We start from the raw sequence: 72,089 nt of genomic DNA, 5'->3' as shown, positions 1-72,089 counted from the left end.
TCACAGTACCAACACTTACTGGTCCTGGGCATTATTGTTCATCTCTACAATCACCCTACAATACATCTGGACGCACCTCTTCAACTGCAGTACGAATACTCTGTGATCCTGGGCATTGTTCATCACTAGAAGCATGCGCAAGATTTAACCGAGAGCCGTGTTCATCCGATCAACCCGTTTCACTTTCAGAACCTTCACACTGACCATTCGATCCAATCTACAACGTGAGCACTTCCAATCAGAAGTCCGGCAATAACAAAGACTAACAACTATAACTCCATTATACTTATGCAGAAATCCGAGAAACATAATTAAGCGTGCCGGTTTAATTATATACCAGTTCTTCCTCGAGTCCCCGTTTGGTTATCCACGTAAAATGACCCCGCCATCTCATCATAATGGTACTTATATTCGAGTGGGTCTTAAATTGACCGAAGCCGTTTGGGACGCCCTTCGCTACAAATATAGCGTCCTGCTTCGATAAAGCCATTTACATTCGCGTTCCATCCACATCGCCAATCTCCACCGCCGAAAGCTGCTCATGATCGAAAGATGCATGTGAGAAAGCTGACATTGGCACCTGCAACCGTGTCCTTCTGTTTCGCATGCATGTGCAGTAGGTGCGGATAGGTGCTAGATTCTTGCATGTCCAGCATTAATCTCCAGCCCAATTACGTGAGTAATTCCCTTTATTATCTTTTATGGTGGCTGTAGACCAGCACACAAACAAGATTTAAATGCCAGAAAAATCAAATATCTTATTGTTTAAATTGGTTTGGAAGAACGTTCTTTAAATAATTTTAAAGAGAACAAAACTTTATTAAATTGGTCTCTGAACTTTGCCATGAAAAACAGAAGAACTTTTGAAAAACTTTGGCATATCTCATAATTGTTGAAAAATAGTCAGAGAACTTTATTAACTCTTCTTTTGAACTTTACCTTCAAAACTCAAAGAACTTTCGGTTTTTACTGGTTTTTTCAAAAGTTCTTATGATTTTCATGCAAAAGTTCAAACACATCCTTCATAGAGTTCTTATGGCTATTTATACTTGTAACTAGCGGTTAGTTATGCACACCAGATAAAAATCCTTATGCATATGATAAAATTTATACTACATTATTATTTTGTTCATCCCACAGTAATTAGCAGTGTCATTTATGCATAAGGATTTAATTAAGGAGCTGGGCGGTTACCTAAAAGCAAGCATGGGAGGGAAAAGGGCGCAGGACATGTGCATGAAAAGCTGACATGCAGCATACTAGCCTGTGGCCTCAGCGTCTAAGTGGACCCACTACATCCTTCCCTTGCATGCAACACTGATCCATATGCATCAAACATCGGTGTGGATTTCCGCTGCGCATGGAACACGAATGGAAAAAACCGCATCCGTCCTGCTTGTCCCATACGGGCTTCTTCCAACGAAACCACGGCTTTCGAGGGTGTCGTTACTTAATGTCTTTGATCGCATGTCCTTCCTCCATGATGACTGGGTCTCCACTACAGGGCTCTGGTTGCGCATCTTCAAAATGTTCCAGTCCTCTTCAGTAATCGTAGGCCACTTTTCGCGGACTTCGGAGAAATCTTTGAGAAGATACTTGTTTCTCGTGGTGGATTTCTAAGAACTCAAATTCTTGGGGAACTTATGAATTGCGTGGTTGTTTACGTAATTCCTTGGATATAATAGGTTGTCGTACTTGAACTTGAATCTAGTGTGCATCCTTCATAGGAGGAGTTTTTTTTTTTTTGCGAGGGCTTCATAGGAGGAGTTGACGCAGATTCTCTTTCTCATAAACTCTTAGATTGGTCTTATTTGGAGACTTCTCAAAGGATGACACCTAGGGCGTTGCCGAAGTGATTCGAGGCCTTCTGCAGTCTGGCAGACTCACCAATGGAGTTAACTCAAGTGACCAAAAGCCTGTTGGTGCCGATAGTATTTTGGACATCCGGCGAGCTGAGGCTTCCCGGACGTGGTCCTCCGCATCATAGCACGCCAGTAGGAGGTTGACGTAGTTGTGCCAGCGCGTGAATTTTGTGCTGTCCAGGGCCAGCTTGAATCGATGAAGCTGGCGACGTTGGCTGGGATGGCGGGAGAAGAGCCGGAGGGGGAAGGCGGCGAGCCGGCGACACAGGTTGGATGGGAGGGAAACAAGAGGGAGACCGACGGATCCGGAGTTCTCTCCGTAGCCAGAGCACGAGGGCACACGTCAATAGGGAGGCCTGCAGTGAGATCCGCGGCAGCAGCGGCGACGGCATGATCGCCATCAGCCGTCCGCGTGGGAGAGGTAGAGGGAGGGGTAGACATTGCTCTGGTTACCAAACTGAATGATGAATCTCCTGTGTATTGCCATAGCTGGTTATAGTACAGGTGCATAAACATCGGGATCCTTACATGCAGCGCACGACCCGAGTGGTGGCGCTGGACTAAGGAAGTCCCTAAAGACTAGACTTACTGGTACATCAGAATAACGAGACATACATCAACATAATTGTACAACACATAACGTGACAGTTCAACAATGAGTTCCTCAGAAAATATTACAGCTCCATCGGATGCAACATTTTCATCCGATGAAACAACTTTTGCACGAGCGATGGGGTAATATAATCGAGAAAGAGATCATAGTTGAGGACCGAAGAATTGCACTTTCAGAGATTATATGCAGTCGAGTCATGGCAAAGTTAACACTGGTGGACATTTGTATCCAAAGTTACTATCTGGCAGAAGGGAGTCGCCATGGCCATCAACTCTTTATAAGAAAAGTCTTCGACAACTCATCATCACCAATGTCTTGCTGATTCTTCATTACAGATCGATAAAACTCCTAATAATTAAGCAATCTAAACGCACTAGTACTTAAGAGCTAGTACACGTAGGTATTGCAGGACAGCCGAAGACGGCCGTGGATCGTGCATGCATCTCAGTAGTCGCCGGTGAGGAGCTTCCGGCCGACCTCGAAGCAGACGAACGCGTCGATGCAGGCGTACTTGATCTGCTCGTCGGAGAGGCGGTAGGCGTCCCACGGTCCCATCGTGATGCTGTGCGGCTTGTCGACGCTGGCCCCCATGACGGCGTCCGCGACGTCCCTGAGCCCGGCCTGGCGGAGCCACGGCCTGCCCATCTCGTCGGCCGCGAGGTGGCGCAGGTCGACGGTGTTGGCGACCCCGAGACCGTGGTCGTTGCTGAGGCGGTTGGCGTCGTCCTGCACGCCGACGCCGACGAAGCGGAAGTCCGGGTCGGCGAGGAAGGTGACGAGTGCCTGTGGGAAGTAGTCGGCGTGGAGTAGCTGGAAGATGAGGCAGCGGCGGCCGACGCAGAGCTGCAGGAGCGCGACGGGGTTCTGCGCGTGGCTGTAGCTGGGGCGCCACTCCACGTCCAGCCCCACGATGAGCTTGTGGTAGACCCAGCGGTAGACGTAGCGGATCTTGCGGAGCCAGGCGGCCACGGCAGCGCCGGAGGACGTGATGGTGGTGGTGATGACGTCGCCCTCGAAGTCCACGTCGCCGACCAACGTCTCGGTGGCCATTGCGATTTACGTTCACGGCAGCTAGGTAGCACAAACGCACAGGAAGAGATCTAACGAAGGCGAAAACCCAGCGAACGGCGTCGCGAGAAGCGTGGCGAGGGGCAAGGCAATTATTGTTGCGGGACAGGAGAAGTAGCCGGAGACGTCTCAATTCTCAAACAACCCCTGAAACTAACTATTGGAAACTACTCCGTATTTGGTATTTTTTTTATTGCAAAAAAAAGCAAACGGATCGATTCGAGATGGGACGAGTTTCCCAGCCGGAGACCAAGTCTAATTCAAACGCAAACTCTTGCTGAACAAGTTTAAATTTACGGAATTGATAACGGCCGAACGTCAGATTTCTGACGTCCCGCGGCCTTTCTATCGTCGGATCTAAGCACAAATCTTATAGTGGAAGTTTACGGCCACGTCTGAGTGAAAGCGTTCGGTAAAAAGAATTCTCATCCCGAACGAATCCCGCCGCCGCATCTCTATTCCCCTCCTTATTCATTCCTCTCAGGCCGCGCCCAACCACAGAGTGAGGCGGAGGCCGACCGCCGTAGGTCGCCGCGATGCTCGCCGGCGTGGAGCACCAGGCCGGCGCGCTCCGGGTCCGCGCGAGCGGCTTTAGCTGCCGTTGTGGGCGGAGGCTGAGGGCCGCAGCAGCCTCCACCGCTCCACGGACACGCCTCCATCCGCACGATCCTCGCCGTCGCCGAGCTGACCGTTGTCGCCGCCATCCGAAGCTTCCGTCCCCGAGCTGACCATAATCGACGCCCACGGATTCTACCGTCGCTGAGCTGCGTCTCCTCCGCCGCACACCTTCGCGTCCGTCGCGACGGCGCGGCCATTTTCAGGCGATAGCATCGCCCCTCGCCTCGGCGCCCACCTCGGTCGCGTCTTCTCCGAGCACGGCGTCCATGGGCGACGGGATCCTCCTCGTCTTCTCCGACTTATCGGACGCCGGGGAACTCATGAGCTGCGCGTTCACCCGGAGGCGACGGCGCCATCCTGCATGGCGGCACCCTCCACGGCCATGTCTTCTCCTTGCACGGCGACCAGGCGCTGCCCATGGGCAACGGGACCATCCTGCTCGTCTTCTCCGGCCACTCGGACGTTCAAGAACTCGTCTGCTGCACATGACCTCTCGAAGGACAGGTTCAGTTTTATGTTACTAGCTCAAAACTGATGGTGATTCACCTTTTTTAGCTCAATCCATATGATGCAATTTTTGTATGATTCATTGTCTCAGTCATTCATGGATTGCAGAAATTTTTTTACTTTCATGTGATGTTAATTGACCAATTATGCATTGCATTTTTTTAGAAATTATAGTTGATGGAAAGGCAAAATATGTTTTTGCCATGCAAACACAAAATATGTTGCCATGTTGCCTCAACTTTTGCTGTCCCCAATTTAAATTATTTCTTACCATGGCAAAATATCTAATATCTTGCCATGGAAACACAAAGTATGTTGCCATGTTGAAATCATGTTTTCATTGCCATGGAAATAGAACATAGTATTTTTTGCCATGTTTCTGAAGTTGTTAGTACTATTTCCAAGGCAATTTTATAGATGTTGTTCTCAATAGAGTAAATTTTGCCATGGCAAATTAAACTAAAACTTGCCATGTGAATAAAAGTATTTTTGCCATGGCAAATTAAACTAAAACTTGCCATGTGAATAAAAGTGTTTTTGCCATGGCAAATTAAACTAAAACTTGACATGTGCATAAAAGTATTTTTGCCATGGCAAAAATTAGAGTAAATTTTGCCATGGCAAATTAAACGAAAACTTGCCATGTGAATAAAAGTATTTTTGCCATGGCAAAAATAGAGTAAATTTTGCCACTGCAAATTAAAATAAAACTTGCCATGTGAATTGAAATATTTTTGCCATGGTAAAAATAGAGTAAATTTTGCCATGGCAAAATTAAGTAAAACTTGCCATATGCATAAAAGTATTTTCGCCATGTAAAAAATTAGAGTAAATTTTGCCATGGCAAATTAAACTAAAACTTGCCATGTGAATAGAAGTTGGCAAAAATAGAGTACATTTTTCCATGGTAAATTAAACTAAAATTTGCCATGTGCATAAAAGTATTTTTTGCAATGGCAAAAATAGAGTAAATTTTGCCATGGAAAATTAAACTAAGATTTCCCATGTGAATTAAAGTATTTTTGCCATAGAAAAATTGTGTAATTTTTGCTATGGGAATTTTCCAGTTTTTGATTTCCTAGTATGTGTGCAATTGCTAGCTTTTTGAATACTTGGGTCTTTGTGCGTACGCTGGGCCTTTTTTAGCCCACTTTCTTTAAACTGCACGTATTGACAACTTGCTCGTGAATGAGGGGTTCGGGCTGGTGCGTTTCTGCACTGAACGATTCTGTTCGGTAGAGTGTTGTCCCAGATCCGAACGTTTCATTCGGTCTGGCGCTTGCCCAGGCCGAACTTTCGGTCCTTATCGAGGTCCTAAATTTATGAAGGGGTGGCTACCAGAGAGGGATTTTTGAAAGAGAGCACTGGGATGCCTTTTGGCTGGTAGTACTGGAGTTCTGCCTGTGTGGCAGTGGCAGAAGATGGAAACGATCTGACTATCATTTTATCCTAACTCGGCCTTTTATAGAAACCCTAAGTGAGGGACAACTTCTCACCCGTCGCCGCCGCCTCCGACCCCCCTTCCCCCTGCTTCCCCGCCGCTGCTGGAGGAAGCAAGCGACAAAGCTCGCCCGGCGAACAGCGGACGGCGGGCTCTCCTCCCCCTCTCGTGTGGGGGCCGCTGGCCAAGGCGCGGTGGTGCCCATGGGAGCCCGGCGTGACGACGGAGATGGAACACTGGGGCGGCAGACCCAGGGGATCCGACGGCGGTTGTGCCACCATGGCTGCGAGGGTGGCGTGGGGGCCGACCATGGTGGCTGGTGGCGGCGGATCTAGGGTTCCCAGCCAAGGTATGTTCCCCTCCCGCGGTAGTCCTAGGGTTCTTCTAGCGCCAAGACGGTGTTTTGCTTGATGTCGTTCCTCATTGATCTGGCCATTGAAGAGTCCTGGAAGGCTCCACCAGAGATCTCCATTGGGTGCTTGACGCGTGTATATTGCTGGATCGGGTGATATTCGGTCGTGTGCGCCCCTATTTCAGCCCATGTGGCTTCAGGAGAGCGTTGACGCGAAGCTTTGTTGGCTGTTGACATCATGGGACATGTCGATATTTCGATTTGCATGGTGAAGACAATGGCGGAGAACTTCATGGTCGCTAAGGTCTAAGGCCTAGTAATGGCGGATCGAGTCTTCGAGGCGATGAGGACTTTTCTTGGTGAATCTCGAGTCGTAGCAGTAGCATCGGAAAGTGGGGGCGGCAGCACAAGAGGAGTACAGAATCTTAGCTTTTAGGGTGTAAACCCAAGATTTGGCATTAATTGGTTATGCCTGATAATGGCCTTATTGAAGGCATTGTTTTGAGAGCACATATTTTTTTCGGGTGAAAACCTAAGATCTATGATCAAGCAACCAGGGCACTTGTGCGCTGCTTCCTTCTTAGAGGCGTCGCTTTGGAGAATTTAGATTTCGGATGTTGTCTTGGTGGTGGTTCATGCTGCAGTTACAAGGAATTTATCATTGTAGTGGGTTCTTTCAATTTTTTTTTCTTCTCCTTTTTGATTTTGGGTTGTGTGCATTTGTAATGTCCTTAGGACATTTCGTTGTTGTAGAGGCTGGGTGTAATTTGCATCTCCGTGATATTAATATATTCCTTTTGTCGAAAAAAATATAACCTCCCTTATTTGTAATTTAGTGCCTGCTTGGTCTTCCAAAGTTGCGGCCCCTTGTGAGTTTCTTGGTTCTGCTTAGGCCTTGTACAATGGGAGATGCTTAGGGAGGTGCTTAGAAAAATAAACCGGGTTTTTCTGAAGCACCGGTGCCTATTTCTATAGAAGAGACGCTTAGTTAAGCGTCTACCCTGTACAAATAAGCACCGGTGCTTAAGGAAGTCCTGGTGTATTTCTCTAAGAACCTCTTCTAAGCACCTCCCATTGTACAAGGCCTTAGAGCATCTCTAGCAGACCCCGCATAAGTGGTCAAACCCGCAAAAATTTTGTGTTTTACAGTTTTGGGCAAAAAAGTGTCCAGAACAGAAGCCGTAAAAGTGGTCCAACCCGTAAAAATTTTAAGGGCCACCGCAAATGCACACCCGAAACCCTTATCTTTGGAGGTTGGAAGGCCGAATTTAGAGGCCCCCGTATACCGATCAAACCTCGTCGGAGCAAACACGTCGCCGCGGAGTTTGCCGGAATCCGCCCTAAACTCGCCGGAATTCATCACCGCACATCGGAAAAGGCCGCTAGACGCTGCAATCGATCGCCGCTGGTTCGAATTGGACGAGCTCGACATCGTCGTGGCCTCCCATGACCTCAGCCTGGCCGCCGGAATCCTCCCGACGCGGCAGGCAAAGGGGCACGGCTGGCCTGGCAATAGAGCAAGGCGCGGACGATGGAGGCGACGGGGCGTGGCCGGCAAGGCTGGGCGCGGACGACGGAGGCGATGGGGCATGGCCGGCGAGGCTGGGCGCGACCGGCGCGGTGATGGGGCACGACCAGTAGGGACGGGGCGCGACCGATGGGCGATGGGGCACGGGCGACGGGGCATGGCCTACGGGCGACGGGGCGCGGCCAACGGGGTTGGGCGTGGCCGGCATGGCCGGCTGGAGGAAGGGACGGCAACGGCCGGACTGGAGGAAGGAGCTCTTTATTCCAGTTTTACAGTATCTGTTCGGTCGCGTTAGTTTTCAACCCGCAAACACGATCTTCGTGAAACTGCAAATGCGTTTGGCGGGTCAAGTTTTTGCGGGGTCTGCTAGAGTTGCTCTTAGAAAACAGTACACTCTATTGAAATCTCCCCTTTACTGAGTATCCAATCAGTTAAACACTTTGCATATTTTACATGCTGTTTTGTTCTTTCTTTTTTGCGACTGACATGCTGTTTTGTTCATGGTTAAGTTGACAAATGACTATACCTAAGCCCTGACATTTGTTCGAGTGCCTACATAAGTCTAAGAGCTTTTCCATTTTTCAGCTCATGAAAAGTAACACACCGATCTAGAACCAGCACACTCACCATCTGTATACTCAATTCTGTTCAAGTAACGTGTAAAGTTCTGTTAAGTGAAGTGTACCTGAGCTGATCTTTCCCATGGAAATAATAGTGTCCTTGAATGATGGCAACCTCCATGTGTTTCTGTTAACTCTCTTCTATATCAATGAAAGGCTGCGGTGTCAGCATTTTCATCAAAAAGATCTGGATATATTGGAGCTGAATCCCGTGATCTCGGTGTATTTTGTCAAAAAGATCTGGATTGGTCAAAAAGATATGGATATATTGGACCTGAAACCAATGTTAATTCTGTGTTGGCGGCAACTACAACTTTCTATATCACCTGCTTCGCTGCGGACAAATGGGCTACCAAGAAAACGGATAAATGCAGGAGAAACTTCCTATGGGCTGGGGATGAGGAGGGGCATGGAGGAAAATCCATGGTCTATTGGCGAAAGATCTAAGCACCAAAGAGGCATGGTGGTCTTGAGATCAAGGACATTTTGAGTTTTAGTCGCGCCCTGAGATTGTGTTGGTCGTTTGAATGGGACTCGATGGATAGGCTGTCGAAAGGTACTCCGGTTCCTTGTGAAAAGATTGACAAGAGTCTGCTTGCAGTGTGCACCATGATTTCTCTTGGAAACAGTATGATGTCGAGGTTCTGGACAGACAAGTGGCTCCAAGGGAGGGCGCCGCATGCTCTCCCACTCGCTGTGTCTGCTCGCGTCATCAGTGGGCCGGCCCAGACAGGCGCACATTGTGGGAAGGGGATGATGTTTGTTGTAAGGAGCAGCGTATAGGGAGTCCCAAGAATCGGGAAGCTCCACCAATTATCTTGACACATGTAGGCTTCCAATGCATGCCCGCATGCCCATATGACTCTCTGTCTTTCACGATGTTGGCTCCTGTTCTGGAACTAACGTAGGCATCTCAAAAGACATTATTGATGGTGGGCATTCAAAGAGACATGATCCATCGGTTTAGTTACCTTCTTTAGCATCTACAAATCTTGGCCAGCGCCTCCTAATCGCATCAGCATCTCTTCAAATTATGGTCGATGCGGAGGGGGTAGAAAGGAGGTGAAAAGCAGGAGCGGTGGGATCAACGAGCTTGCGACCCTGCGCTGCACCTCAAATGTATGATTACTTTAGATGAACTACAGTGCACATAAATGTATGGAATACATATCAACAATCAATTATATAACCATATTTTGGGGTTTTCTAATTGATAATTTTGTTACTTGCTAGATTCCTATTTTGTATTACAACTTTTACAGTAGTTGGCATTTTTTGGAGCCGTTCGTTTGTCTCGATCTAACGGCGCATACATACGTAGTACTCGAAAGTACGCGGATGAAAGTACTCGAAAGTACTATTAGTCTAGGGGCATTTTAGTCCTAGAAAATATATGACAAGGTGGGGCCCTCTCGTCCAATGCAAAACCGCCGCCCCTCTCGTCCAATGCAAAGCCGCCGCCGTGGTCCTTCCCCTCTTCCATCACCATTACAACCGCGGCCATCTCCTAGCCTTCTCCTCATTCTTGTGGCCGCAACTTTGCTCTTCTCATCTTCCACATCCACCCCCCTCTTCCATCCACGCAAGAACCTTGATGGAGCAGCAGATCGAGCAGATCGATGGTGGCGAGAACGCCGACTTCGTGGAGATCGCCGGCGGCGACCAGGTCAAGTTGGCCAGGTTGAGGGAGATCCGTTCTTGGTTTGACAACACAAGGCAGATGAGCTGGACGGCAATGGCCACTCTCAAGAATTTGACGAAGAAGGAGAGGGCAAAGCTTTTCCCCCAGCCCGCGCAACCGATTCAGAAGATCGAGATCCTCCTCTGGGCGATGGAGCAGGCCAATTCGTCCAGCGAGTGGACCAGGCGGAGATGGTGGGCGTTCAGATCCAGGGTAGAGCATCCACTGGATCAGGAACCCACCGTGCACGAGGTGCCGTTGCAGATTGTGCAGCCTCCAACCGAGTCACCGGAGACTTCGAAGCGCAAGATGAGGAGGACAATGGTCGCGACCTCGCTTCCCCGCCGTTCTCCACGCTTCCCTCGCCGCTCTCCTCGTCTGAACGGTGGCGGTAGCTATGTTTAGAGTAAGCTTCCCCACTCCTCATCTTTCTACTGCTCGTGCTTACATCGTGGTGATACTGATCATAATAGTTCAGAGAGGGAATGCTAGATGGCATTTTAATCTCAATGAATTGCATGAACATTTGAGTACATGGATTTGGAGGATGGATTATGATGTATGTGAACCCTAGGCATCATATGAACCCTAGGAAAAATTAGTAATGTTGTAGTGGTAGACACTGAAATATTTCGGTACACACCGGTAGGCACTGAAATATTTTGGAACTGCCCTAGGCAAAATTTGTAATGTTGTAGTGGTGGACACTGAAATTTTTTGGTACACACCGGTAGGCATTGAAATATTTCGATACCGCCCTAGGCAAAATTTGTAATGTTGTAGTGGTAGACACTGAAATATTTCGGTACACACTGGTAGGCACTGAAATATTTTGTTACTACAATTTCAGTACACACTGATGCACACTGAATTATTTCACTACTGCAGTTTCAGTACACACCGGTACACACTGAAATATTTCAGTACTGCAAATTCTATACAAAGTTGGCATTTTGTCATTTATGTGTGAATTAATCCATGCATCATATGGCCTAACTTTCTACATGAGTTTGAGTCAATTTCATGTCTATTTATTGTTAAAATTATTGTCATGCCATGAAACACAAGACAAGTCACTGACCCAAGCTTGCAAAGATGCCATATCAATGTTGCTGATATGACATATGGATGTTTTCACCTAGTCTTGTGTCTGAATTAAAACTGAGCATTTTTTCTTGATGGTATCCATGGATCTAGAACTCCTATGAATTTCCTCATGTTGGATGTTTTGTTCTCCATCATTTGTACTAGCATTCCGTGTGATTAGATGCCATGACAAGACCCCTGGCATATTTATTTTCTTGCCTCCAACATCACATGTGTGTTTTGCAGGAAAAAACCTGGAGTTCACCAGGCTGGCTGAAGTTGTGAGGCTGGGAGGCTGATGGTGCTGCTACTGGCTGATCCTTCTTCTTTCAGTTTTTGTTCGTCATTTCTCAAGCCATTGGACCAGGGCTACTTCCCTATGTGCTGTTAATGTATTAAGTAGTTCCTTCGAATTTGTAGTATTAGTTAGTTTGAATGTGGAAGTACCTTAATTTTTAGGAACGAAATGTTGCTATGTATGACCAAGGGTTTCATACCTTAATCTTTGGATAATTAATTATGTGAACTGTTGGATGTGGCGCATAACAAAACGCCTCTACCATTGATACTAGTTCAATATGTCGGTCCAATTAGAGATCAGCTACTACCATATAGAACAGTTAGCATTTCATACTACAACCTGGCACGTACAAAACATCACACAGTGGAAGCACATCCCTAAGCACCTTGCATTGTACAAGGTCTTAGAGACAAGCCTCCACCATATATAACAGTTACCATGTCACACTACAGCCTATAAAACATCACACAGTGGAATAATCATAGCTAGTAGAGCATTACGTACCAGTTAATATGAGTAGATATAGGTACGGTAATACACGACAAGTACTCGCAAACAAGAGCTAACATAACAAGTTCATTTCAGATTGATACATGGCCCACCGCAGTTCTAAATGAGGTGGATGGTGATCATCATCCTCAAGTCATGGCGACGGGTGTTCGCAACAGTGAGTAGGATGGCCTGTCCTACCCGAAGATTCTTGGCACGAAGGAACTTCTTCCACCCTGCCCTGCTCAAGACAGTGCGACCGTCCGTGTCCACTGCATAGGCACAGCTGGTGATGGAGCCCGTTCTGGTAAGGCGTAGTCTAGCAGCCATGCCTTCTTCGTCCGGGTCGATGCCACAGCTATCAAGTAACCTCTTAGGTAATTTCTGAAAACAGTTGACATGATCATATACATTAGTGGAAATAGCAAAACAGTTGACATGATATATGATCATGTCACGTGCAATTATCAACAAAGCATACACTTCAAGACACATATATCATTAGATTCAACACTGAGCATATATATCATCACATCAGTACACTATACGTCAAGCATCAAATTACTACAGTAATTAGGCATATCATTAGATTACTGCGTACACTAAGCATATCATCGCATATTACTACACTACATGCATGTCATAAAATTCTTCACTAAATGAATTCTAAACTAGGCCTCTCATCACAGTACTACAACATGCATATCATATGAACTACTACACTAACTAAGCATGTATATCATGTAATTACCACACTAAGTAACATACCATGATATGCCGTTTAACATTCGTCCTTGTGAGGCGGGTCACGAATGGCTTCCCTAGGTAGTCTTCACGTAGCGGAAGCATGTCCCAGAGGTTGCCGATTTCCTTGTCGCCCAATCTGAGTCCTTGGGCATACAGGTATTCAACAAGTGGGTTCTCATCATCATCAGAATCGTCATCATCTGACTCAGCACCATCTTCCTCCTCATGAACTTCATCCTCACTATCCGGAATCAAATTTAGATAGATAACAGAAATCCTGGGCCTATCTTTTCTGAAGGAGAAGCTGATCAATTCACCCCCACTAAGACGGTTGCGGGCGATGAAACGATCCCAATCATCTCCTCCTATCTGGGTTATCTTTCGCCCCTTCTCGACCTGCATAGTGTATGGGCCCCCAAGAGCACCGAAGGTCACGGTGTCTGCAACGAGCTCATTGAATGCCAATCTCACATTGCATGGTACGATCTATGTAATATAAAACAAATAACACACACAATACATTAGTAGAAATAGCAAAAAAAACAAAAAGAATGTACTGTCAGAAGGTTCATATAAATTGTTACCGCTGCAAAAACAAAAGAAGGCTGGAAGTAGATGCCGAACAGCGTGGCAGTAGAAAGGCTGGTCCGGCACCGTGAGTTGCAGCGTCCACATTGTGCTTCCTCCATTCTACACAGAACGTGTTGAACTCTAAGTTGAATTGTACATAGTACAATACAAAGAGCATACATATAATAAATCATAGTGATAACCTATACTGGCAATGGCCAATCAATCTATTTTCTATCATCTACGTAATAAAGCAATGCCAATGACAATGGCAATGCCCGTCTCATCTAAAACTGGGAATAGTTCGGCATCCAAACTAAAAACCAGTCCAATCCACAGCACACATCAAAACCAAACCAATCCAGATATTTTCATTTAGAATCTAGACCAAACCGAACTATACATGCTCGTCATCCAACCCAGTCCAAACCGTTTTCAACTTTTGGATTGAATCCAAAGGTTCAAACCGTGGACAAAGTCATACGCGAGGGCACGTCATGAATCTAGATCAGACATGGCGTCAAAGCTCGAGAGAGGCGACGAGCTCCGGCCAGCAACAGCGGCTCTTGGATTTGAAGCAGTAGTAGGTGGTAGTGGTGGCTCAAACTAATTGATTGATTTGGTCTCAAACCATAGAAACCAAATCAAGATCCAATCCAAAAACTAAGTTTCAGTCCAAACCAATCGGCTCAAATCCGCCTCCGTAGAGAGACGCAGTTGGGAAAGGGAAGAAGAGGGGAGATCTCACGTACTTGCCGGAGTTGGCGACGCCGCGCACCGGCAGCGAAGAGAGGGGTCGTCGAGAGATGGCGGCGACAGCGGCGGCGCTGGTCGAGAAGGGGAGAAAGAAAAATGTGGAGTGGTCGAGACGGGGAGAAAGAAAAATGTGGTACATGTGGTGGCTCGGTTGTGTGGATGACAAGGGCACCCACTTGTGAGACTGATAGCAAATGATGGCAAACCGCAGGAGGTGCAGGACCGCATGCACGACCGCCACGTCCCCATGTGGAATGGGGACGGCCGGGTGGGTGTGTCAAGTCAAATCGGCACCCGCGGCTTCTCGGTAACTCCAAGAGGCAGGAGCAGTGCATTTCTTCCCCAAAACCATCGTCCTCTCCCCACCCTCTCTTCCTTCGTCACCACCTCACCACACTCTCCTCCTTCCTCACCACCCTCCTCCCTTCCTACGCCTCCCTCCTCCTGTCTTCGACCGACGATGAAGCGCGGGCGTGAAGATGCAGCGGACGAGCCAGAGGTAACCATCGGAGCACAGCAGTCTGCTGTCGTGGTTGTAGCCGTGGGTGCAGCGGATGAGTCCGCCGTAGCGGCGGAAGCTGGCGGTGCAGCGACCGTTGTGCCTGCTCCCGCTGCCATCGCAGCCGTCGAGGCACCCGTCGGCGAGCACAAGGTCGGGGAATATCTGGAGGAGGAGGAGATGAGAAGGCGTAAGCGGAAGGTGCATGACGAAATCGAAGAGCTCATGGAGGAGAACGCCATAAAGGAGTTCGACCTAGATAGCAAGAAGGGCAGCGACTTCGACGAGGATGCCATCGACGAGCTATCTGAGGTAGTACTCTGTTTTTTGCTCTGTTTTTTTCATGACATTGGGGTTTTTCTTGTAAACTAGATGAGCATCAATTTCACTTGGGCGTGCTAGTTCTACGTATGTAGGATTGTAGGGATCTAACATAGATCTTCATGTTGGATGTGGATTTTTAAATCTGATTCACATTCTGATTCCAGCAGATACTCTGGGTTTTTTTCATGGCATTGGGGTTTGTCTTGTTAACTAGATGAGCATAAGTTTGACAAGAGATACATTAATGAAAGAAGTGGGGTAATGAACCCAAATACAAGAAAATGTTCATGGCAGGGATACATTAATGAAAAGTGGGTTAAACAATGGATATATGGCAGGATTCTCCATTGGCTTCCCAAGGACAGTGAAAAAATGCTGCAGTTCCTGATTCATTTTAGTTTATGTAGATGAATTAATTTGCACACATGTTCATATATGATTAGTTTGCACACATGTTCATAGATGATCCATTTGCAAATTCTATACAGCTTTCCATTTTGTAAAGGAAGTGATCGCTCCCTTAATAATTATGGGCTGACAGTACATATCCACTGGATACCAAAAAATCAAAACATTTCATCTAGCCAATTTTCCACAATATGTTATCTAGATGATCACAGCCACATCTCTCATCAATATGAGCAGTGAGACACCCCATAGCTCCTTTACCAATTTCCTTCTGAAACTTATCAGGGTCTAACAATGTTGGAGAAGCAGTATTGCCGCTGTCAGATAGAATAATGGTTTCTTCATTCCAGTAGATAGAACAAACCCCCCTTGTGTGAAGCATGGAGGAGTATAATGAAGCCATTCTTCTGATTCCAAGAAGAATTACACCTGTAACAAGTATCAAATATCATTAAACCAAGCCACTTCATGAAGTCTTTCATGTGTTAATTATGTACTACTTGTGCACTAATCTATAAATGCAACTATTCCACCGTCCATATTTATGCATGTCAGTTTCTTTGGCTCAATTATGTATGTGCACATACGCCTTGTTTCTAGCAAATAGATAGTTGCCATGTTACACATGTGTACTTTCAAAACATTGTAATTAAAGTCAATGTACCATAATAGATTAGCTGAGTTCTTCTATGTGTACTAATTCACTAATTCACAGGAGGATGACGACGACATGGACTACAGCATGGACAGCAGGCACAACAAGAGCCGGTACACCCTGAGGCATCTAATTGCTGGGAAGATCAAGTACCGTTTATTTGGCAAGATTGGGTGCCCTTTCTGTTGCAAGTCGATCGGTGGCGGCATAGATGGCACGATCCAGCATGCCTTCAGCACTGGCAATGGACATGGTAAGAAGCATGACGCCAGTACTCTGGCTAAACATGCTGCCTACGCACGCTTCCTCGAGATTGTCAAAGTCAATGAGCCCTACAACATGCATTGAAGAAGGGAGAGAAGTGATGTGCTGCTAGAGTGCTGCTGCTGCCCCAGGACCGCCGTGTCCTGTTATGTTATGTATGTTTGTTTGTTGTTGGAGTCTAAAACTGATGTCCTATGGTGTGTCTGAACCTATGCTGAGCGGTGGTTGATCTTCCGTTTATGTTAAGAGTTTGCTGCTACTCTGGTTTAGTGTTCCTAGTTGTTAATACTATTTTGGTGATGCATGTTTAAGCCTTGTACAATGCTAGATGCTTAGGGTGGTGCTTAGAAAAATAAACAGGGTATTTCTGAAGCATCAGTGCCTATTTCTACAGGAGAGACGCCTAGTTATGCGTCTACCCTGTACAAATAAGCACATGTGCTTAAGAAAAGCCTGGTTTATTTCTATAAGCAACTCCCATAAGCACCTTGCATTGTACAAGGCCTTAGCAACTCAAGTATCGTACAGTGGTCTATGTTATGGTTGTTGTGTTATTCTGCTGTACGGTGATGCATGCTAGGAACTGTCATAATATGACTATGGTAGTTATAGCTTGGCATGACTATGTTTAGTGTATAACTCGGCATGTTCCTACCATATCTATGAGCAATTACAACTGAACTATGCATTAATTTTTGACAAAATGAAAGCATGCAAATGATTGCCGATTCCACCTATTGCCAAATCAAGCTTTGTACTGATGATGCATTAGATATTGCAATAAGTAGAGGATGCTCATGATTGCCAAAAGTACCTATTTCCACTTTCTGATAAGAACTAAACGTGTATCAAATGATGCTAGAAGTAGATCATGAGCATGAGCATGTATCAATTGATGCTACCTATTTGTGTTTGAATGGGCTCAATAAAGCTGGTGCTGGTTTATGCTCTCTGCGTGACCGTGATGGTAACGAAGACACTTGGTTGGCTATGGTCTTGCTGTCAAATTTAAGTTTCAGTTCTTTAAGACTCTTTTTTTTTGCTGCTTGCTCAGGATCGACTAGCTTTCTCGGGCGTCCACGTGCTCTCTTCCTTTTGGGGGAGTTGGGTGCACCATTATTGGGGGAGTTGTCTGCACCGGTATCCTTCTGGGAGTTGGATGTGTCAGGTTCGTTGGAACCATCGGGATTGTTGACTAATTGTACGTCCTATTCTGAAGCATCAGGTAGAACTGCTTGTTGGGCATCGTACACCTCCTTCTGTATAAGAGAGAGTGCTGCGTTAGTTCTAATCATGAGACTTATGAAATAAATGATATATTCTTCATGTAGTGCTAACCGTTATGGGGAACTTATATGATTCAAGACGAAGCGCATTGCAATTTGAATGCAGTAAGGTTGTACATATTTTCCACCTGAAAATATCTATCCTTGCCTATATTGGATAACTGACACTGACGTCAGCATAGATTTCAAGCTAAACAAAGTACAAATTTAAATTAGGCATTCAATTACCTGGTTCAAAATGTCGGTCATTTCATCCCCGTTCCATGACAACATGTACTGCAGTGTCCAAACCGCACAGGAAGTCCTGCGATGTTTAGTTAAAGATCAGTAATCTTATTCGTGTACGCACATAATAATTTATGAGGCCATGCGTACCCATCGGTCTATTGTGGTATGTTCTCATAGCATTTTTTGGTCCATTTGGCAAAATTGATGTTATTAGCTGGTGATATCAACCCTTTCTTGACAGCTTCGTCAATGCAGAACTGAATCGAGTCCACCTAGGGTACGACGAGTTATACATAGGGTTACGGTACTTTGGGAGCTCATGTTCCATGCGGATCAAAAGAGGCAGCAAGAGAACACTTACAAGAGAATCTTCCTTGGTCTTGTCGCAATGATAATTGATGGAGTTCAGAGTCTGAATTTCTTTTTTGTCAAAATTAAACATCATTAGCATCCAATGGTTTTGGTGTACATTGAGTGGGACATGCACCTGCAGTAAAATTTGGGCTGGGTTGAGAACCGAAATTTGTCGTGTATAGTGTGTACGTAAACTATGAAAGTGTGGAAAACGTGTACCTTTCGGCGCCCTACAAATTTTCCTGCTACACGAGCTAACCATGAGGCTGCACGTCCAACAGAAACCACCCCCTTCATTTGTAACAGCTTTTCGGTTTCTTGAGGGGATATGATTGAGGTAGTATCATTCTCAATTTGGCTAATGCGAGCATATGCCATAATAACCTGCCAAATTTTCAATCATACAATAATAAGACAGTTGTTGCAGTAATGATGTAGAATAGAGTATAATGGGCTTACATCACCATAAATGTATTTGTCGTCCAAATTTCGCTTCAGATTTTCTGCTGTGAGGGAAATGTCTCCGGTTCTAGCTATTTCAACAGGGTCATATGTTCCGCGGATGTAAACGGCTGTCTCTATGTCCTCATCCGTGAACTTGTAATCATTACCAAAGACAGGCTTCATCGGAGTTAATTGTGGTTCCTCATTGTCTTCCATCACATGTCTTGCACTTGGTGTACTCGAAGTCCCTGTCGTGAATTGGCTAGCCTTAGGAGTTCCTATCAGGGATGAATTGCACACATTGACTTGATCCTACAATGAACAAAGGTAGTTCATCATTAGTTTGTTAATTTTAGATATTAACGTGTTGGGCCAATTTTGATCACCTGCACGCCTCCTTTCTGTGACACTGATTGTCGGTTCCTTGTAAATTCGTATTTTAAGTCCTGTAACAATGCAAACAATAATGAACATGAAGGAACATATTCATAAAAATACAAAATGCACAGTATGACATACATGGAGTTCCCTCCTTAAGTCTTTAATTTCGTCCTCGGCCTTCGACAACCTAGGATTAGTGCCAGTTTTAGTCTTCATGTCGATCAAGTCTTCACCTAGAGTCTGGTATTTGACATCAAATCTGTGCTCAGTTTCCATTAACTTCCTGCATACCTTCTTTTCATGATCAGCAATGCGTGCATTCATGACTTCAACTACCATTTCAATCTGTGTAAACAAAATAAAACCCCGTTGATAACAATAGCTAAATGAATGAGGTTCCATGACACCTATTTGTGATATTGCAAAAACAAATAGTCTTTGGAGTACATACTTGCTGGCTACTAAATTGCTGTCCTTGTGATGGTGCTCAATACGAATCATGTTGATGCACATGTTCATCTTTTTTTCTTGGAAAATTAATAGAATTCTCGGACGGTCGTTGAGGAGCACAAATTTCCATGACAGCCTATTTTTTTAAAATATAATGAACCATTAGTACCAAATAAAAAATTGGATATAGAAAGTTCAATTGTAGATAGGTACCAGCCCGTTATGAAGACCTCCTTTCTCGTAAGCATCGCTTCTTAAAGTAGCCATCATTTCATCCCATCGTGCGATCAATGGAGGGGGTCTAGAAGCATACATTAATCGACCACTACGCACGTGCTCCCAGTACCAATACTACACAATAAATTAGTTCATCACCATACAGATATGCAACAGAACAATAATTAAAGGACATTAAGTAGTGATCTATCACTAACCTGGAGCAGAATTAGATTTCCTTGTAGATTTACGTGATCTCGATTTCTAAACTTGTGAACGGACTTCAAGAAGTGATTAAGTGTGAAACATCCCCAGTTAAATTTCCGAAGGTTTTCAAGATCTGTAACAAGGTTGAGAAATTTCAAGTCCACATAATGTTGTGCTGTTGGTGCTAGAACAGTACCAATTGCGTACAGAACGAACCGCCTCAAGAAATCGCCGTCTGGGGCTTTGGAAGCTCGGATCGCCGTTTCAAGGTCAGAAATCAAAATTTGCCCATTGTTTGCATAGGCGGTAAACAATTCTGTGTCGGTTTGCATTTCCAGATGTGACTCTATATCCTCTCCTTCTATCGGAATCCCAAATATACCTTGCACGTCCTCTTTTGTTATAGGAATTGGCGTTTTACCGATGGTAATGGATTGCGTGTCCATATCTATGCTCTTGGCTAGTCTAACCAACATTATGCGCCGTAGAGTCACTTCATGCATCTGGGTTAGACCGCCAAGACTGGTTTCTGATATGATGTACTTTTTGTGGTCTTGTGACAACAGTTTCATGGTTTTTCCGAACCTTGTCTGTGAGCATACTAACTTCATATGACCATGCTTTTCGGCGAGTTCCTGTTACATGCCATTAAATATTACTGAGTACACATGAATTATGTGTACGAAACGATTGTACACAAACAGTAAATTACTTACCGCATCGGTAATTTCGGAGATGGGCTTTTCTCCATTATTAAGGTTCGTATCTGAAACTGACATTGCTGCCTCGTATGCAATGATAAAATCAGGCTCAATTAATCTGAACAAAATTGGAAAATGTATAACAAAATTAGCAGAGAATTAATTTTAACAAAATTAACTGGGTCATTTAACATATGATCCACTTATGGGTTTAAGCACAGAACCTATTTGGGTGCAAAACCTATGAGGGTTCAACAACTAAAGCATCGGCGGACAACGATTATAAAGAGTTATGATCAGCTAATACCTTATCTCAGAGATGGTGCCACCGAGTAGCTGGCGGCGGTTAGTGCGTCGGAAACTATAAGTGCCGGTATAGCACGGTCGACGGTGCAAAGGAAAAACGGCGCGTTCACGCGAGGAGGAGGCGGCGAGAAGAACACTGACGTCCGAGCCCTCAGATCACGTTGGCGGTGGGCGGCGAGTGCTGGCCGCCCGACTCCTGTATTCCATGGGCGACCGGCGTCTCCGATCTGATCTTGCAGCGGTCATGGGAGGTGCGGACGGCCCGGGTGGTTAGAATGCGGAGCTGTAATCGCGGGATTTAGGGAGGGGTGGGCCGCGTGAGTTATGTGAGATTTGGATAAATGATATAAAGAAATAAGAAAATCTTGTGAACTCGGTGTGGGGTTTATGGGGTTTAGGGGTTTAGGGTTATTAGGGTTTAGGGGTTTAGGGGTTTAGGGGTTTAGGGTTATCAGGGGTTAGGGTTATCAGGGTTTAGGGTTGAGTGTTTACATGCTAGCCCGGAAATGCGCGTGTCAGAGAACGTACTTGCATGTATATGTACTAATGATCCCAAACTTTCTTAATGGCATCCCATGACCACATAGAGAATGAATGCATAATGGTTTCCATGTTGGGCAAAATTTTGAATGTTTTTACGATTTAGTGGGGGGGGTTAGGGTTATCAGGGTTTAGGTTTCAAGGGTTTTAGGGTTGACGGAACTATGTTTGTCTTACGGTGGACGTAGCACACACACCGGACATTGGTGGAGCGTTGGTCTACAATGGATTCCCTCCGGTAGCATCGATCCGATCCGTTGAATGGCTCGGCCGACAAACTTCATGCCACATAGAGCATGCATCCATCCACTGGACCGGATCAATGTTGGGTTGGTTTCATACAGGTGAGGAAAGCAGCTAGTGCTTTCGGGGTGTTGACATGCTAGGCCGGAAATGCGCGTGTCAGAGATCGTACTTGCATGTATAATCCCAAACTTTTTTCATGGCATCCCATGGCCCCATAGAGAATGCATGCATAATGGTTTCCATGTGGGGCAAAAATTTGAATGTTTTTATGGTTTAGTGGGGGGGTTAGGGTTATCAGGGTTTAGGGTTTAAAGGTTTTAGGGTTGACGGAACTATGTTTGTCTTACGGTGGACGTATCACACACACCGGACATTGATGGAGCGTTGGTCTACAATGAATTCCCTCCGGTACCATCGATCCGGTCCGTTGACTGGCTCGGCCGACAAACTTCGTGCCACATAGAGCATGCATCCATCCACTGGACCGGATCGATGTTTGGTTGGTTTCATACAGGTGAGGAACCCAGCTAGTGCTTTCGGGTTGTTGACATGCTAGGCCGGAAATGCGCGTGTCAGAGATCGTACTTGCGTGTATAATCCGAAAAATCTTTCATGGCATCCCGTGACCACATAGAGAATGCATGCATAATGGTTTCCATGTGGGGCAAAAATTTGAATGTTTTTACGGTTTAGTGGGAGGGGGTGGGGGTTTAGGGTTATCAGGGTTTAGGGTTTAAGGGTTTTAGGGTTGACGGAACTATGTTTGTCTTACGGTGGACGTAGCACACACACCGGACATTGATGGAGCGTTGGTCTACAATGGAGTCCCTCCTGTAGCATCGATCTGGTCCGTCGACTGGCTCGGCCGACATACTTCGTGCCACATAGAGCATGCATGCATCCACTAAACCGGATCAATGTTGGGTTGGTTTACATGTACATGTACAGGGACCCGAAATGCGCGTGTCAGAGATCGTACTTGCGTGTACATGTACCATCCGTTCCATCCAGTGGCTGGGCCGACAACCTTCGTGCCACATTGTTCACATTGTCCAATTAACACTTTGTATAGATTTTTTTGGTAAAAAATGAACGAAATAATGCAACTAATCTGAACATAACGTTTGGCATGTATCAAACCAAGTTGCCACTATTCCTCAAAAAAAAAGAACCCAGTTAGCCACTAATTGCGCCAAACATATCTCGTAATTACGAATGAAAATGGGTTGACAATTATATCTGGAAATTCTTGGACTGAATTTATTGCTCTTCCTTTTTTAGAGAACAATAAGTTAGAATGGTGGGCGGCGGGTTGGCACGGGCACGGCGATGGCTCGGGCTTGTGTGATATGTGGTTCGACCCGCGGTCAGTGCACATGTTTTTGAAGCCCCGGAAAGATCGCGCTCGTTAAAAAAAACTTGCATCGAAGCGCATTACTTCAAAATAACTAATTAACCCTACAATCACGGATATATACCTTCCCATTCTACGCATATCTACCCTATCCTAACCACCCCCATCTACCTTGTTTCTCCTCACATAGCCATCGCCGGGATCGCGCCATCGCCTCTCAAGCGACCACGCCGACGCCGGATTAAAAAGGTCTCCTCCACGGCTTCTCTCATCTTCGATTGCAGTGCTCATTATTTTTTCCATTGATTCGACCGACAAGTAATTTCCGAAGAGATTAGAAAATCCAGCTTTTGCCATAGTTGAGTAGTTCTGGTGTGATTCGAGTACAGGATGTCATGCAAGAGCTTTTTGATTGATAGTTTGTACTAGTTGATCGTACGAACTGATTATGAATAGTTTTTCACGGTCAAATTGTTTCGAATTAGTTGGATGAGGGTGTGGATACAGTTTTCATACTATGGGTATATGTGTTGCTGTAGGGACCATGGTCTCAGAGGCGCATAACAACCGTGCGGAGTACGACAAGTCTTTGCATGAAGCGCGTTGGGAGATCGACTTGAAGGTGCAAAAGGATCGCGCTGAGGTAGATAAGAAACTGAAAAAAGAACGTTCATACATGGACAGGATGATAAAGGAGGAGCGTGAGGAGTTTTCCCGTAAGATGGCGAAGATGTGTCTTGAGATTGAAGAAAAGTATAAGAGGGACTGTGAGTACATGGAAAAAAAGTTTGTCTTAGGCTACAAGGAAATGCATCAAACGTTGCAGAAGGACCGGAAGCTTGTGGACAGTATTATACAGACAGAGCGAGTCAGGATGGATGCCTATGTGTTGCAGGCACGTGCGGATATGGACAGTAAGCTGCTACAGGAGCGGTCGGACATGGATTATAAGGCCATGCTAGAGAAGGTCCGCTTGGAAGGACATATGTTAGAAGACCGTGCGATCTCACGGCCACCCCGACAACATGTCTTCAATTATTCTCCCCCTGTAAGTATCTCGCACCGATTCTATATATTAAGGACCTACGTATTCTATCATACAAACATCTTCAATTTGTGGCAACCTTATGTTGGTGATTGTATGTAGGCTAAGCATCATGAGACGGCACAGTCGCCATTCACTCGAGACATTGCGATAGAGTCACCCGTTCAATGCCACATCAGTCCACCCCAACAACATATCGTCAATTCTCCCCTTGTACCACTGCTGGAAGGAACTAGTGATGGAGGCAACAGAAGCGGAAGAACTGGCGATGGTGGTGGCAGTAGAAGGAACATGAAGCCAGTCCAACTCCCAAAGACCCTGAGAATCACGGCGGTGAGGGCCAGCCCCAACCAGAGTGTGCGTGTGACGGTCCTGGACAGAACAAGAGTCAACGTCGAGGATGACGCGACAACCAGAATCCGTAAGTTGACCAGCAGAAAACAAATTCATGGTAAGTCGAGGAACATGAGCAACATCAGGAACAGAATAAGAAGGAGTAGTAAGATTGCCTCTACTAGCAACAGAAAGTGGAGTACCATCAGCAGTGAAGACATGAATAGGAGAATCTAGTGATCAAAGAGAGGACAAAGTGGAGGAATGAGAAGACATATGAAAAGAAGCTCCAGAGTCCAGAACCCATGGGGATGTACCTGACTGTGTAGAGGGTGATTGCTTAGTGCGGGAAGCATCAGTCACAGAACCGGCAGTACCCGTCGAGGAAGAACCTGAAGCCGCGAGCAGACGCTTAAGTCTCAAAATATCCTGCTCAGTCAAAGCAATGGCTGAAGCTGTCGAGGTAGATGACGAAGTCCCTGAAGATGATGATCGAGCCTTGCGCAGGTGTTTCTTCTTCGTGTAGCACTGAGACTCACGATGACCATCATTGTTGCAATAGGCACAATGTGGACGGGGGCGACCTGAGCCTCCAGAAGGAGTGGGCAAGAGCGGCGGAGCACTCGAGCGAGAAGTGGTCGATGGAGCAGGTGGCGTAGGAGCACGAGTAGCAAGCACAGAGGGAACCTCCAGCAAACCAGCACCACGTAAGCGAGTCTCCTCAGCACGAATCTCAGAAAGCGCCTCCATGAGAGAAATACGGCCAGGAGCAAACAACTGAGCACGCCGGGGCTCAAACTCCTTACGGAGCCGAGACAAGAACTCATAGACGCGATGAAACTCCAAATTGGCCTGGACAGCCTGGCAACAGGGGCAGGTACGACACCCAGCACTACGGAGAGAATCAAGCTGGCGCCAGATAGCAGAACTCTATGCATAGAAGTCATCAACAGTAGAGTCACCCTGCTGAAGAGCATGCTCCTGACGGATCACAGAGAGGTATAAGGCATCACCAGAGGGCTGATAGCGCTCACGAAGACGGGTCCACATCTCAAAGACAGTAGGAAGACCCAGAAATTCAGAAGCAAACTGAGGCAGAACACTAGCAGTGAGAACAGCTGCAGCACGAGCATCATCATCAAGCCACTGGGTGTAAACAGACAGAGCACCATGATACATCTGAAGAGCCTCCTCATAAGCCAAAACCCTCTCATCATAAGCACGATCAGCAGCCTCATCAGCAAGCTTAGCCGCATCCTTGGCGGCCTGATTAGCATCCGTAGGAAGAACCGATGGAGTTGGCGGAGTAGGGGCCACCGGAGGAACTGGACGTGGCGGACAGCAGACCTCGCCAGAAAGAACACCCCAAAGACGGATGCCACGCATGTGAATGCGCATGAAGCCAGTAAACTCGGTGTAGTTAGTACCATCAAAGATCATCGGACATCGAGGGACAGCAACATAGCCCGATGCAGCAGACATTTTTTTAGAACCGACTAGACTTGGCGAAGTGCGCGGGGCTGGCGAGCAGGGCTTGGCGAACGACGGCTGTAGCGCGTGGGGCTAGCGATGCTGTGCACGCGAAGTGCAAAGCTAGCTAGACCAAACCTGATGGATTCTCAAGCAACAAACGCGTAGACGTAGATGACGTATACGTGAATTTACTTGGCCGGCTGCTGGATCGGACGGGGCTAGCGGTGGCTGTGGCGCGCGATGGATAGAACGGAGTAGCTTGGGCGGGAGGGCGCTGGCGATTGGTGGAAACGGGCGACCGGATCGGGCGGGCGGCCGTCCGCTGGAGATAACGCCGGCGACTGGATCAGAACCAGGGAAATCACGGTGCTAGAATCCAGCGAGGGGAACGGCTGGCGGCTTGATCCGGATCAGGGAGCACGGTGTGGACGCGATCAGGAGGAGAGGGAATCGCACGGGCGGGAGCGAAGGCAGCGGCCCAGCCTGGCGATCCACACGGCGGTGATGGACAACAGAGCGACGGCCACAGAGGACGGTGGCGTCGCGAGGCGGATCAATCAGCACGAGTTGCGGCGTGCAAAAAATTGACCTAGCTCTAATACCATGTTAGGAATAAGCAACTTGTATTCCCATGAGGCCATAGGCCGATATATATATACATGTACAGGTGTGGAACATATGCAGGAAACCCCTCATACAATGGGATAAATACAAAAGGGGTACATGACTTATATTATAACTCTAAGAGCAACGATGCATACCCAAGATATGGTATGACCTTTCAAAACTTGTGTGTAAACCCACTATCGATGTTTCATACGCAGGATAAGAAACCTGTGATGGCAGAGTCCCCAGTCACACCACATGAAGGATACATTCCACATAATAAGGTGAGAAGATTTGAGATGGCACAATCCCCAGTCACTTGACATGAAGGATACATTCCACATAAGCATGTAACAACGCCGCAATGTTGCTATGCACATAAAAAAGTATGTTTGCCCCTTTACTCATTAAATGTATTAACTCTGATGTGAGATACTAGGTGCTGGTCATGGAATTTTTTGTTAGTAGGGATGATGAGATGTCACATGTCCCGAGAGCATACTTTGATGAACACCCGGCAGAAGTCAGAATTTTTGAACCCGCCAAAGTGACCTACGATCTCATTATGAGTGAAATGAGAGATACTTTTGGTTGCAAACTGGGAGCAGAACTGTACTACTTCTTACCCGGGTCTGCGTGGAAGCTGCCAGAAGGAATGTTCTTGATTGCAGGACCAGATGATGTACAAAAAATGCTTTCTGATCTGAATGGCAGCAAGACATATCACTTGTACATTGTGTACAATAGAACTACGGGTTATTTTCCCGAGGATGACATTGATTCCGAGGTTCAAATTTTACATGTTACATGCATCTAGTTTATGGCTACGTATTTTTTGAGTTCTTCCTAATACAATTCCTATGGTTTTCTACAGGAAGTGAGAATCCAAGAAATGGAGGGTCTTGCTAGAGAGTTGGTAGAGAAAGACCAAGAACAACTTAAGTTGTATGGTCACATTGATGTTAAAGAGAAAAAGATTGAAGCACATGGGTCGTCGCCAACGACGCAACGCAAGAGGTCACTGGATTTTGGCAGTGCAGAAGACAATATGGAGTAGGCTCAATTGTTTTTCAACCAGTTTAAGCTTCAAACCAGGATTATTTAGTTGCAAACAAACATTTTTTTTTGTTTCACACTATGTTCGCAATTATGGTACAATTTATTCATGAGACAGTTCTTTGAACAACAATGCATGTGTTTTATGATCAATCATACAGTTGTTTCTGAGTTGTTTTTGAGATGGCATTGTGTCTAAAGAAGTTTCCATCTATAAAACTTGGCACGCAGTCGCATCGGAATCGCGTATCACGCGAGAGGCGCGCGTCGCACGGGAGCGCGTCGCACGCGAGCTTGTTGTCGGGTAGAAATCATAACATATTTCAGATAGATAAAGTTCACGTCCGCCACCCGCGCATGCAAACCCACGTCGCCGCCATTCCCATGCATGCATGCCTCAGGCACAGACAACGAGACGGCCCATCCGAATTAGGCCCATCCGAATTAGGCCCATCCGAAGTAGGCCATTAGAACCCTCCCCGCACTCCACCTATTCCCCTCGCACTGTGGCCTCCCTCCCTCCATCGCCAGATCCCCCACTCGTCCCCCTCTGTCCGCCGCCCCTGCACGCCGTCGGCGACTCCACCCCCGCTGCCCCCCGCGCCTCCCGAACGGGATCGGCCGGATCCATCTCCTCAACCACCGCAGGACAGCGCAGGTACCCCAGTTTCTGTTCACGTCTCAATGGTATCCATGCTGATAATGCTAGGTAGATCGACTAAGTGTAGCAATTTTGTGCCACCAATCCACTTTTCTGGAAAATACTTGCTAGAAAACCATCTGAAACTTGTGATGCTTGCTACTGTATAATATAGGACTTTTCAAAGTTCTGTTATGATGGCACTATTGGACACATACAGTAGAGCTGCGTTTTTAGTTGTTATACTTTCAGTTACCATCACTTCTTGGGAAAGGCCGAATTGGATGCATTCAGGTCTGCAGTTGATTGTGTATCATCATAATGTAGGTGATGTGTTGTGTGATTCTTCATGCTGACAACTTCAGCTTTTTCAGTTATAGTGAAAGGCTTCTGTATAAAAAACTACTAAATGATCACAAAAACTTCTAGACAACATTCTGTATGATCTGACCAAAACTTGAACTAAATGATCACCAAAAGTTGAAGGATTTGCATCACATCACAACCATAAGTGTTCTGCACCAGCATCATAGCAATCACATAACTACATAACAAAAGCAAACTTGTTCATCATTACAAAAGCAAACTTGTTCAACATAACAAAAGCTAACTTGTTCAGCATTACAAAAGCAAACTTGTTCAACCACATAAGTACAAACTGAGACACATAATACCACAAACAACTCAATATCCCCAGTAGTAGGGGTCATCCCAATGATCCTCCGCCTGTTGCCAGTACTCCAAACCTTCTTTGACGATTTCGATTTTCTTCCATGCCTTGTAGGTGACGTACGCATATTTCGCTGCGTACTCGATGAGGTTGTTTGGCAGTGGGCTGTCCCCCCATAGTTTGTGGTCCAATTCCTTGTTGATATTCTGCTTCATTTCCTTGTACGATGGGTGGATGAGGCTGGTTGCAAACTCAGCCAAAGCCTGCCACTTCTTTCCATTGTTTGGAACTCTCCATTTGCGCTGCATGTCGACGTACTTGTCGGGGTTGATCTCCAAACCAGACAATTTCAGCTTCTCCTTGTCACCTCCAATGGAGAAGCCAACAAAGGTGTACAGCTTCTTCTCCTGCAGGAGCGGGCGGAGTTCCTTGGGCCTGCATCAAATTAATCTGGTGCATCAAATTCATCTACTTCAAAAACTTCAGAAACTACTAATTAGACATAAAATTCAGAACTAGTATTGCATCTACTCCAGAACTTCAGAACTAGTATTGCATCTACTTCAGAACTTCAAAACTATTGCATCTACTTGAGAAACTTCAGAAACTTCAGAACTATTGCATCTACTTGAGAAACTTCAAAAACTACTAATTAGACAGAAACTTCAGAACTTCAGAACTAGTATTGCATCTACTTCAGAACTTCAGAACTATTGCATCTACTTCAGAAACTTCAGAAACTACAGAAACTACTAATTAGACAGAAACTTCAGAACTTCAGAACTAGTATTGCATCTACTTCAGAACTACAGAACTATTGCATCTACTTCAGAAACTTCAGAAACTACTAATTAGACAGAAATGTCAGAACTTCAGAAATGGATGTTTTTACCATTTGGTTGCCGCGGTGATGTGGTATACCAGGACGAGATCCTCCACGCATAACTGTAGAACTGCAGCCTTTTATAGAGGTTCATCTTCCCTCGTATACTCGACATCAACGCCGATCGACCGAGAAAGCATGCCGCCGAGCCTCCTCCTGATCTCGCGGATCCTCTTGTTGGCTTCGTCTGGATTGCTGGTGCATACGACATCTAGCTTCTCCTTCTTCAGGTGGATATCAACCATGAGCGGCACGGTGTAGTCCTGCTTCTGCCCGGGGACCGGAACGTCGTCGTCGACCACCAGCGGCTCCTTGCCAGACGCCTCACCTTGGTGACGCTTGGCAGACGGAGGGGAGTTGCTCCATGATGCCTCCGCCATTCTCTTGGCAGACGGAGGGGAGTTGCTCCATGATTCCTCCGTCATTGCCCTCCTGGCCAGCGATGGTGGAGGCAGAGGGGAGTTGCTTGATGGTGGAGGCAGAGGGAGGCAGAGGGAGGAAGATGGAGCGGCAATGGAATGAGGAGGGAGGCAGAAGGAGGCAGATTGAGCGGCAATGGAATAGGAGGGGAGTTCCCTGCGTCGTGGGGAGTTGCCAATGGAGGGGAGTCGTGGGGAGTTGCCAGTGGAGGGGAGACGTGGGGAGTTGCCTTGAAAACTCAAACGTCCTGCCCTTTGGCCCTCGAAAAATCTGGAGGGGAGACGTGGGCCCTTTGGTTTGTCCTGTTTCTGAAACAAAACAAAAAAAATAACAGCCATATTTTGCTCTCACTGCAACCATATTAAGAGATCAAAAATGGCACCAAAAAGTCACTGCAGCCATCCTAAATGGCACGAAAACAGCACCAAAACAACATCAGCCAAAACAGCAAAAAATGCATCCATCGATCGTTCTTTATTTCTTCTAACATTTCGTGTTCTGTCCAGTGAGATAGACACAACGCTACAAATGCAGGCTGACAACGCCCGCGATTTCATGACCATCAGGACAGAGGCGGCTTCATCCACGCTCCGGTCCCATGAGTCGAGTCGAAAGTAGTGATGCTATGTGTAGTTCTGAAACATTGATTGGCTCATGTTGTAATTAAACTTTAATGAATTGTATGTCTCTTTGGTTTGGACAGTCGTTCAACTTAGATGTAATCGATGCTATTTATTACTAGGACCATGAATTGTGCTATTAATGTCTTGCTTTTCTCTTCTGATCCTTTTGTTGCATACTTATTTATTGCTTATGTATTGTCTGTTGTTTGGCTTATGCATAGAGATGCCGTCGTATGTCGTGTACAAGGGTAAGGTTCCCGGAGTCTACGACGACTGGAAGGAGTGTCGGAGACAGGTTCACCGTTTCAGCGGTAACAGTTACAAAGGGTACACCACTAGGGTGGAGGCGGAATCTAGATACGCCCGCTATCTAGCGGGAGAGAGGAGGGAGCGTTGGAGGAACCGGATGAAGACCAGTTTCATAGCGATGATGCTCATCGTGATGACCGCAACTCTCTTCTATGTGATGGTAGTTTAGATGATCGATATCGACTTGTAATGTGAAGACAAACTCGCTACTCGCGGTCTCGAGACTTGTAATGTTCTATCTTTGTTCGGTCTTTTGAATTCGGAGACTAATATGATGAATTGTATTCGGAGAGCTATCTTCTATTGTATTGGATGAATGTGCTGTTGCTGTGTGGTGCTGTCTATATTCTGTCCAATAATATATTTTGTAACCTGTGAAATATCAGAAATGTGCATTTTTTCGATCACCTCCAAATCACCTCAGTTTTGGCACACATGATCTCTTCCACAAACAAAACTAGGTTTCCAAGTTTTTGAATTTTTTTGAATTTTTTTGAATTTATAATGCCCTCTAGACTGACTGCTGAAAACATCGGTCTATGCCTCAAGGGGGCATTGTAAAATAATTTTTTTCAAAAATTTCTTGCATACACATGTTTTGCACATGTGGGTGACCATGTACAAGAAAATTTGGGTGATTTGGAGGTGGTGGAAAAATTCACGTTTTTTCAAAAACTGGCTTAAGTGACCAAATGGTCCCTCCGGGAATGCGGGCATTTTTTCGACCATCTCCAAATCACCTCAATTTTGGCACACATGATCTCTTCCACAAACAAAACTAGGTTTCCAAGTTTTTGAATTTTTTTGAATTTATAATGCCCTCTAGACTGACTGCTGAAAACATCGGTCTATGCCTCAAGGGGACCTGCATGCAAGAGTCGGGGACCTGCATGTGAATAGTGATTCATCAAGGCCTTGACAGCTACTGGCACAGCGGCTGCCGCCCGATTTGCATGCAGCGAAGATGAACGTGCATGGAGGTTTTTCAAAGATTTCCAAGCACACCCCAGTGGGCCCCGCTTATTTAAAAAATACGCCAGTCATTATTGCTCTGTAAATGAAGAATATGCATGATGATTATGAATATGCATGACAACCATAGTAAGGGTGAAGAATCATAGTGCCCAATTTGTCGAAATACATCATCATTCTTAAAGTTGGACATCAAATGATACGCACAGAAAATGGAACGAAAGATGTCGAACTAATACAGTAACATGGCAGTACAACCGCACTTCACTAAATTACTGTCACGATGAAATAGAATGTAAAGACCACGTCACACAAAGTTGAATGGCACACGACTTTCTCTCGCTCATCGTCGGTTCATGTTGTATGTAGATATCACAGTTCAGCCTCGAGATCCTACATAGAAGAATACAATAAATCACATGGACATCAATTATGAGTAAAACACATGCAAAAAAATATGAACATATTTCGTACCTCTAGCAATTTAGCGCATTTACGTCGATTGTGACCTGGTTTCTTGCAATAGCCACAGATATTCTGTGATCTTGACTTCTTTGTCTTTGCCTGCAGCCTTTTCTTCGGTGCACCTCGTCCTGGCACATGCACGGGATCCAGAACCTTATCAACTTTCTGCGAGTGCGGCATCAACGGGCCAAACCTAATGCTGTTATGCTGAGCATTAGTTGACTCCTTGCTGTCAGCTTGTTCAAAACTTGATTGCTTGCCATGATGTTGTGCTTGCAAAAGCATCTTTAGACGGTGATAGTCCTCGTCAGAGTGGCATGCCTGGAAACTTGCGGCATGACTACAATTCCGCAACTCGCGGTACCTCTGCAGGCTTACCGAATAGTCATACATCTGGTTTTTTCTGGTAGGTGCGTATGCACATTTTGCATTCATAGTCCACCTAGTGGGAACACAATAACCGGGCAGAATTGTTTGTTTTAAAATCCCCAATATGTAAAAAATGTGGGAACATGGTGTGCCTGCGCATTCCAGCTTACGGCAAGAACAACTCACCCTGTGCAAACGACCTCCTTGCTCTTCAATGCGCACTCCAAACTTTTTATCCATTCTTTCCTGCTTGGACACAACATAAGTGGAATCTTCTGATCCATCTAGTATCTCTCTAATCTGACATTTGCTGACAGCATCTATGCTCCATAAGACCATCTTAAAGACACTAGGTGTGAAAACTATTGTTGCGTGTTTCTCAAGCGGCGAAGCATTTTCCTCTGTAAATGGAACAGACTGCAAGGCTTCGACGTCATGGAGAGCTTCGTTAATCCGTCGCGACGCAAGGCAACGCTCATAGTGCTCTAGCATTTCAAACAACGACATCTTACCCTCAAGATGCGTATGTAGCACAGAGTTCAAGCTCTCACTCCTCTGATTGCTGCTCAATCCTAGGAAACAACGCCCCTCAAGATATGGAGCACACCACAACTTTCTCATCTGATACATCTGATGCAGCCAAGACTCCTCACTTGTTACTTTATTCCGTTGTAAGAATTGTATCCATTTTATCTCATGCTCTTCAATGGAAGAAGTATCATAAATGAAAGATCTGAATTCCTCCTTTACGTCGTCATCATGTAGATGGCGTACAATGTTCTACTGAATGTGCCATATACATAGTCTATGGTTTGAGTCTGGCCAGACCACCCTTATTGCTCTCTGCATTGCAAGGTCCCCATCTGTGATCACAGATATCGGATGCTTCCGTGCCATGCAATCAAAAAAGGTCCGCAACATCCACTCATATGCCTGGCTTGTTTCATGAGAAATTATACCACAGCCAAATATAACAGTGCTGCGGTGGTGATTCAACCCGACAAAAGGCACGAATGGAAGATTGTATTTGTTGGTTTTGTATGTGCTATCGAAAACAATGACGTCTCCGAAAGCCTCGTAGTCAAGTCGCGATTGACTATCAGCCTAGAACAGTCCCTTCAGATGGCCATGCTCGTCTACCAAGTACTTGAAGAAAAAATCCACATCTCGCTCTCGCCTCGCCATCATGTGCATGATCACCGTTTTAGCATCACCGGCACTGATTGTCTCCTGCTTATTAGCATGGCAGAAATTATAAACGTCCCTCTTTATGCATCCAACCTTATCAAATCCACCGTATTGAAAGCACAAAATATCCATAATACGGTATTTGCGGATCCCACATTTTTCCATGTCCGCAATGTCCGCTTTCTGCTCATCGCTAATTCGTCTGTGCGAACGCAGCAGACAAGAAAGATCCCATGGGGCTAGAGGATGGCTGTGCTCATCGACGAAATCCTTGACAAACCACCGACCGGTTTCCTCCTGTCTTGTAATGACCAATTTAGCATTACACCCAACACGAGTTAAACTTCGTGGCCTCCTTTTTCTATCTTCCATCTTTCTTTTCATGTGCTTATCTTCGCGAAACCCTTGACGACTACACACAATTTTCCTTAAAATTATGTATTTGTTGGATCCATCCCACTCAACGTAGCTTTTCCTCACACTAAAACCTTTTTCAAGAGCATATTTGTTGTAGAATTCATAACCTTCAGCCTCACTATCAAACATCTTGCTGACAACATTTACATACTCGAACATACTCTCATCACTTGCATACGCCATGTCTTCCTGCATATGACATGTGAGGGAAACCAATCATCAACATCTTTCTGTTTATCAATGTTGCAGGTGTAAAATAGCTCATAGGCAAAGACAAGTGCATGGAAAAGACTTTGCTGGTTTGACATGTGAGGGAAACCAATCATCAACGTCCAACAAGTAGTATCTCATCTTCCTTTAAACTATATTTCATGCGCTATGCAAACCTAAAGTGATGATGACTTTAATAAACTAAATTAAGTGAACTATGGAACCAGTATCTCATCTTCCTTTACTATATCTCATCTCAAACGTCAACATCTTACTTAAACAAACATGATGCGATTAGCTCAAGAGAAACTATGCCACGATGAAGCTTTCCATTCGTTGTTCTAGTCCGTACCCGGATCTTGTGGGGTTGAGGTTGTAGCATGCACGGTGGAGGGGCGCAACGGCCAAGAGAACGAGCAGAACGCCAAGCCGAATTCATACCTTAAGGATGGTACGCGCGAAGAGATGGGATCACCCGCCGCGGTCGCCGCCGATTCAGTCGGCGCAGATCCGGCCTTCTTCTTCTTCGGTGACGGCGTGGGGGGCTGGGGTTGGTTGGGTGGAGGACGAGGACGATAAATTTATTCCTCTCGCCGGGCAGGTCGAGGACGGAGAAGGTCAGGAGCGGCGAGCGGCGACGAATAGATCGGAGGAGGATTCTAAATTGAATTGCATGCACTAGGGAAACCTAAATCGATGATGACTAAAAAATCAAAGTAGGAATGTAGGCTATGAAACAAAGTAAGTTTATGGCCTATCTCCTGCAGGCATTGATATCTCCTGCTGCATCAAGAAAAACAAGCCTACTTTCAGAACAAGCATTGATATCTCCCGGCGGCATAACCGAGGGGCCAACCGCAGAGTATAGATCCATCTACGAGGAAGTTGGAGTTTTTGCCAATAGTCACTTCCAGCGGGCCAATCAAATGGGGAGGATTTGAGATTCGGGCGATTCATACCTTAGGATGCAAGCCCGGAAGCGATGTGATCGGCGGGGGCGAGTTCCTATAGTGCCGCCGCCGACACTGCCGCCGCAGATGTCGCGCCTTAATCTTCTTTCCTGAAGCCGAGCACGTTGTTTATAGTGAATGGGACGAGGTGGAGGACGACGACGACGCCGCCGACGGTGTTGGTTCCTCTCGCCGGGCTCGTCGGACAGAAGGAAGAGGACGGGAACGAGAACTTGATGAGAACGAGGACTGGATCTAGACGTCGTGGACGTGATCGGTTCAAAACAGAATATTTTACCCTGGACCATTATGCCCTTCTTTGATTAAACTAATTAAGTTAATTCATTTTTAATCCCCCACCAGATCGGACGGCCAATAAAAATCGGAGGGGTAAGTACTCGAAAGTACTGCCAGTACTTTCCCAATCACCGTAAAACACCTCATTTTGTATATGTATATTCAGGGCCATGATGTGTTCTCTCTCTTTTGCAATGCTACACGTAGAAGCATTTGTTTTCTCAGTTTTTTGTAGCAATTATTGTGATCAAACATCTCATATTTGTTCTCTTATATTTTGCTCAAAATCAATTGTGAACGGGCTCAAAATCATCTATGAATATGCTAATTCACAATTATCATGTACCATGCTAGGAAGGATCCAATCCAGTTGGTATATGCAACTAAATGAATTTTTGTTACATTTCAACACCCGATCAGACTCTTTTATTGTTGGGTAAAAAAGTTTGTGGCTTTTTTTCGATTCAAGTATCAGGTTACTACCAACATGTTCCGTCGAGTACCAAAAACAATAGATTTATTATGGATTGATATCGCAATTATTTTTACTATTTATGTATATAATTGGTAGTCCTCAATCAGTATGCAATCATGACTTCATTTAACTTGCCCATTTATTTTGCAAAAAACATCATCAGATTAAGAAAATTCATTGGTTGTCGTTTCAAACTTCCGTAGCTCCCTAAAATTACATTAGGGCGGCCGCCAATAGCGTTAGTATTTTCATAGATATTTCTACTTAGATTCTTTGCAAAATGTCACACAACTCAAAGTTAGCGCCCGTCGACAAACCTACAAGCACCAATATGTATCTTTTGTTCCAAAAAATCTAAAACTTCCAAGTCTACAATGGAAGATGTGGATGCTTTGGTGAGAAAAACATGGCTACAACTTACTTGCTGTGCACCACCTATTTAACAAAACCATAAACTTCCAAAATATCAGCATACTTTATGGTGTGCTATGATATTTTGAACATCACATGGGTGTCATGTAAGAGTGTGACATAAGCTTACAAACTTAGTGCTAGCATTATGTCTGGATAATAATTATCTGCAAAAAATGGAATATACATACTTGAGAATTGAAAAAATAATATGGATAATAATCTGTAGATGGGTCTAGTTAAAAGAGGAGTGTGTACCTAGCTTGTAAGAACTTCTCCAAGTTCTAATAATTCTGCAGTCCACTGTACGGTACTTCGCTGTTTTTTGAGTGTGTGAAACACCCCAGCCTATGGAGTTAGGGGGGAAATCTCTTAGTGCTAGCACTTGCTAATTATACTTCGGTACAGAGGAATGGATGGCAGTGATCAAGAAAACTGCCGTTATAATATATAAATGAACTTACAGATATATGAACTTCAGCACCTGAAGGGCCCTTGCATGTGATCATCAACATATTTTCCAACTGACAATTGCAGAGAAAAAACATTGCAGTCAAGACCATGAAGCTAATAACTATCACACAAATGTACTCCCTCCGTCCCATAATATAAGAACGTTTTTGTCATTACAGTAGTGTAAAAAACGCTCTTATATTATGAGACGGAGGGAGTAATTTATTTTCAACTCATTAACCTAACAAATCTCTAATACACCCACCTCAACAGTGGTAGAAACAGGTTTCCATTGATAGATTCAATAACATCACCTTTTTGGATTCCGAGTATCTCAGCATTAGATCCTTTCGACACCTAGGGTTCAATTGCCAAACAATTATACCATATACACATGGGAAAAAGGAGCACCTTCAGGAAGCCATTACATACCTCTTGAACAATAAGACCATGATCAATGTTATACATACGCCATAACATGTCAACATGAGCAGGTTCTAGAAGCTTGATGGCTTGAAACATCATCCCAAGATGGGGCCGGGCGATGCACCTACACCAAATCAGACACCATTTTAACATATTTCGAGCAAGGTATAACGAAACCTTTCAAAATAAGAAATCTTTGGTGTTTCTATCTAACATGTTAAAAGAATCAACATACTTCGAGCAAGGTATACATGAGTTGTAAACTTCTCGAAATAAGCAAACCTTTGGTGGAACTCAACTTCTATTTAACATGTTAAAAAAAAGCAACATATTTTGAGCAAGGTATACAGGAGTAAGTAACCCTTTCAAAATAAGTCGTCTTTAGTGGAATCCAACTTCTATGTCAGGGCCACCAAATATTTTGATACAAATAAAGTTCAAAAAGGCCGAAAAGGGATGAATCATTCATTGTAGTTGAAAAATGCTCAAAGACGGATTTTCATGACATTACGTAAAAGTAAAACATCATATTTCAACATAACCAGGAACAATTGAGTACCACAAAAGAGTATTTGAATATCTCCTAGGTTTCAGGAAATTGTCCGTCAAAATTGACAGAGAGAACCTAAAAGATAGTTTTCCATTTAACTTTACTCTACAATTTGGCTGAAGACATGCGAATCGGAATTATAATGCCTTATCAGTTCCTTATTATATCTAGTTGTTGTCATGAACCATTTTGTAGTCTCAGCATGGTTCTACTTGTTTTATTTTCAGCTCTTGATTTGCTTATAAATAATTATTATTGCTAAATTGCTTATGTTAGCCACTTCTACAAACATATGACTGTGTGTATATACATAAAACACGAAAATGATACATTTTCTTTGAGAATCCTAACATAACTTATGGTCATTACATTGCACTGTTTAAAATATATATCTGCCAGTTAATCGGCATATCAGTCAGTTAAAACGATCTATTCACGCAATTAACTGGGTGGACCAATTTATCTGTCTAACAAGCAGATTAATCGGCTTGTCACACCGAATTATTGGCTGGACTGATTAACTGCCTGGGTAATTTTGGCCCAAATTTAGCTCATTCCCTCCCTTTACCCACAGCCTCCCGCGCATTAGGTTGGTCCGTGCTCTCTCCCGCTCATCGAGGAGCAGCCCCAGCGCATTAGGTTGGTCCGTGCTCTCTCCCACTCATCGAGGAGCAGCCCCCACGCCAAGCAGCCGTCGGCGCTGACCCTCCTCGAGCAGCTGCCTGCGTTACCACAGCGGACACACCTCCACTCCTCCAGCTGCTTCGCCATATGCTCCTCCTGTCCTCTATCCATGGCTTCACCAGGCTGCAAGGTAAACTGCTCTCCTCTCTGATGTAATACTGCTGCTGTTCTGCTGCTGCAGTGTCGCTCTCCTATGTAGTATCTAGAATGCACTGGTGTGGTGCATTTGGCATTCGCGGCAATCTATGGCTGCTTCTACTGCAGCATGTGCTCCAATATTGCAAAGCAATTCAGATGCAGCCTAGGATATATATAGACATGACCCAGTTAACCTACCAATGAATTCAGTTAATAGGCTGATAAGCTAATTAATCCCTAACTCAACACCCAACCGTATGCTACCAGTTACCGATATCCTGAAGATTGTTAAATTGCATAAAAGTGAGCAAATAGATACTGCAAAAAATAGTTCGACTTCTAACAATAAGTAAGAAAACAACAGGAGGGAACACATTAGCTTAGCATCACCAATCATATAGATACTATCTCAGAGGTAAGAGGAAAAACGCACCGATATTTCTTCCATGAATCCAAACAGTTGAGCAAAATGGAAGAAGGTATAAAAGACCCAAATCTCTTAGGGACGTTGACCATTCCGACAACGTTTTCATTCAAGTCAATGACTAGGCCCCCATTGTCATACTACAACAATTCACATTGACAAAACATGAGAGTTTACAGTAACAAGAAAAATGTTATAAAACAAATGACATAGAAAAACTAATAGTTGTAACAAATGTATATAATACTATCTCATGATAGGATATATTACCTCATTATCATCACCATGCTCGTCTGGAGAACGGAAATACACATTGTGGTACCGCCGATACATGTTTGGATTCTTATATTCTGCCCTAGCATATGTTATCCTTAGATTTAAGGAATCGTCTCTTCCGAGCCGAAAAACATCTTGAGCAAATTTTACATCTTCTTCACGAAAAGATGATAACTTGATTGGTTGATCCACCTCAACATTCAAGAAAGCGATATCGTAATGGGGCTGATAGTAGACCAGATCGCCCTTTGCACTGGTGCCATTTAGCAAATGAACAGTGACCTGAGAAGAAAGTTCCGGAACAGATTGTATTAGAGATTTGAACAGATGATGTTTCCATTTTGTTATTAACTAGAGAAGGCCAAGAGCACAAAAAGTGTGTCCTTTGCACTGGTCCCGTCTACCAAAAGAACAGTTCTAAAAACAAAGTTCCGGGACAGATTGTACTAGAGATTTGAACAATGTTTAATTAGTAAGAAAATCACATATGATGTTTCCATTTTGTTATTAAATCGAAAGGCCAATATATATAGCACAAAAAGAACATGTCCTTGCACTGGTGTAATCTAACAAATGAACATTGACCTAAAAAAGGCCGCGGGGCAGATTATATAAGATTTTTGAACAATGCTTAGTAAGCAAACACATGTGCCATTTCCATTTTGTTATTATTAGGAAAGGCGAATAGTAGCACACACAAGAAAAACAAGAGAATTGCAACTAGTTATTTATTTGGGGGTGGAAGCGGCTGGGCTGGAAAAGAATGATAGATGTTTTTTAGAAGAAACACTACATTTAACTCACATCAGCACGAGGAGCACACTCTTCGCCACCTGACCAGCCGCTGTCAGGAGAATCCTTTGTGCGAATCAGACGCGCAGTTGTCAAAACAAGGCCGGCTTTCTTCTCCTCATCCCAATCAACCAAGAAGCCGGAGCAGCGTCTCAGCGGTTCACCATCTGCGTGATTCAAACACGATCGATACACACATTTTTAAGTTGCGCGACGGGCAATGGATCAATCAATCCAAACCAGAGAGGCTGCATATACACATCCTACATACCAAGAGAGGATGAAACCCCTAGGAGAAATCTGGCAGCAGAGAGCGCGGCCTCGCTTGAATCACGGACGGCGAAGACCTCGGCGGTGTGATACCTAGTCGGGGGTTTGAAGTAATCGAGCGTAGGGATTTTCACAGGCGGGGGAGCTATATATATATATTGATCGAGAGTAATAATTAATTAATTAATTAAACAGTTGCGTTTACAGCCTGCACGCGACGTGACGAGCCGCTGGTGCAACCCGGTTTTGGCAAGCTTCTCCCCGTCCGGTTTTCCTTCCGTTTTTTTCCTTTTTTCTGGTTAACTTTCATTTTCGTTTTACTTTCTCATTTTATTATCAGCATTTTATAAACGTGGACTTTTTTTTCAAATGTGTGAACTTTTTCAAATGCGCGAACGTTTTATTTCAGATTATAATTTTCTTGAAATTAATGAAGTTTTTCAATTTAATAAAAAAATCCATATTCATGAACTTTTTTCAAATCTGTAAATAAAAAAATTCATGAACTTTTTAAAAATTCATGGTTTTTTTTAAAATTCATCAATTTTTTTCAAATTTGTAAACTTTTCCAAATTTAAAATAAAAAATCTATGAACTTCTTGAAAATTCATGCACTTTTTCCACACCAGGGATAGTTCGGAGACAAGGGGAATGTATCCATTGCACCCGCACTTGTGGTGCTACCGGCGCACCGGATGTCATAGAATATTTTAGAAAAATCTAGCACGTTAATGTAACATCAATGTATGATGTCACAAAAAGTTGGAATATTTTTTCAGATATAAAAATAACAAATTTGACATCAATGTGATAATGGGCCAAATCTAGAGCCCAAGTTATGTTACATACTATTCAGTGTTGAATTTGTCATTTTTGTTTTTTCGAGTTATGTTTTGCACTTTGACTTGAAATTTTGTGACAATCCACATTGATGTTGTATGAATGTGCTAAAAAAATTTCAGAAAATTTTGAACATCTTAAATGCACAATATGACTTCAGTGCACCAGTAGCACCACAAGCTTCGGTGCACCAGATATCACCCCCGAAGACAAGCCACCACACACATTACAACCACAACATAAAGGGGCCTACCCTGAACTGACAAATGCCAACGAGGCTTCCCTTATCTATGCACCATCCACCCATTAATGTATGCCTACGAGAGGTCAGCGAGTAAGTGGCGGGAGTGGCTCGATCTCGAGAAAGACATCGGAGGCACCAACAACGGCGTACATACCGCCCCCTGAAGATCAATCTGGGATAGAACAAGCATCGAAGGAACGCAACACATGACCTCCAAGCCGTGTCTCCGTACAAGATGCTCCCTATAGAGGGACGGCATCAAGAACACTGCTATCACCGATTCAGAACCGGGCCTAGAATTTTGTCCAAAGTCAACAACCAAGCACAATTTTAAGGATGAGATGCCGACGCACCTCAAGAACGCCTCCAAGAAGGGGAACAATACCAATGGGCGTCGTCGCCATCTCCCAGAACTATGGCCATAGCCGCATGACCCAGGTCTAGCCCATGCCGTCACCTCCCAGCATACCCAGGCTGCGGTCTCTTCAGAAGAAAAAAAACTAGCCATGACCACGGGGTTGAATAAGAACATCTACAGCATGTTCCTTAAAAAAAGCATCTATATGAAAGAGTAGATGACAATGGATTTGTTCCGTGCATCTGGAGCGATGCCGGCTGCAGTTTATATATACGGGCAAACTTGCCGATCAAGAGAAGATTACATCAGGTTGTTACAATCTCAACTATACGCACACGTCCATGCTTATCTATACAACAAAGGGAGGTACACATCCGGTCAGGTAGTTAGGATCTCTACAATATCGCTAACACCCCCCGTCAATCACAACCCGATAGGTTGAGATTGTGACATAGCGTGCGAAGCTGCTGAACCCCAACTGGTTTCGTCAGGCCATCCGCTAGCTGATCCTGTGTTGAGATGAACCGTATCTCCAGGGTCTTGCGTGCCACTCTCTCGCGAACGAAGTGGAAGTCCACCTCAATATGTTTTGTGCGAGCATGGAAGACGGGATTGGCAGCTAGGTATGTAGCGCCAAGATTGTCGCACCATAACGTTGGGGCTCGGGATTGATATACGCCAAGCTCCCCCAACAACGATTGCAACCAAATGATCTCCGCTGTCGCATTTGCCAACGCCTTGTACTCAGCTTCGGTGCTCGACCGTGAAACAGTCTGTTGCTTCCTCGAACTCCATGTAACAGGGTTGGAACCGAGAAACACCAGGAAGCCACTTGTGGACCGCCTGTCATCAACTGAACCTGCCCAGTCTGCGTCAGAAAACGCGCTGATGTGTGTGGAGGCTGAACGTCGAATATGTAGGCCGACCCTAGACGTGTTCTTCACATATCTCAAGATGCGTTTTACCGCTGACCAGTGTTGATCAGTTGGTGTCTGAAGAAATTGGCACACCTTGTTGACAGCGAAAGCAATATCTGGGCGTGTAAGAGTTAGGTACTGGAGCGCACCTACAACACTTCTATACCTTGTCGCATCAGCTGCTGATAACTCGGTTCCTTCTCCCCTTGATAGCTTCTCTGTATTTGACATTGGCGTCATAACTGGCTTGCAATCAGTCATGCCTACTCGAGCCAACAGATCATTGGCGTACTTGGTCTGCAGCAGCACCGCTCCATCTCTCTTCCTCTTAACTTCAACACCGAGGAAGTAATGAAGATCTCCAAGATCCTTGATAGCAAACTCCTGTTGCAGATTTCTCACAAGTTCTGGAACAGCCCGTGGAGATGAGCTTGCTATGATTATATCATCCACATAAATTTGCATGTAGATGTGTACTCCCCCTTTGTTGTAGATGAAGAGAGAGGTGTCTGCTTTGGATGGTACAAACTCCAATTCCTGAAGTTTGGTGCTGAGCCTTGAATACCATGCCCTCGGAGACTGCTTTAAGCCATATAGGGATTTATCAAGTTTACAAACATGTCGCGGAAGCTGCGGATTGACATACCCAGGTGGTTGTCGCATATACACATCCTCCTCAAGAATGCCATGAAGAAACGCATTCTGGACGTCCAACTGATTGAGACTCCACCCTTTCGAGATGGCAAGTGACAAGATGAGACGAACAGTTGCAGATTTTACCACCGGACTGAACGTATCCTCGTAGTCGATGTCGTATCTCTGCTTAAATCCCTTGGCGACCAAGCGAGCTTTGTACCTCTCTATTGACCCATCAGCCTTCCTCTTCAACTTAAACACCCACTTGCAATCAATGAGATTACGTCTAGGCTGTGGGGGTACTAAGTGCCACGTTTGATTTTTGATCAATGCTTGATACTCTTCATCCATAGCTTTGTGCCAGTTCGGATCATCAAAGGCTTCAGTATGATCAACCGGCTCAGTTGTGGCTAGTGATGCCTGATGTCTCCGATACGGGTTATACCGTACTTTCCCTTCGGTGTACCGAGATGGAACACAGACGAGACGTCGAAGATTATGTCCCTGTTCTCCAGCAGCCATTGGTTCTGGGTTTGCTTCAGCAAGTCGAGGAGCTCGCCGCGGTCTGTCGCTGCCGCCACCGCCGCCGTCGTCGCCGCCGCCGTCACCGCCTCCACCGCCGCTGCTGGATCTGCGTGGCGGCTCAGTACGCCTGGTGACCCGGCGATGCAGCCCAGTGGACGGTGCCATATGTTCTGGCGAGGCTGCCTCCATTGCAGAACTGCCAGGTAGTGCAGGAGATAGCCTTCTGTCGGCTGGCTCCAAAGCTTGCGCGGAGTCGCGCGTTGGTGTGGGCGAGGTGGTAGCAGCCGATTCGCTGCATGGTGCTCCGGTGCATGGTGCTCCGCCCGGTTGCAGCGGATTGGCCTGCATGGGAGGCGGTGTCAGAGTGCATGCCGCCTCATGCACGTCCTCATGCTCATCATCATCATGCGCCACTGGAGCTGTGTTTTCCTGCACACCAGAAACTGAAGAAAAGAGCGGCGCGAACGCCGGATCAGTCTGCTCAACAGTTTGCGGAATTGGTATAATACGACCTTGACACAATGGCTGCCCCCCTGTCTCCACACTCCCGGAACCGTAAAAATCAGAAGAAGATGGGAGGGATGGAGACCCTAGGATGTCAAGGAGTGGAGGAGCATCGCTGGACGGCTGAATTTCAGAGAATGGAAAAAGTTGTTCGTCAAAGACAACGTCTCGCGAAACATAGACACGTCCAGAGGAAATATGCAAGCACTTGTAGCCTTTATGCATGCTACTGTACCCCAAGAAAACACACCGCTTAGATCGGAACTGTAATTTGTGATTGTTGTAGGGACGGAGACATGGCCGGCATGCACATCCAAACGTTTTGAGGAACGAATAATCAGGAGAGACCCCAAACAACTTGGTGAGAGGAGTAGCAAACTGAATAGTTTTACTAGGAAGTCGATTGATCAAAAAACATGCTGTTTGGAAGGCAACATCCCAAAAACGGAGTGGCATGGAAGCTTGGGCCAGAAGGGTGAGGCCAACATCGACGACATGACGATGCTTACGTTCAGCCGAGCCGTTCTGTTGGTGTGCGTGGGGGCATGAAACGGTGTGAGAGATGCCAATCTTGGTGAAAAACGAATTCAATTTCTCGTATTCGCCGCCCCAATCCGATTGGACACGAATAATTTTCTTATTAAAGAGGCGTTCAACATGTGCTTGGAACTGAAGAAAGACACGCTCCACATCGGATTTATGTTTCAAACAATAAAGCCAAGTAAATTTGCTGAAATCATCGATAAAACTGACATAAAACTTGAACCCTCCGGATGAAAGACACGCAGGTCCCCATACATCGGAGAAAATTTGTTCAAGCGGAGAAGATGACACACTGCTAGACTTAGGGTAAGGGAGCTGATGGCTCTTGCCCTGTTGGCACGCATCACAGATGATGCTTTTATTGGACTCGCTTGTAGACGGAAGACGATGACTTCTAAGAACTTGATCAACGACTAAAGACGCCGGATGCCCAAGCCGGCGATGCCACCTCTCTCGGCTGGGAACGGAAGCGAGGAAGGCATGCTTCTGGATGGCTTTATTGCTGGGAACAGGGTACAACCCCCTCTCACTGGGTCCTTGATGAAGAACCTTCCTCGTAGCCCGATCCTTGATAACAAAATAGTAAGGGTGAATTTCAAGAAAAATATTGTTGTCACAAGCGAGTCTATGACCAGAAAGAAGATTTTGGCTAGCATCTGGGACGTGCAAGACATTTTTCAACCGAAGATTACGGTGGGGAGTATGAATGAGGGATTGACCGATGTGAGCAATGGTCATACCTGATCCGCTAGCTGTGTGCACCTGATCCTTGCCGGTGTAGGGCTCGCGGATGTTCAACTTGTCGAGGTCCGCCGTGATGTGCTCCGTGGCTCCGGTGTCCAAGTACCACACGGGGTCGACGTTCTGCGACGTGGAGATGTGGGCGGCGCGAGGTTCTTCCATCTGGTAGTTCTGATTGAAGCGGTTGTAGCAGTTTAGCGCCTCGTGCCCCACCTTGCTGCAGATTTGGCACCGCACCTTGGGCGGGCCAGAGTTGTTGAAGCCGCCGCCGCTCGGGCCGGGGTAGCCGCCGCCGCTGCTGCGGGAGTTGCTGCCGTTGTTGGAGCTGCGTGACTGCTGCTGCTTCTTGCCTTGGTTGTTGTAGCCACGGCTGCCACCGTTGCCGTTGCCATTGCCGCCGGCCCCCGTTGCTGCCGTTGCCGCGGTACTGACCGCGGTTTCCACCACCGCCACGGCTAGCGCTGTTGGCAGAGATGTTGTAGCCGCCTCCACTGCCTTCCTGGCGGAGCTCGAAGTCGAGCATGTGTGCGAAGAGGTCGTCGACGGTGACATCCCCCGCCTGAGTGGTGACCGACGTAACGAGCGGATCATAGGAATTGTCCAGCCCTGTGAGCAGATACGTGACGAGGTCGTCGTCTCCGACGGGGCGGCCGGCGGAGGCGAGCATGTCGGAGAGAGTCTTGACGCGGCCAAAATACTCCGTCACCGTCAGGTCCTTCTTCTGGATGGTGGCCAACTGCTTACGCAGCTGCATGATCCTCGCCTTGGAGTGCGAGGCAAACATCCGCTCCAGCGTCGCCCAGACGGTGGCCGGTGAGGTGTGCAGCGCCACCCTCGCTAGCACTTCAGGAGCGAGTGTCGACAGGAGGCCCGAGAGAACGAGCGCCTCCTGTGCAGCCCAGACGCCATGGGCTGGGTTATCAACCAGCTCGGCGTTGGCTTCAGATGATGCCGGCACACGCCTGGGGGGAGCAACCGAAGACCCGTCGACGAAGCCAAACAGATGATGGCCTCGCAAGATCGGAATGATCTGCGCCCTCCATAGCAGGTACGTGGCGCCGGCGAGCTTGACGGTGACCAGCTGGGCGAAGTTGGGGACGGATACAGAGGGCGATGCCATGGCGCCGGCGAAGGTGGAAGTGATGGTGCCGGACGTCTGCCCAAGGAGCGCACCAGTGGTGGATGAGTTGGTGGAAGGGGAAGTCATGGTGTTGGACGTCTCAAGGTTTCAGAGAAGGAGGCTCTGTTACCATGAAAGAGTAGATGACAATGGATTTGTTCCGTGCATTTGGAGCGATGCCGGCTGCAGTTTATATATACGGGCAAACTTGCCGATCAAGAGAAGATTACATCAGGTTGTTACAATCTCAACTATACGCACACGTCCATGCTTATCTATACAACAAAGGGAGGTACACATCCGGTCAGGTAGTTAGGATCTCTACAATATCGCTAACACTATAGACATCGCAAATCCAGCCCCTAAACGTCCGTAGATACGCCCGCGGACGGCTTCAGACGACCCTCATATGGCATATCGGGCAAAGTGCATAATTCATACGTTAGCTATTTTTGTTTTTCAATGTGGGATCACATGGAGGGCAAAAGTGCAGTCTGAAAATAGCCGGAACATACTACGGTGACGTCCGGGCCGGCAACAACGTTCGTAGCGGCAAGAGTGGAGAGTAGGAGTGTTCTGGCGGTGCTAAGGGCTCAGTACTACGGCGGAGCTAGGGTCGGGCCGACGCGGACGAGGGAGAAGAGAGGAGAGCAAAATGTCTGGCCCGGCAAGTCGGGGCCGAAGGATTTTGATGCAGTTTGCGGAGGGTCCTACCTATCGAGTCCAACAAGACGGACGTGTCGCGATTGTGTGTATTTATCTCCGTCCTATATTTCGGCTGGACAGAGAATGTTGATCACTTAAATCGTTCAAGGCCGATCAATATGAGGAACATGGTCGGGGTTTTTTTTTAACCGGCCAGCAACGAGCCGTCCAGCCGAGCGTAGGGATTGTTGGTTTGGTTTGGGAGCCCGCCTCTAATACTGGACGAAAAAAATCCCTCCCCGAGAGTAAAAAAAACTGGACGAATAAATCCCCAGCGCCGTCGGCGGCGGCGCGGCTGCGAGAGGATAGGTTGATTCCTTGATCGGGGGTTCCAGTTCGCGGCGATCCGGGAAAGAAGACGAGTGCGCGGGTCCATGGCGGCTTATGGAAGCACACGAGACGGTCCCTTGGAGAAGAAGAGGAAGAAGGTGGTTGTGTGGAGCGAAGAGGAAGATGTCTCGACGCCTGATCCGTTCGCGTGGGTTTATCCTGGCTCCTACTACTTGTCGGCCAAGAAGATGGAACAGGCCAGACGCGATGAAGAATCAGGTCCGTCTCATCGATCTTCTTCATCAGTTTATTTATCACAGTAACTAATTACTCTCGATCCATATTTATCGTTATTTACTTATGCTCCTGCCGCCTGCCTGTAGCTCCCCGCCCTGTGAACATCCCCACGCTCGATGACTTCAAACCCCCCACCAGGTTTCACACTGCCCAGCTCTTCTCCGTCCGTGAATTTGGAAGCCAGGCCGTGCTCTCCGCTGCCAAATTTCTCCTAGGGGTTTCATCCTCTCTTGGTATGGAGTATGTGTATATGCAGCCTCTCTGTTTTGGACTGATTGACCCATCGTGCAAGTTAATGTATGTGTCGATCGTGCTTGAATCAATCACACAGATGGTGAACCGCTGAGACGCTGCTCCGGCTTCTGGGTCGATTGGGATGAGGGGAACAAAACCGGCCTTGTTTTGACAACTGCGCGGCTCATTCGCACAAAGGATGCTCCTGACAACGTCTCGTCAGGCGGCGAGCAGTATGCCCCTCGTGCTGATGTGAGTCAAATCTAACTAGTTGCAATTCACATGCTTTTTTTTGTGTGCCATTGGCCCTTTATTATAACAAAATGGAAACGGCATATGCGATTTGCTGGCTAAGCATTCTTCAAAAGTCTTATATAATCTGTTGCGCAACTTTTTTTAGGTCACTATTCATTTGCTAGATCGCACCAGTGCAAAGGACATGTTTTTGTGCTAGCTATTGGCCTTTTTCTAGTTTAACAAAATGGAAACATCCTATGCAATTTTTGCTTACAAAGCATTGTTCAAAAAATTATACGTTCTGTCCCAGAACATTTTTTAAGTCACTGTTCATTTGCTAGACGGCACCAGTGCAGTGGACATGTTTTTTGTGCTATTGGCCTTCTATGATAACAAACTGGAAACATCATATGTGATTTGCTTACTAGGCATTGTTCAAAAATCTTATAAAATCTGTTCCGGAACTCTTTTTAGGTCACTGTTCATTTGTTAAATGGCACTAGTGCAAAGGGCGACCTGGTCTACTATCAGCCCCATTACGATATCGCTTTCTTGAATGTTGAGGTGGATCAACCAATCAAGTTACCATCTCTTCGTGAAAAAGATGTAAAATTTGCTGAAGAGGTTTTTCAGCTCGGAAGAGACAATTCCTTATATCTAAGGATAACATATGCTAGGGCAAAGTATATGAATTCAACCATGTTTGAGCGGCACCACAACGTGTACTTCCATTCTCTAGATGGCCATTACTATGATAATGAGGTAATATATCTTATCATGAGATGGTATTATATACATTTGTTACAACTTTGAGTTCTATATTGCACTATTGTATGTCATTTTTCTTGTTATTGTAACTCTCATGTTTTGTCAATACAAATTGTTGTAGTATGACAACGGGGGGGCAGTTATTGACTTGAATGGAAAAGTTGTCGGAATGGTCAACAACCCCGAGAGATTTGGGTCTTTTATACCATCTTCCATTTTGCTCAATTGTTTGGATTCGTGGAAGAAATATAGGCGCGTTTTTCCTCTCAGCTCTGTAACAGTATCTATTGTTATTTGATAATGTGTTCTTTCGTATTGTTTCTTTGTATTATTGTTAGGTCACTTTTATGCAATTTAATGGCCATAAGTTATGTTATGATTTTGAAGGCGTAGACGGAAAGAAACAATCAGAACCACTCTTTGACTACAAAATGTTCCATCATCACAACTATGGAGTATTCATAAGATAAAACGGATAAGACTTTATAATTTTGCTTCGCATGTCTTTAGTACTATCTACAGCCAAAGTGTAGAGTAAAGTTAAATGGAAAACTTTGTTTTAGTTTTTTCTCTTAATTTTGATGGACAATTTTCCCGAACCCATCTTTTTCAAGGAGGGCTTGAAGTTAAACCGAGGGGATATTCATGAACAAATAGTTTTGTGATACTCAACTGATCTCGTTTAAATATGATGTTTGAATTTTACGTAAAATCATGAAAAATCCTCATTGAGCATTTTCTAACTACTACTAATGATTCACCCCCTTTGGGCCTTTTTGAAATCTATTTGAATCAAATTATTTGGTTAGTGATAGAAAATTTTGAACATGTTAGATAGAAGTCCTTGTTCAAATAAAGAAAAGATAGAAGTTGGATTCTACTAAAGATGGCTTATTTTTGAAAGGTTACTTACTCATGTCTACCTTGCTCGAAATATGTTAAACGGTATCTGATTTGGTGTAGGTACATCGCTCGGCCCCATCTTGGGATGACGTTTAAGGCCGTCAAGCTTCTACAGCCTGCTCATGTTGACATGTTATGGCGCATGTGTAACATTGATGACGGTCTTGTTGTTCAGGAGGTATATAACGCCTTCCTCGAAGTGCTATTTTTCCCATGCGTATATGGTTTAATTATTTGGCAATTGAACCTTAGGTGTCTAAAGGATCTAATGCTGAGATACTCGGAATCCAAGAAGGTGATCTTATTGAATGTATGAATGGAAAATGCATTTCTACCACAATTGAGGTGGGTGTATTAGGTATTTGTTAGGTTAATAAAGTGAAAATAAATTATATTTCTGTGATATTCGTTTGCTTCATCCTCTTGACTTCTATGTTATTTTTCTGAAATTATCAGTTGGAAAATACGTTGATGAGCCTATGCAAAGGCCCTTCAGACAGCCAAAATGGCCATAATGCTGAAGTTTGTATTTCTGTAAGTTCAGTTCTATCTTATAGCGACGGTTCGCTTGATCCCTGCCATCCATTCCTTTGTAACAAAGTGTTATCAGCAAGATGTTAGCACTGAGAAATGTGTTATGCTAACTCCATAGATTGGGGTGTTTCACACACTCAAAAAATACCGAAGTACCAGAGAGTTGACTGCAAATGTATCAGACCTTGGAGAAGTTATTGCAAGAGGTACACGTCTCCTCTTTTAACTAGTCCCATCTACAAATTATCTAGATTATCACTTCATTCTAAAGGTATGTATATTCCAGTTTTTTGTAGATCGATTATATTTTAATTCAAATATGTAAGCTTATGTGCATTGTGCAATACACTCCTATGTGACATCCATGTGATGCTTACAATGTTATACCAGACTATAAACTATGTTGATATTTTGGGATTTTATATGGTTTTGGTAAATGGGTGGTGTGCAGCAAGTAAATTGTTGAGAACAGACAACATAGTTCATCCATGTTTTTTTTTACCAAAGCATCCATGCTCCATGTTTCTTCGCTTTAGCTGCAGCTTTCTTCACTGGAGTTATCTTCTCATTTCCTTTGGCAGTGGCCTTTTTCATAGATGTTTGCTTAGTAGGAGTCATGTTCACAGAAGTTTTCTTCCTAGAGTTAGGAAAACAATACACTAATACAGTTAGAGTACAGGTTCTTCAATATATTTCCACATGTAAATATGTACAAATCAGGTTAATACCTCTTGTAATTAACTATAGGTTCTATATCATCTACAGATTACTCAACAACCCCTTGAGCACTTCTTTCTCGAAATGCTTATTGAGCCAAAAACATTGCAGTGAGCAGTAAAAATGTGACTAAAAACATGTTCATTACTCTACCTCCTTGGAGTTTGTTCTCGAGCTTCTACATGTTCTTCAACCACTTGCGCACATTTGTCTCTACAATGATTTATAAGATAAAACATAGTACTCAGTACTAACCAAGTAAAGCAAATCAACATGAGAGAACACATTAGTTTGAAGCTGGGTCCTCGTCAACATCAGATAAGATCATAAGAATTATTGTTCGGGTTCGGGCTCCTTGTATCACGCCCTTGAGATAATATGAACTTGTCTCTGCTTCAAACTCATTTCTCCAAGTACCTGTATGGATCCCTCTTGTGCACATGCTCCTCGCGGCACCCGGCCGGCCTTTGCTGCAGCCATCTCGTAGCGCTCCGTCGTTGCTCGTCGCCAGCCAGCATGTGGCCACCATAGTCGCAGTATGTGCTCGCCGTTGCCGTTACTGAAGAACGTAGCCACAACACCCCAGTTCACGGTGTTCCAGTGCACAGCGTCGAGGTCCCAGTAGGCGGCCGATGTGGTCACAGCAGCTGCTCGCCGCTGTCGTGGCGGTAGCCGTGGTCGCAACACCCCGGCCGTAGGGTTCCAGCACATGGATGTCGAGGTACCAGCTTTTCGTCTCCATGGTTCCAGCATTTCGCGGCCATGGTGGTGGCAGTACACGGCCGTACTTGTTCCAGCATACACCTGCTATCTCATAGCAAGCAAAATAGCCATGGTCGTACCACTCCGGTCACACTGTCGCCGGTCCAAGCATGCAGCGCCGCCCAGTTGCAACTCCTTGTGCTCGTGCTTGCAGCCTCAGTGGCGACATGCCTCGCCGGTGCAGGTCTGCCTTACACGATCGTAGCATCACCAAATGGTTGCAGCTCTGGCACATGTGGTTGTAACTTCTTCGGTACACGGTTGTAGCATACGCCGAGGATGGGCATCGCAGGTTGCAGGTCCAGCGAGACAGTTGTAGCATCACCAAACGGTTGCAGCTCTAGCCCACATGGTTGTAGCTTCTGCGGTATATGGTTGTGGACGGCATTGCCGGTTGCAGTTCCTGTGTGCACGGTTGTAGCTTCTGCGGGATATGGTTGTAGCATTCGCCGACGACGGCATTGCCGGTTGCAGCTCTTGTGTGCACGGTTGTAGTTTCTGCAGGATATGGTCGTAGCATTCGCCGTCGACGGCATTGCGGTTGCAGCTCCTGTGTGCACGATTATAGCATCACCGAGAGCTGGTCGTAGCTCCTGTGATATATGATTGTAACATTCACAGACGACAACGTCAGCTGCGTGCAGCTCCGGGTGTGCACAGTTCCAGCACGTGGTCACCGTGGTCGCGCTTCCACCATTGGCCAGTTGTGGGTCCTGTATTCAAGGTTCTAGCATGCGGTCACCGCGGGCCATACCTCCAGTGTGCGCAGTTCTAGCATGTGGTCACTGTTGTCGCAGCTCCGCCATCACTGGCCCTTGCACATGGCGCGTCTCTTGGTGGACCAGCGGCTTCGACTCCTCGGGAGCTCATACATGGCATCTCTTGTTTGCCCAGCACTGGCCCTTGCTGGTGCACACACGGTTGAGAGAGAGATGAGGGCGGGAGGGGCTCATCCATGGGGGCTGAAGAGTGGAGAGAGAAGCGGAAAGCGGGAGACAGGGAATTGAGAAAGACGACAGGACGCGTGGTTGTGAGAGGTTGCAGAAGAGATAAGAGTCGCGTGCATGGTGGACCGGTGGTATGATTCCCTCCATTGCGTGGCTCGTGTGTGACAATTTTTGGCCGGTCCGCCGTATTGAAACGTTTCCCAAAAAGAAAAAGCGGTTTAGTACGTGAATACCAAGGAAGAAACGACCTTGATGCCACCTGCAACATTTTAACGGACCAAACTAAACTGAAACAGGCAGCTTGCCAACTTACAACAGCTACCAGTTTGCGGCGGCCCTTGGCATTGGCCAGACTCCACAATTTGTAAACCACTTTGAGCTTATTATCCATGCCCTGAAGAGCTTCGGATCGAAGCAAGAAGTCGTGAACAGCTGCAGCCTGACGGAACTTTTTCATGAAGTTGCCATATCAATGCCTCGTACACTCCCTATGTTAACAATCACGGATGCATTTGAATACAGCAGTCTCTAACCCCTTGTGAGTATCATTTGATATTGTTCGTTGAGTGCCAGAAATACTCGGCAAAGTCTTTACCGAGAATAGTTCTCGACAAAGAGTACCCGACGTACACCTCTCAGACAAACATAACTTTGCCAAGAACCAAACATCGGGCACTCGGCAAATAGTGCGTCTTGGCAATATAAAGCTAATTCACGGACAACAGACGGAGACGGCTATTGCCATGTGGCGCAGCTTTGCCGAGAGCAAAGGAATGCCTCTCAGCAGACAACAATAAGCACGATGCCACCACGTGTCCGTCACCTGACAGGCCGGACCCACGGCCTAAGTCGAGTCCAGAATTTGCGGAGAGCCTGCTTGGGAAATTAAAGAATAGTAAACTGCCACGTGTCCATCACCGACAGGCGGCCCCATGGCCTACCCCGAGTACATGCTAGAGCAATGCTCGGCAAAGCAAATGAACAGAAAACTGCCACGTGTCCACCACCTAATAGGTGGGCCCCACGGCCTACCGTGAGGAGTACTGTTACCCACCACTAATTAGCGGTAGTACTGCTCCCTTAAGTGGAAGTACCGCTTGTGCGGTGCGTATTACCGTTGGGAGTTCCGTTACCTACCTATAGTTAGGGCTGTAATGCTCCCTTTAGTGGTAGTATCGCTTGAGCATTTCCAGAACATAATGGTAGGATTCTCCTTCTGACTATATAAGGTGAGTCTTCTTCCTCATTAACCCGGACATTCTTGACCAAGTTTTTCCCCACCATTATTGACCTCTTGGAGTTTGCTTTATCTTTATTCCTGCTACCTCTTGAGCATGCGTTGGTTTTCCCTTAAAGAGAAAAGGGTGATGCACTAAAGTAGCGTAAGTATTTCCCTTAGTTTTTGAGAACCAAGGTACCAATCTAGTATGAGACTACACGCAAGTCACCTAGTACCTTCACAAACAAACAAGAACCTCGCAACCAACGCGATAAAGGGGTTGTCAATCCTTCACGGTCACTTACAAAAGTGAGATATGATAGAGATAATAAGATAAATATTTTTGGTATTTTTGTTGTATAGATTGAAAAGTAAAGATTACAAAATAAATAGTAAACTATAATTGTAGATCGGAAACTTATATGATGTAAAGTAGACCCGGGGGCCATAGGTTTCACTAGTGGCTTCTCTCAAGATAGCATATATTACGGTGGGTGAACAAATTACTGTCGAGCAATTGATAGAAAAGCGCATAGTTATGATGATATCTAGGCATGATCATGAACATAGGCATCACGTCCGTATCAAGTAGACCGAAACGATTCTGCATCTACTACTATTACTCCACACATCGACCGATATCCAGCATGCATCTAGAGTATTAAGTTCAAAAGAACAGAGTAACGCATTAGGCAAGATGACATGATGTAGAGGGATAAACTCGAGCAATATGATATAAACCCCATCTTTTTATCCTAGATGGCAACAACACAATACGTGCCTTGCTGCCCCTGCTGACACTGGGAAAGGACACCGCAAGATTAAACCCAAAGCTAAGCACTTCTCCCATTGCAAGAAAGATCAATCTAGTAGGCCAAACCAAACTGATAATTCGAAGAGACTTGCAAAGATATCAAATCATTCATATAAGAATTCAGAGAAGAATCAAATATTGTTCATAGATAATCTTAATCATAAACCCACAATTCATTGGATCTCGGCAAACACACCACAAAAAGAATTACATCGAATAGATCTCCAAGAACATCGAGGAGAACTTTGTATTGAGATCCAAAGAGAGAGAAGAAGCCATCTAGTTAATAACTATGGACCCGAATGTCTGTGGTAAACTACTCACACATCATCGGAGAGGCTATGGTGTTGATGTAGAAGCCTCCGTGATCGAATCTCCCTCCGACAGATCGCCGGAAAAGGTCCCCAGATGGGATCTCACGGGTACAAAAGGTTGTGGTGATGGAAAAGTGGTTTCGTGGCTCCCCTGGATGTTTTCAGGGTATAAGAGTATATATAGGCGAAAGAAGTAGGTCGGTGGAGCTGTGAGGGGCCCACGAGGGTGGGGGCGTGCCTGGCCCCCTGGGCGCACCACCCTACCTCGTGGCCACCTCGCTGCTTCCTTGACGTCCACTCCAAGTCTCCTGGATTGCGTTTGTTCCAAAAAAGATCCTCGCGAAGGTTTCATTCCATTTGAATTCCGTTTGATATTCCTTTTCTGCGAAACACTGAAATAGGCTAAAAAAAAACAACAATTTGCACTGGACCTTCAGTTAATAGGTTAGTCCCAAAAATAATATTAAAGTGCATAATAAAGCTCATAAACATCCAAAACAGATAATATAATAGCATGGAACAATAAAAAATTATAGATACGTTAGAGACGTATCAAGCATCTCCAAGCTTAATTTCTGCTCGTCCTCGAGTAGGTAAATGATAAAAACAGAATTTTTGATGTGGAATGCTACTTAACATACTTTTCAATGTATTTCTCTTTATTGCGGCATGAATGTTTAGATCCGGAAGATTCTAGACATAAGTTAAATATTGACATAAAATAATAATAATTCAAGCAATGCTAACCAAGCAATCATGTCTTATCAAAATAACATAGCCAAAGAAAACTTATCCCTACAAAATCATATAGTTTGGCCATGCTTCATTTTCGTCACACAAAATGCTCCCATCATGCACAACCCCGATGGCAAGCCAAGCAATTGTTTCATACTTTAGTCTTTTCAAACTCTTTCAACTTTCATGCAATATATGAGCGCGAGCCATGGATATAGCACTATGGGTGGAATAGAATATGATGATGGAGGTTGTGTGAGAAGACAAAAAGGGGAGAAAGTCTCAAATTGACGCGGCTAATCAACGGGCTATGGAGATGTCCATCAATTGATGTCAATGCAAGGAGTAGGGATTGCCATGCAACAGATGCACTAGAGCTATAAATATATGAAAGCTCAACAAAAGAAACTAAGTGGGTGTGCATCCAACTTGCTTGCTCACGATGACCTAGGGCATTTTGAGGAAGCCCATTGTTAGAATATACAAGCCAAGTTCTATAATGAAAACTTCCCACTAGTATATGAAAGTGACAACATAAGAGACTCTCTATCATGAAGATCATGGTGCTACTTTGAAGCACATGTGTGGAAAAAGGGTAGTAACATTGCCCCTTCTCTCTTTTTCTCTCATTTTTTTGGGCCTCTCTTTTTTTATGGCCTTTCTCTTTTTTTTCTATTTTTTTCGAAGAACTTTTCTCACATGGGATAATGTTCTAATAATGAAAATCATCACAACTCAATACTTAGAACAAAATATGACTCTATGTGAATGCCTTCGGCGGTGTACCGGGATATGCAATGAATCAAGAGTGACATGTATGAAAGAATTATGAAGGTGGCTTTGCCACAAATACAACGTCAACTACATGATCATGCCAGGCAATATGACAATGATAGAGCGTATCATAATAAATGGAATGGTGGAAAGTTGCATGGCAATATATCTCGGAATGGCTATGGAAATACCATAATAGGTAGGTATGGTGGCTGTTTTGAGGAAGATATAAGGAGGCTTATGTGTGATAGAGTGTATCATATCACGGGGTTTGGATGCACCAGCGAAGTTTGCACCAACTCTCGAGGTGAGAAAGGGCAATGCACGACACCGAAGAGGCTAGCAATGATGGAAGGGTGACAGTGTGTATAATCCATGGACTCAACATTAGTCATAAAGAACTCATATACTTATTGCAAAAATCTACAAGTCATCAAAACCAAGCACTACGCGCATGCTCCTAGGGGGATAGATTTGTAGGAAAAGACCATCGCTCGTCCCCGACCGCCACTCATAAGGAAAGCAATCTAAGAACACCTCATGCTTCAAATTTGTCACACAACGTTTATCATACGTGCATGCTATGTGACTTGCCAACTTCAACACAAGTATTTCTCAATTCCATAATTACTCAGCTAGCACAACTCTAATATTACCACCTTTATATCTCAAAATAACTATCAAGAATCAAACTTCTCATAACATTTAATGCACTTTATATGAAAGTTTTTATTATACCTATTTTGGATGCCTACCATATTAGGACTAATTTCATAGCCAAAGCAAATTACCATGCTGTTCTAAAAGACTCTCAAAATAATAATAAGTGAAGCATGAGCAATTAATAATTTCTATAAAATAAAACCACCACCGTGCTCTAAAAAGATATAAGTGAAGCACTAGAGCAAAATTATCTAGCTCAAAAGATATAAGTGAAGCACATAGAGTATTCTAATAAATTCTGATTCATGTGTGTCTCTCCCAAAAGGTGTGTACAGCAAGGATGATTGTGGTAAACTAAAATGCAAAGACTCAAATCATACAAGACGCTCCAAGCAAAACACATATCATGTGGTGAATAAAAATATAGCCTCCGGTAGATGAAGACGAAAGACGAAAGAGGGGATGTCTTCTAGGGCATCCCCAAGCTTAGGCTTTTGGTTGTCCTTGAATTTTACCTTGGGGTGCCTTGGGCATCCCCAAGCTTAGGCTCTTGCCACTCCTTGTTCCGAAATCCATCAAATCTTTACCCAATATCTTGAAAACTTCACAACACAAAACTCAACAGAAAATCTCATGAGCTTTGTTAGTATAAGAAAACAAACCACCACTTTAAGGTACTCTAATAAACTCATTCTTTACTTATATTGGTGTTAAACCTACCGTATTCCAACTTCTCTATGGTTCATACCCCCCGATACTAGCCATAGATTCATCAAAATAAGCAAACAACAAACGAAAAACAGAATCTGTCAAAAACAGAACAGTCTGTAGTAATATGTAGGTTTCGAATACTTCTATAACTCCAAAAATCCTGATAAATTTGGACATCCTAAATAATTTGTATATTGATCTACTTCAGTTAGAATCAGTATTTTATCGCTCTCTGGTTAAAAATGAAAATTATTCTCGTGAGTGCATACTTTCTGTTTTTTTTCAGCAAGATGAAATAACAATCATCCAAGAAGATCTAAAGGCTTTACTTGGCACAAACACTAATTAAAACATAAAAAACACAATCATAACAGAGGATAGATGATTTATTTATTACTAAACAGGAATAAAAAGCAAGGAACAAAAATAAAATTGGGTTGCCTCCCAACAAGCGCTATCGTTTAACGCCCCTAACTAGGCAGAAAAATAAGAATAGATCTAGGTTTATCATCTTTGGTATGCAATTCATATGTGGCTCTCATAATAGATTCATAAGTTAATTTATTTTTATTTCTAGCAAAGTGTTCCATGCCTTTCCTTAACGGAAATTGGAATTTAATATTTCCTTCTTTCATGTCAATAATTGCACCAATCGTTCTAAGGAAAGGTCTACCAAGAATAATAGGACATGTAGGATTGCAATCTATATCAAGAACAATGAAATCTATGGGCACATAATTCCTATTTGCAACAATAAGAACATCATTGATCCTTCCCATAGGTTTCTTAATGGGAGAATCTGTGAGATGCAAATTTAAAGAACAACCATCAAATTCACGAAAACCTAACACATCACACAAAGTTTTTGGAATCGTGGAAATAGTAGCACCCAAATCACATAAAGCATAACATTCAAGATCTTTAATCTTAATTTTAATAGTAGGTTCCCACTCATCATAAAGTTTTCTAGGAATAGAAGCTTCTGGTTCAAGTTTTTCTTTATGGGATTGCATTAAAGCATCGACGATATGTTTAGTAAAAGCTTTGTTTTGATCATAAGCATGAGGAGAATTTAGCACAGATTGCAACAAGGAAATACAATCTATCAAAGAGCAATTATCATAATTAAATTCCCTGAACTCTAAAATAGTGGGTTCATTGCTATGTAAAGTTTTGACCTCTTCAATCCCACTTTTACGAATTTTTGCATCAAGATCTAAAAACTCTGAATCATTGGGACGCCTTCTAACTAAAGTTGAATCATCTCCAGTCCCATCTTTATTAAGATTCATATTGGCAAACAAATATTTAATAGGGGACACGCCAATCACTTTTAGATCTTCATCATTATTATCATCAAAACTAGAAGAACACGCCTTCACAAAGCAATCCTTTTTAGCACGCATCCTAGCGGTTCTTTCTTTGCGCTCATCAATGGAAATTCTCATGGCTTTGAGAGACTCATTGATATCATGGTTAGGTGGAATAGATCTAAGTTTCAAAGAATCAATATCAAGAGAAATTCTACCCATGTTCCTAGCCAACTCATCAATCTTAAGCAATTTTTCTTCAAGCAAAGCATTGCAATTCTTTTGCGAATTCATAAATTCTTTAACACTAGTCTCAAAATCAGAGGGCATCTTATTAAAATTTTCATAAGAGTTGTTGTAGTAATTACCATAATTATTAGAGGATACTAGGAAACGGCCTAGAGTTGAAATTTCCTCTATACGTGTTGTTACCAAAATTGTTCCTACCAACAAAATTCACATCCATAGATTCATTATTATTCTCAATCAAAGTGGACAAAGGCATATCATTAGGATCAGAAGAAGCACTCTTATTAGCAAACAATTTCATAAGTTCATCCATCTTTCCACTCAAAACATTAATCTCTTCTATCGCATGAACTTTTTCATTAGTAGATCTTTCGGTGTGCCATTAAGAATAATTAACCATAATATTATCTAGGAGTTTAGTAGCTTCTCCTAAAGTGATCTCCATGAAAGTGCCTCTCGCGGCCGAATCTAAAAGATTTCTAGAAGCAAAATTCAATCCAGCATAATTTTTTTGTATAATCATCCATAAATTCAAACCATGTGTAGGGCAATTACGCATCATTAATTTCATCCTCTCCCAATCTTGTGCAACATGCTCATGATCAAGTTGCTTAAAGTTCATAATATCGTTTCTAAGAGAGATGATCTTAGCGGGAGGAAAATACATAGAGATAAAAGCATCTTTGCACTTATTCCACGAATCAATATTATTTTTAGGCAAAGAAGAGAACCAAGTTTTAGCACGGTCTCTAAGCGAAAACGGAAATAGCTTCAATTTAACAATATCATTATCCACATATTTCTTCTTTTGCATATCACATAAATCAACAAAGCTGTTTAGATGGGTAGCAGCATCTTCACTAGGAAGGTCAGCAAATTGATCTTTCATGACAAGATTCAGCAAAGCGATATGAATTTCACAAGATTCAACATCGGTAAGAGGAGCAATCAGAGTGCTAATAAAATCATTATTGTTGGTATTGGAAAAGTCACATAATTTAGTATTATCTTGAGCCATCGTGACAAACAATCAATCCAACAAACAATCAAACAAGAGGCAAGCGAAAAGAGACAAACGAAAAAAGGGCAAACGGAAAAGAGGCGAATAAAACGGCAAGGGTGAAGTGGGGGAGAGGAAAACGAGAGGTGAATGGCAAATAATGTAATGCGGGGGATAAGAGTTTGTGATGGGTACTTGGTATGTCTTGACTTGGCGTAGATCTCCCCAGCAACGGCGCCAGAAATGGCTAGTTGTCAGAAGATCAAATCTTGACTTGAGTTGGTGCAAGTCTCCCTGGCAACGGCGCCAGAAATCCTTCTTGCTACCTCTTGAGCATACATTGGTTTTCCTTGAAGAGGAAAGGGTGATGCAACAAAGTACCGTAAGTATTTCCCTCAGTTTTTTAGAAACCAAGATATCAATCTAGCAGGAGACTACACGCAAGTCACCTAGTACCTGCATAAACAAACAAGAACCTCGCAACCAACGCGATAAAAGGGTTGTCAATCCCTTCATGGTCAATTACGAAAGTGGGATCTGATAGAGATAATAAGATAAATATTTTTTGTATTTTTGATGTATATATTGAAAATTAAAGATTGCAAAATAAATAGTAAACTAGAATTGTAGATCGGAAACTTATATGATGTAAAGTAGACCCGGGGGCCATAGGTTTCACTAGTGGCTTCTCTCAAGATAGCATATATTACGGTGGGTGAACAAATTACTGCCGAGCAATTGATAGAAAAGCGCATAGTTATGATGATATCTAGGCATGATCATGAACATAGGCATCACGTCTGTGTCAAGTAGACCGAAACGATTCTGCATCTACTACTATTACTCCACACATCGACCGCTATCCAGCATGCATCTAGAGTATTGAGTTCAAAAGAATAGAGTAACACATTAGGCAAGATGACATGATGTAGAGGGATAAACTCAAGCAATATGATATAAACCCCATCTTTTTATCCTCGATGGCAACAATACAATACGTGCCTTGCTGCCCCTGCTGTCACTGGGAAAGAACACCGCAAGATTGAACCCAAAGCTAAGCACTTCTCCCATTGCAAGAAAGATCAATCTAGTAGGCCAAACCAAACTGATAATTCGAAGAGACTTGCGAAGATATTAAATCATGCATATAAGAATTCAGAGAAGAATCAAATATTCTTCATAGATACTCTTAATCATAAACCCACAATTCATCGGATCTCGGCAAACACACCGCAAAAAGAATTACATCGAATAGATCTCCAAGAACATCGAGGAGATCTTTGTATTGAGATCCAAAGAGAGAGAAGAAGCCATCTAGTTAATAACTATGGACCCGAAGGTCTATGGCAAATTACTCACACATCATCGGAGAGGCTATGGTGTTGATGTAGAAGCCTCTGTGACCGATTCCCCCTCCGGCAGATCGCCAGAAAAGGTCCCCAAATGGGATCTCACGGGTACAGAAGGTTGCGGCGGTGGAAAAGTGGTTCCGTGGCTCCCCTGGATGTTTTCAAGGTATAAGAGTATATATAGGCGAAAGAAGTAGGTCGGTGGAGCTGCGAGGGGGCCACGAGGGTGGGGGCGTGCCTGCCCCCTGGGCGCGCCGCCCTACCTCGTGGCGGCCTCGCTGCTTCCTTGACGTCCACTCCAAGTCTCCTGGATTGCGTTTGTTCCAAAATAGATCCCCGCGAAGGTTTCATTCCGTTTGGATTCCGTTTGATATTCCTTTTCTGCGAAACACTGAAATAGGCAAAAAAACAACAATTTGCATTGGGCCTTCGGTTAATAGGTTAGTCCCAAAAATAATATAAAAGTGCATAATAAAGCCCATAAAAATTCAAACAGATACTATAATAGCATGGAACAATAAAAAATAATAGATACGTTGGAGACGTATCAATTCCTCCCATGATTCTTGCATCGTTTTGAGGAAAAGTGATAGGAGATCTATTTCTACATTCTCCACCAACTCGTCTCTCCTCTTTGTGAGGGGAACCTTGTGGATCTAGATCCTGGAGGGTTCAGTGAACGCCCCCAAGGGTCGCCAATTGTACGGGTTCAGTGACCACCCTCAAGGGTCCCTTAGTGCAGTCACGGCTGACTTGCATTGTGTGAGGGTGTGAGGATAATACGGTGGCCCTAGTCGTATTTTGGGGAGCATTGTGCCTCCACAACACTTCAACGAAAATTAGCATCCGCAATGATGTGAACTTCGAGATACATCATCGTATCCGCGTGCCTCGGTTATCTCTTACCGAGCCCTTTACTTATGCACTTACTTTGTGACAGCCTCCGCGCTTGAAGTTATATATCTTGCTATCACTTAGTTGTTTATCTTGCTTAGCATAAGTTGTTGGTGCACATCATTGAGCCTACTGTATTTAGGTTTTATGCTTCGTAAATTAACATTAGGTTTATTCCGCATTTATTCAAGTCTAAAAGTAATTATGTTATAACGCCTATTCACAACCCCCCTGGGGCGACATCCATGTCCTTTCAATCTTCACCATCACCATCTCCATCATCAACCCTAGTGAAAGGATCGATATGGTTGACTAGAGGGGGGTGAATAGGCAACTAACAATTTTTAGCTTTTCTTTAATAATTTAAACTTTGCATCAAAGTAGGTTGTCTAGATATGCAACTAGGTGAGCAACCTATATGTTGCAACAAGGATAGGAACACAAGCAAGCAAGAGATATGACACAAATAAGCTTGCACAAGTAAAGGCACGAGATAACCAAGAGTGGAGACGGTGGAGACGAGGATGTGTTACCGAAGTTCCTTCCCTTTGAGGGTAAGTACGTCTCCATTGGAGCGGTGTGGAGGCACAGTGCTCCCCAAGAAGCCACTAGGGCCACCGTATTCTCCTCACGCCCTCACACAATGCGAGATACCGTGATTCCACTATTGGTGCCCTTGGAGGCGGCGACCAAACCTTTACAAACAAGGTTGGGGCAATCTCCACAACTCAATTGGAGGCTCCCGACGACACCACGAAGCTTCACCACAATGGACTATGGTTCCGCGGTGACCTCAACCGTCTAGGATGCTCAAACACCCAAGAGTAACAAGATCCGCAAGGGATTAGTGGGGGAATCAAATTTCTCTTGGTGGAAGTGTGGATCGAGGCCTTCTCAACCACTCCCGAGCAAATCAACAAGTTTGATTGGCTAGGGAGTGAGATCGGGTGAAAATGGAGCTTAGAGCAACAATGGAGCTTAGGGTTAGAAGAGGTGAGTCAACGGGGAAGAAGGGGACCCCTTTTATAGTGGGGGACAAAGATCCAACCGTTATCCACCTACCAGCCCGTGGCCAGCGGTACTACCGCAGGGCCGCGTGGTACTACCGCTTGCTGCCAAGCGGTACTACCGCACGGTCATGCGGTACAACCGTACAGGCCCGCGGTACTACTGCAACACCAGCAACAGCAAGGTCAAACCTGTAGCACAAGTGCCGAGAGCGGTACTTCCGCGAGCGCGGTACTACCGCTCCGCCTTGCGGTACTACCGCAAGGCAGGAATCCCCTAGCCAGGGGGAAGGAAACATCCGTGCCTACTTCCGCAAAGAAACGGAAGAAGCAAAAACCCGACACAGTACTACTGCAGAGGGGCGGTACTACTGCCTGACAACATAGCACGGTACTACCGCAGAACTAACATGGTACTACCGTGGTAGGCGCGGATGTAAAAAATACATCTGCCCTACTACCGCGAGGGAGCGGTACTAGCCTGGTGGGCAATGGTAGTGCAGCTCCAGGGGAGCGGTACTACCGTGGGCACCTGCGGTACTACCGCGCCGCAGCATGATACTAACGCTGGTGCCTACGGTTACCGCTCACCTGGGAGCAGTACTACCGCGAGCCAACACAGCAGCCAGAAACAAGGAGGCGAGAAGGTGGAGGATGCTCCAAGGGAAAGGAGGGGACTAGAAAGAGACGTGTACGTGATGATTCCACCCAAACCTTTCCGACGCGGACCCCCTCTTAATAGTACGACTTTCCTACGACTCAAATCCACCAAAAAGAAACGTAGAAAAGACGCCGTCTTCAACAGTCTTTGAGGGGCACCAAACCGTCTAGTGCCTAGCGATGAAACGTCTGGGAAACTCAAGGCACACAATTAGTCCGCAAATGCATTGTCATCAATCACCAAAACATCTTAGGGATAAATATGCCCTTACAATCTCCCCCTTTTTGGTGGATTGATGACAATACGGGATTTGCACAAGGGAATTAATATGAAGTAAACGCAAACCCCTCCTCTCTAGAATATAGACGGGCTCCCCCTAGATGTGTGCCAACTAGATGGGTGCTTTGGACTGCACAACACACATACTAGGATCAAAGCTCCCCCTATATTATAGAGACAAGGCATAACTTGCAAAAGTAAGGCTAACACTAGACAAGATAGCACAAACAAGTTAACTAAGATAAAATAGAGAGCATATGTCTTACACCATATGAAGGATAAGTCTCGAGGGCACAAACCAATGAAGGCAAACGAGGTTCAAAGCAAACACACCAAGCACAACACACGACTCGCAAACACGCAAAACACGCAAATCCCTACACTCTCGCCCCTTTGGCATCGAGACGCCAAAAAGGCAGAGAGGACACCTACACACACGGGGTGGCTCAGGCAGAGAAGTCATCCCACTACTCCTCGTGCTCCTCGTCAAACTCGGCGGAGGGGACAGTCTCCTCGATGTCCTCCTCAGAACTAGTCCACCGGTACCCCTGCTTGGCCATCCATGCAGCCTCAGGCGTGATGACATCCTCAGAACCGCCAGAGACATCCTCTCCAAAGAGCTGCATGACCTTCTTGTCGCGGCGGCGACTCTCCTTGTCTGCCACGTGAGTCCTGTACTGTCCCTTTGCCTGCATGCAGAAGAGAGTCTTCATCTTGTCCTTTAACTTCTTGGCCCACGACGGCTCATAGGAAGGTGTGGTAGACCTAGCAGCACGGTCCTCAACAACATTATCTGCACCAGCCTCCTCCTCACCAACAGCCCTCCTCGCAGAAGAAGCCTCAGCACGTGTGGTAGTGTTGGCCCAGTTGGGCTTGACGCGGAGACTGATGGACTCATGCCGAATCCAGTCTGGAGCAAGGAACTCATCACCAGGGTACATCTTCTCCCAAGCTGTCGAGAGCAACAGAAACATGTACAGTCCATAGATAGGTACCTTGCGAGTGAACACCGCAAACCGAAGCTCACACCACATGATGTGTGAGACATCTAGTGGCTGAGTCTAAGACGAACGTGCCTCCGCACACAGGAGCAACATGTCCACTAGATAGGAATGAACCTTGTCCTTGTCGCCAATACGTGGGAACAGAGTGTTGCAGAAGATGCGATGCATGATATCCAGAAAGGAGTTCAGCACCCAAGTCGACTTGCCATTGGGGAGCACCTTCTCAACAAGGAATGGCTGAAGCAGGTTCTTGTTAGCAGACTCAGAGTTGGCGTGGGGGCGAACACCAACGGGTGTGTGAAGCCCGTCATCAGGAATGTGAAGCAGATCCATGAACTCCTTCCATGTAGCAGACAGCTGACGGCCGTTGGTCATCCAGGTCATCCTCCACTCATCCCCGGGATGAAAGTAAACTGAGGCAAAGAACTGACAGATAAGCTCAGGGTCATAGTCAAGGTGAAAGGAGATCACAGGCTCAATAGCAAACTGCTCCACCAAGTCCAGAGCCTCTCCAAAATAGTCACGAAACTTGTCCTTCCGCATGTGATTCATGTCTATCCACTTGACATCCACGAAGGTATTCTGCTTGTTCTTGATCACATCCAGATAGATGAGAGCTTGTTGCTTGGTCTAGAACAACTCGGTGCCTCTGAGGACAGCCTGAGGATTCACATAGGGATTGATCTTCCAGCGTTTGGCATACTCATTGACTGAAATCTCGTCCATGCCCTTAGCAGTTTCCTTTTGCTTGCTAGCGGTGGTCTTGACATTGCGCTTGTGGGCATTGGAGCCCTCTGGTGCTTCATCTTGGGGATTGCGCAGACGCTTAGAGCCAGTGTCACGACTGGGATTGGAACGGCGAGAGCCACCACCTGAGACACAAAGCGCAAAACACACATGACAAGCAAGAAGGATCAATGCAAAGACCACAACAAAGCAAAAGAAACATGTAGGAAGCACACAAGATAATTGCCATGAGAGAGATTTGACCCCTACGGTAGTACTGCCAAGTGCCGCGGTACTAAGATTGTAGTACCGCTCTTAGTCGCGGTAGTACCGTGTAAGGTCACGGTAGTACCGGGTCTAGGAGCGGTAGTAGGATCTTAGTGCCACACCTAGCGCGGTAGTACCGCACATGAGACACGGTAGTACCGCTGTGACGCCCAGATAATTAAGCTACAGTAAACCTTTGCTAATGATGCCACGTCACCTCGGTTGCTATTGATAAAAATCACGTTAGTTCAAAATGATTCAAATTCAAATTTAAAATATAGGCAGACAACAAAAGTTTTCAAATATTAAAACTAAATTGTTCGGATGGTGTCAATTAATGCATAAGTAAATATGGTGAAGAAACCACATTGTTATAAATGCTTAAATGCTTTAAAATAAATAAAACATTAGTAAAACAATTATTAAAAGCCTTTTTTAATTTATAAAATGTTAAACTATTTTCTATTGGATATCCAAATTGTATTATTGAAGTAGTGCTAACTTACAGACTATTTTTATAGTTTGTAAAACTAAACATAAGAGGAACTAAAAGAAAACAGAAAAAGTAATAGAATAAAAGAAGGAAAAGAAGATAGAACAAACAAAAAACGAAGAAGAAAAGGTCCCCCTGGCCAACTGGGCCAGAAGGCCCAGCTGGCTGACCCATTTGGCCCAGTCGGCCCCTCCACTCTCTCCATATCCCCACCCCCATAACCCTAACCCCCCACTCGCCCCACTCCCTCGCCTGATTCCCCTGGATCGGGATCGATCCCCTCTCTCCCCTCGTCTCCCCCCAGCGTGCACCGGCCCCTCGCGCCCGACGCCGCCGCCCGGTGCCGCCCCGGCCCTGTCGCCGACCACCGCCACTCGCCGGACGCCTCCCCGCTCCTCCCTCAGCCCCCAGGTTGCATCTGGGGATCGACCCCACCGCGCCTGGCTCCACCTCGCCGGAGCCCTGCCGCCCGCCACGCCGTCTCCATCGCCTGCACCTCGACGTCACCCCGGACCGCCCCGACGTCGTCGGTGCCACCTTGCTGGACGACCCCAACCTCCTCCGCTGACGCCCGCGCCTGCTGCTAGACGACGTCGCCTCGCCGGAGCAATGTCGCCGGTCTGCCTCCTCTCCGTTGTTGCCTCGTCCCCGTCCTCCCCACGTCGGACTACATCGAGCCACGCCGACCCCCCTTCCCTCCAACGCTCGTGAGCACCTTCCCTCTTTCCTCCCCGTCCCCGTCGTGCGTAGTCACCGCACTCACCACGCCGCCCGCCCCGCTCTCCGGCGTCTGGCCGCGTCGGCTGCGCCCACCGCGGTCGCGGCCTCGCCCTCCTGGCCTCGCCGGCCCCGCTCCCGTGCCGTTGCGCCCTGCTGGTCCCGTCCCGCTCTCCCTCGCCGACTCCCTGCGCCTGCCTCGCCCAGCTGTCGTGGCCGGCCGGTGCGGCGTGCCGCCGAGCGCGCCCCCAACCCCATTGCTCCGCCGGCCGTCGCCCCGCGCCTGTTCACTGGTGCCCGGGCCCTCCTCGCCCGGGCGATCTGGGCGAATGCCCAGTCGGGCGCCGCAATGCCCGACCCGCCCCGTTAGTGCCCAGCGCCCGATAGGCCCCCTGGGCCACTGACCAAATGGCCCCACGGCCCAGAACGGTTTAAAAAAAGGAATAAATATAAATATATATATATATATAAGGAATAAAAATATAAATAATAAAAATAATCAAATAATTATTTGATTAACTAATTAATTAACTTAATTAATTTTGATTAAACTAACTAATTAAGATTAATTAATCTAATGACTAATTAACCTAGTTAACTACTGTTAATTAATCTAACAGAGTATGACACTAGGGCCCACCCCCTAATTAATACTAATTAGGTTAATTAAAATGTGTCACTGACCAGTGGGACCCACTGGTCAGGTTGACCAGTCAACCCCCGTTGACTGCTGACGTCAGCATGACATCATGCTGATGTCATAAATCCATTTTCGAATTAAATTAAATAATTAATTAAATTCCAGAAATTAATAAAATATTTAGAAAATCATATCTTTTAAACCATAACTCGGATTAAATTATTTTCAACATGAAAGTTGCTCAGAACAACGAGGCGAATTCGGATACGCAGCCCGTTCGTCCGCCATGCATCCCTAGCATAGCAAACACGCAACTTTCCCCCTTCGGTTCGTCTGTCCGAAAACGCGAAACACTGGGGATAATTCCCCGGATGTTTCCCCCCTTCACCGGTACCACCTCGTACCGCGTTAGGGTACACCTAGCACCACGCTTTGTCATGTCATGCATCATCATGCATTTGTTTGCATTATATTTATTGTTTCTTCCCCCTCTTCTCTTGCTAGACACCGAGACCGACGCCGCTGCTACCCAATACGACTACGGTGTTGACGACCACTATCTCTTGCCAGAGCAACCAGGCAAGCCTTCCCCTTGATCACCAGATATCGCCTACTCTCCTCTATACTGCTTGCATTAGAGTAGTGTAGCATGTTACTTCTTTCCGTTAATCCTACCCTGATGCATAGCCTGTCCTTACTACTACTGTTGTTACCTTTACCTGCAATCCTAATGCTTAGTATAGGATGCTAGTTTATCATCAGTGGCCATACTTTCTTGTCCGTCTACCATGCTATACTATCGGGCCGTGATCACTCGGGAGGTGATCACGGGTATATATTTATACATAATATATGATACTTGTGGTGACTAAAGACGGGTCGGCTCGTAGGAGTACCCGCGAGTGATTCACGGATTGGGTCCGAAAGGACGTTTGTCCCGACGGCCCTCTGAGTGGATCTTTGTGGCGAAGCGACAGGGCAGGTTGAGACCACCTAGGAGAGAGGTGGGCCTGGCCCTGGTCGGCGTTCGCGGTTATTTCAAGATAACACATTCAACGAGATCTTGGTATTTGATCTGAGTCTGGCTACTGGCCTATACGCACTAACCATCTACGCGGGGACAGTTATGGGCACTCGATGTCGTGGTATCAGCCGAAGCCTTCGTGACGTCAGCGACTGAGCGGCGCGCGCCGGATTGGACTGGAACGCCTGTTAGGCTAGGTCTGCTTCCGGCCGCGTTCGCAACGTGCAGGTGTGCAATGGGCGATGGGCCCAGACCCCTGCGCCATAGGATTTAGACCGGCGTGCTGACCTCTCTGTTGTGCCTAGGTAGGGCTGCGACGTGTTGATCTTCCGAGGCCGGGCATGACCCAGGAAAGTGTGTCCGGCCAAATGGGATCGAGCGTGTTGGGTTATGTGGTGCACCCCTGCAGGGAAGTTAATCTATTCGAATAGCCGTGATCTTCGGTAACAGGATGACTTGGAGTTGTACCTTGACCTTATGACAACTAGAACCGGATACTTAATAAAACACACCCTTCCAAATGCCAGATACAATCCGGTGGTCGCTCTCTAACAGGGCGACGAGGAGAGGATCGCCGGTTAGGACTATGCTATGCGATGCTACTTGGTGAACTTACCATCTACTCTCTTCTCCTGCTGCAAGATGGAGGTTACCAGAAGCGTAGTCTTCGAAAGGACTAGCTATCCCCCTCTTATTCCGGCTTTCTGCAGTTCAGTCCACACATGATAGCCTTATTCCAGTTGATACCAATGCATACATATGTAGTGTAGCTCCTTGCTTGCGAGTACTTTGGATGAGTACTCGCGGTTGCTTTTCTCCCCCTTTTCCACTTTCTTATATCCGATTGCCGCGACTAGACGTTGGAGTCCAGGAGCCAGATGCCACTGTCGACGACGACTACTACTACTCGGGAGGTGCCTACTACTACGTGCAGCCCATTGACGGCGACCAGGAGTAGTTTAGGAGGATCCTAGGCAGGAGGCCTGCGCCTCTTTCGATCTGTATCCCAGTTTGTGCTAGCCTTCTTAAGGCAAACTTGTTTAACTTATGTCTGTACTCAGATATTGTTGCTTCCACTGACTCGTCTATGATCGAGCTCTTGTATTCGAGCCGTCGAGGCCCCTGGCTTGTAATATGTTGCTTGTATCACTTATTTTATTTGTAGAGTTGTGTTGTGATATCTTCTCGTGAGTCCCTGATCTTGATCGTACACGTTTGCGTGTATGATTAGTGTACGGTCGAATCGGGGGCGTCACAAGTTGGTATCAGGGCCGACTGCCTGTAGGAATCCCCCTTCCACACTCCTTGGCCGAAATTGAGTCTAGACATTGCAAAACTTTTTACTAACATGGCTATGGGTCTTATGGGCACACGTCGCCATTGGGTGGTAGTAGGACCTTTTATTCCTCAACCTATACTCTGGGACTCTGACATCTCTTCTATTCGGGTTAAATGATTTTTCTAAAATCTAACTTTAGGTTCTCGAAAATACTTCTCCCGGAGAGCCCCT

The 72,089-nt window shown here is 45.4% G+C and overlaps 3 protein-coding genes and 1 pseudogene across 3 annotated transcripts; 2 read left to right on the top strand and 2 right to left on the bottom strand.

Annotated features, from left to right (window-relative positions):
• Positions 1-2,713: 2,713 nt before the first annotated feature.
• Positions 2,714-3,604, bottom strand: LOC119288557 (Werner Syndrome-like exonuclease). Its single transcript, XM_037568156.1, has one exon. The coding sequence runs from the start codon at positions 3,523-3,525 to the stop codon at positions 2,920-2,922; it is 606 nt and encodes a 201-aa protein (XP_037424053.1). The 5' UTR covers positions 3,526-3,604; the 3' UTR covers positions 2,714-2,919.
• A 34,004-nt stretch (positions 3,605-37,608) lies between these two features.
• On the bottom strand, positions 37,609-42,415 carry LOC119283366 (annotated as a pseudogene).
• Positions 42,416-48,358: 5,943 nt separating this feature from the next.
• Positions 48,359-50,164, top strand: LOC119283364. The gene is made up of 5 exons (XM_037562941.1): positions 48,359-48,609; positions 48,714-48,860; positions 48,959-49,113; positions 49,573-49,860; positions 49,988-50,164. The coding sequence occupies exons 1-5, from the start codon at positions 48,435-48,437 to the stop codon at positions 50,162-50,164; spliced, it is 942 nt and encodes a 313-aa protein (XP_037418838.1). The 5' UTR covers positions 48,359-48,434.
• Positions 50,165-50,834: 670 nt separating this feature from the next.
• Positions 50,835-51,537, top strand: LOC119284670. The gene is made up of 4 exons (XM_037563824.1): positions 50,835-50,947; positions 51,022-51,114; positions 51,226-51,303; positions 51,422-51,537. Exons 1-4 carry the CDS (start codon positions 50,855-50,857, stop codon positions 51,527-51,529), a joined length of 372 nt encoding a protein of 123 aa, XP_037419721.1. The 5' UTR covers positions 50,835-50,854; the 3' UTR covers positions 51,530-51,537.
• The last annotated feature ends 20,552 nt before the right edge of the window (positions 51,538-72,089 follow it).

The sequence above is a fragment of the Triticum dicoccoides genome, chromosome 4A (genome assembly GCF_002162155.2).
Source record: "Triticum dicoccoides isolate Atlit2015 ecotype Zavitan chromosome 4A, WEW_v2.0, whole genome shotgun sequence".
Lineage (NCBI taxonomy): Eukaryota > Viridiplantae > Streptophyta > Magnoliopsida > Poales > Poaceae > Triticum > Triticum dicoccoides.
Note: the sequence above shows the minus strand (reverse complement) of the source record. Positions and strands in the feature narration are given on the sequence as shown.

Coding starts and splice junctions, on each gene's coding strand:
- LOC119288557 (XM_037568156.1), bottom strand. CDS start 3,525: ATGGCCACCGAGACGTTGGTCGGCGACGTGGACTTCGAGGGCGACGTC.
- LOC119283364 (XM_037562941.1), top strand. CDS start 48,435: ATGGCGGCTTATGGAAGCACACGAGACGGTCCCTTGGAGAAGAAGAGG. Junction 48,610..48,713: donor CAGACGCGATGAAGAATCAG/GTCCGTCTCATC, acceptor GCCTGCCTGTAG/CTCCCCGCCCTGTGAACATC. Junction 49,861..49,987: donor GCCATTACTATGATAATGAG/GTAATATATCTT, acceptor AAATTGTTGTAG/TATGACAACGGGGGGGCAGT.
- LOC119284670 (XM_037563824.1), top strand. CDS start 50,855: ATGACGTTTAAGGCCGTCAAGCTTCTACAGCCTGCTCATGTTGACATG. Junction 50,948..51,021: donor ACGGTCTTGTTGTTCAGGAG/GTATATAACGCC, acceptor ATTGAACCTTAG/GTGTCTAAAGGATCTAATGC. Junction 51,115..51,225: donor GCATTTCTACCACAATTGAG/GTGGGTGTATTA, acceptor TGAAATTATCAG/TTGGAAAATACGTTGATGAG.